This window comes from Leguminivora glycinivorella, chromosome Z, assembly GCF_023078275.1.
Source record: "Leguminivora glycinivorella isolate SPB_JAAS2020 chromosome Z, LegGlyc_1.1, whole genome shotgun sequence".
Classification (NCBI taxonomy): Eukaryota; Metazoa; Arthropoda; class Insecta; order Lepidoptera; family Tortricidae; genus Leguminivora; species Leguminivora glycinivorella.
In genome coordinates, this window is record NC_062998.1 from 14,060,045 (window position 1) to 14,120,992 (window position 60,948).

Consider the following 60,948-nt stretch of genomic DNA (forward strand, 5'->3'; position numbering starts at 1 on the left):
ACATACATACATACATACATACAATCACGCCTGTATCCCATAAAGGGGTAGGCAGAACACATGAAACAGCGAAAGCTTCAGTGCCACTCTTGGCAAATAAGGGGTTGAAAGAAAACGAAACTGTGACATTGCAGTGACAGGTTGCCAGCCTCTCGCCTACGCCACAATTTAACCCATATCCCATAGTCGCCTTCTACGACACCCACGGGAAGAAAGGGGGTGGTGAAATTCTTAACCCGTCACCACACAGGTTCGTCCTTGTTCTATTCACAATAAAGTCGCGTCAAGATTATTTTAAACACTAGGACATTTAGGGTATTTTGGGACTAGCTTGTTTTGAAACTATTGTGTTTTGAAAATCGTGTGGAACATGAACCGTGTATCACGGGAATAGCTTGTTTTAGCCCTGTGCTTTTATGACAGTAGGCGATCATGGTAATAGCACAGTATAATAAAGAGTACTATCGTACAGTATGGCCACTCCCGCTCCCCGCTGAAAGTGCCGCCCACCCCCTCTCGGTTACCTGACAGTTACCGCCTGTCAAAAACGCGAACAGTCGACCTGTCATATCTCACTCATACAAGCATAGTACGCGTTCACCTACACGAGCTTAGACTGTGTGCTAGGAACGCGCCTCTTTCATATATTTAATCGCCAGTGTCCGAGGTGTGGTAATAGTATATGTAATAGAGATGAATTTGAATTTAGACATTTAGGGTATTTCGGGACTTGGGTATTTCGATGTTAGGCTAGGCTATTTTGAATTTATGTTTATATGCTAGAATATGTGTTTTTGACTTTATGTTGTACTGTGTAATAGGGTAATTTGAGTTTAGGTTCAAATGAAACGGAAACATGGCGCCACCCTATTAGTCCATACGTGAGAGCGAGAAGATGATATGTTTTTTGTCTCTCTCACATATGAATGACAGTGACATGCCTAGATATTTGCACAGGCGCCGCCTGGCGGGATAAAATGTGAGTGTGCCTCCTCATTGAGAACCTCCTCCTTTTTTTGAAGTCGTTTAAAAATCTGTAAATAGGTTTGTATAAGTAGCGTCATACTTAACAAGCTAATTTGCCAGCTCTTTTGACAGTTTGCCGATGAAAATGTTATTTTTAACAAAAGTACTATTAACCCTTGCACAGGTGCCTATCACAATCGTTGGCTTAACTTGGTACTATTTGTATTTAGTCCATGATGAACTTTCAAACAATAGTACATTACGATACAAGTGCGTAAAAAAGGAAGTTCGAAACGAGTGGCGATAAATTAAAACACGACCGAAGGGAGTGTTTTAAATCGACACGAGTTACGAATTTCCTTTTCGTACGTGTATCGTACGACGTTTTTCAGTACAGATGAGCCTCCGAAGTTTCGACCTGGCATAATAATGAACCACTTCTCGCACTAGTGCGTAAAAAAAACACCATCTGTACTGAAAAATACTTTCCCTAATCAATTTAAAAATACAGGAAAAGATAACAAAATAAAATACAGTCAAATCTATAACTTTATTTATTTATTTAAACTTTATTGTACAGTAAAAATATACAGTTACAAAAGGCGAACTTAATGCTACATGGCATTCTCTACCAGTCAACCTTTAGGCCAAACAGAGAAGACCAAAAAAGGTGCGGGATATGTAAAGAACACTAAAGACTTGATTTTATTGGACTACGTTATAGAAAAAAAAATAGCCAATAACTAAAATAAATAAAAATAAATAGCAAAAAAATAGTAACTAACTTTCTCCTTTTTAGTGCGTTAAAAATGAACGAAAGCCATGCTGAGACGTTAAATTTAACCTTAGTACACGAGATGGAAGTGATAAAGCACACAGAATCTGCGTTGAGTAGATGTTACTTGAGCTGGCCCTGTAGCCCTCTTTGTTATTTTTAATTTAAATAATACTCCAGTCTTGCCAGTTGCCATTCATTTATAACTTGTTGAGCTGCTTGAGGCCTTCACAGGCTTTATTAAATAGACATTCGTCTTCAAGTGGAAACCTATGTTTTAATCATAATAGTCAGCACCTGTTGCTGAGCGTTGACACACTTCTATAATTGATCTAGAACACTGCCACAATACAGAATATATGCCTAAACACGTACCGTCAGCATCTATTGGCAGGGTGCAAAGCGGGTGGAGGGGATAGCTAAAACGATCACAGCGCTCACTACGGCCAAAATTGACATTGTTGTCGCTGACTTACGCTGTCAAATCCATATTGCAGTAAACATTTTCATATCATTTTTGAGATAAATTTAATATGGGCCTAGTAAAGTTTGTTGTGGTGAATTGTAATGACTCCAAGAAAAATAGCAACTAAATTCTAGCTATTTCCAAGACCGTGGTGGAAACGTAACCACCGTTTAAGTGGATAATTGCCGTACGAAGAAAAGTGTCATCTCACCTCTGAAGTTTTACATAAAGTGCGTAATCATTTGATACAAGTATTGAATTGAATTTACGGTGAATTTGTAGTGCAAACTTTATTGGAGGTAGAAAAAGCCAATCCCAGTTATGTTCCTAAATCATTTGAGTTGTGTACAAATCGAAACGGATTGACGAAAATGCGTAAATATCGAGGTTTCAATGGGACGAAGAATCACGAGAGCAATAGAAGCAGAAGAAGTCCATCCAGAACTTATTTCATCGCATTGATGATTACATATTTGATGTGATATCTGGTAAACTTCCAATATATTCAAGTAAATGAAACAAATTGTGTAATGTATATTATAATTCAAAGTTATTATAGAGTTTGTTTTTATTTTACAATAAACCCTGTACCCTGTAAATGATATTTATAAAATAATACCTACAGTTAGCCTATGAAAATGACATAGCATAGCAGTGAACTGATCAACAATTTCAAAAGCCAATGATTTATTTATACTTTATTGCACATAAGTACAAATGGTGGAATAATGTCTTCAATCTCTATAAAATGCCCAGCTAGCACCAATTTCTTGCAATTATTCATCGTCTCGGGTTGGAAAATGATTTCGTGAGTGATGGCACGAAACCCCGTTTTAGTCACTAGTTTGTTACTTTCTCACTGAAAATAATAATTTTAATGTTATTGGCGATAATGTTATAACCACCATCGTCCAAAATTGTCTAATGTAGTAAAATAACACAAGATTTCATTAATTTTTTTCACAATGTTTACTTACTTCTCGCTTGACAGCGGCGACAATATTGTCCATAATGGTCACCTGTCACGTGGCGTTGTCGTCGCGCACGGTCCCGGCGCCTAAGATGGCCGTCATTATTTTTATTTTTATTGTTTTTAAATATGTAAACTTGCTATTTTGTATACCTATGGTATACTAACATTCACACTTACACAGTTATGAAAATTGGATAGTGGGATAGTTTAAGAATTGGGCCATCTTAGGCGCCAGTAGTACCAGTACCCAACACCTACCCAAAGTATTTACCACCCTTGGAAACTTAGAGACATAGCTGGGCATTAACTCGTTAATCCGTTAATCGTTAATTAACGAAGTTAACATTTCGATTAACGGATTAACTTTTTAGTTAACGTTAAAAAATGTTAACGGACTAGTTAACTTCCGTTAAATTTCTCCGAGTCCGTTAATCGTTAATCCAGCAGGGCAAGCGCCATCTGCGCTGCGAAAAACACGTTTTGAACGCTACTTTAAAAGCCCGAAGTAGGTACGGCGAAGACTGGGATTTACCGGTAAATCATGCACTTTATATGCCTGTTGCCAACCCTTATCCTTATCTATTTAAATCCCTCAATAATCCCCCACTCTTTGAAAATCCCCCTTATATTCATAGCCCATACTGTAGGCCCCCGGGAATACTTCGACTGAGAGCACGGTCCACAGCTGGAACGTCCGCGGAGGAAACTCCACATCCTGCCGACTACAAGCGGTGCGGTGATATAAAGTGGCCTAATGTCAAATAATGAGGAGGCACACTCAAAGGTTATGACAGATGGCGCCACCCTATTAGTCTATTGCACAGATAAAGACATGCCAAGACACTTGCACAGGCGCCGCCTGACGGGATAAAACGTCAGTGTGCCTCCTCATTCTTCAGATTACCAAGTAATTAGCAGAACAGAAAATTAAACATAAATTGTTATTAAGCCAAAGTATGAAATAATAATTCATCAAAGAAATTGACCATGAAATATATCTACAAAATGTAGACTTCTAATTTTTCTCTTTGAATCGCCTTTTGTGAGATTGAACCGAAACCCACTGCGTAGGTGCTTTGATTTCTTCCGAATTCAAACCTAATACTTTCATTTTTACTTTTAATATTTTACGCTTATTTTACGTATTTCTAACAGCCGGATATGGACGACGCCATTAAGCAAACACCTGCACGTATATTCGTTTATAGTATTTTTTCTACCCCCGTACTTGGGTCTTGCACAGATCTTTAGTCTAATTGCTAAAAAACGCATTTGTGCATACGCAGTTTGTGTTTAAAACTTACTGCGTATAAAGACAAAATCATTAAATAGGTATAACAGAACGAAGTATTTAAAAAAAAATGTTTAGTCAGCAATAAAAATATACATAAATCACTATAAGTAAAAAAAAGTCACTATAAGCGTGCCGTTCAGATTTGAGGAGTTCCGTTCAGGCCTCGTAGCCGAATGGCATTTCTCCGACGCCAAACGAAAGCGATACGCCGCTGGCTCTGTCGCGCCAATACGCAAGCGCGATAGAGATAGATATCTACTAGCGCTTCGTTTCGTGAGCGTTTCGTGAGCGATTGTGCCATTCGGCTAGCCACCCTGATCTTCATCAGCAGTTCCACTGCACCAAATGTCACTGTTTTGGACGTAAGTGCATGCTGTTCGTATAAAAATACCAAAGTCACTATAAGTGAGCCGTTCAGATTTGAGGAGTTCCGTTCTGACCATCATCAGAAATTCCACTTCACCAAATGTCACTGTTCTGAAAGTAAACGCAAGCTGTTCTTATAAAAATACCAAAGTCATTATAAGCGTGCCGTTCAGATTTGAGGAGTTCCGTTCTGATCTTTATCAGCATGTCCACTGCACCAAATGTCACTGTTCTGGACGTAAATGCATGCTGTTCTTATAAAAATACCAAAGTCACCATATGTACCTATGCCTTTCAGATTTGAGGAGTTCCCTCGATTTCTCCAGGATCCCATCATCAGAACTGGATTCTGATAAAAATGGGACCAATGTGTATGCATATATATTCAAAATCGGTCCAGTAACGACGGAGATATCGTGGAACAAACAAAAAAAAAACAGACGAATTGCGAACCACCTTCCTTGAGATTTGGGTGCGGCGGTTAAAAAAGAAGGTGAAAGAGTATACCTATAGTATTACTTACTTCAATTAAGGGTTAAGGTCGTGTATATATATATTTTTTTTCACCACACCAGTCGGTAAAGATCAATTTTGCTATTCGAAAACGGATAGCAAAATTGCATTTTATCCACAAGAGTGCAAAGTAATTTCATACAAATTTTAACTTGATATCTTGCGCAGCCTGCGCAGGCTTGTTGGTGTCACGAAAAATGTTGTATTTCACTCGGTGGCAAAGTTTGTTTAACCTACGTGCCTTGAAACCCTCGCAACGCTCAAGATTCCATTTTATGAACCACTCGCTACGCTCGCGGTTCAATGTTGGAATCTTTCGCTTGCTCGGGTATCAATTGGACGTGCGGTTAAACAACAACTTTGCCCCTTGTAAATCTTGGTTGCTGACTGTACGAAGTGAAGAGTCGTGGAATGTATTGGACTCCATACATTTCACGACTATTCTCTTGCTGAACCGAACAGAACTTATCATACTAAAAACTTTTTATCATAATAAATACAAACACTGGTGACTTACTGAACCTTACTGTCATGTGTCAATGTCAACGTTAACAATAAGAAATTAATGACACATGTCCTTTAGCATGTGGGGTGTGCCTGCCTTTCTATGATTTTTACTTGGCAAATTTTTATCCGAATTGGAATGATAGTGTCTTTTTGGACTGTAACTTACTCGCACACTTCAACTTTTAGAGATTGGAAAGAAATAGAAAAATTGGCAGAAGAGTATCCGTATGTAGTGGCAGTATTAGATTCTAGAAATGAATACATTTGTACTGGATTTAGTATAACAGATCAAACAATCGTTACTGCCGGTAGTTGCCTGGCTATAAAACCCACCGCCGTGGCAATGTCTGCAGTACTGGGCGATGATATCATCGGTAAAAACCTATTACAAATTTCACACACAAGGCTACACAAGAGTTTTGCCTGCTTCGTAAGTCAAACGCAGCCAGGTGAGACAACAATGAATAGTAACATTGCTCTCATTTACGTCGCTCAAAGTAAATTGCAGTTCTTCACAAATGCAGCCGTGCTCGGAGATTTTGGTCCATTACAATTAAAAAAACAGAAGTTCACCGTAATTGGGTTCGGTGAGGCCGACACCGGCGTTATAGTGCTGCAACAACAGGCCTATGTACAGAAGACGTGCGTGAATCCTCTGTGGTACTACTGTGTATGCGGAGTAGAATCTGGTGAGCCCACGTACGAAAATCAATTTGGAGAAGGTGGGCCTGTTCTAATGGGCAATAAGGTAGTGGCTGTAGCGGGAGCACCTTGCGGCGCATTGCTTATTCCAAACACAAACGTAAGATACAACATTTTCACCGTCGTAATGGAATATCATTCTTGGATAAGGAATAACCAGGACGCGACAAATAAACCTCAATACAAATTTACCCCAAAAGCGAAGAAACCTCAGCCTCGAGCTCTTAACAATTGTAAAGGCAGTGCCGCCGTCGTCTTATACATTATTACACTGTTGATAATTAATAATATAATAATAAACTAATTATCACGGCTTTTGCTTTGATTGATAATGATTGGGTATAATATAATTAGATGTGCTTAATGCGAGCGAACATTGTTATATTGCTGAGCACCGGTAACCGATAATTGGACGGAAATTAACATTCGTGGTTACTGGAGCTAATTACTGAGCGCGGACGGAGCCCGCCGGTAATAACGAGCGCTGTCGCGTTATTGATGTATCCGAGTGTTAAATTAAATCGTAAATAAATTAACATTAAGTACAGCCATGTATTTTTGTGAACACGAAAACAATAAAACGCATTTTGTCTTATATGTTGCTTATTTAAGCTTATAGTGAATGCTTAAATGGCTGCTGTGGGTTATGATGCCGCTTCTGTATATGGGGATTGGTCGCCGCATTCCGTCCGGGCGACCTGCTGACTACCACATACAAACGGTACCTACCTACCAAAGACCTATATAACTTCGTAAAGACCGATAAAGTCTAAGAAAAAAACGTACCCCAAAACCATACAGAAAAAGGTACGGTGAGCTAGATGGCGATACACCTTTGGGGTACGCTCGGCTAGATGGCGCTAATATTAATATTTGACATTTTAAAACATATCAAGCTAAGAATATAGGCCAAATTGTCAAAACTGAGGTTCATAAGTTTTAAGCTTGTGTCGAGAGATGGCAGTCTATGCACTGTGATTCCACATTTTACTTTGACAGTCATTCTCTATAATACTCGATCCTCTTTGCTACCTACCTAGCACAGTAGTGGTCTTAATTTAATGTTGTTACCTAGTATGCAAGCGTAAACATCAGCACGCAGAACAATGTAAGTTTATGATGAGCAACTTAATAATGAGTTTCAGAGTTCTGTTATAAAACAATTTTCAAATAAACCTACATTATTGAATCTCTTAATGTAAGAACTTCTTCATCCGCTTGCCTCACTGTAAAAGGAAATCTTATAGCTTAGCGAAAATCAGCATTTTCGCCCGATCGGCAAGTCTTCAACTTAGGAATTGACTGAGGTGGTGAGTTGTGAAACTTGCGAAGTAAATTAAATGTATAATGCCGGCCGATAAGCATCAATTTTCTATCCGGTACAAGAAACACGCCGCTATACAAACATTTGAAAATAATGCTTAGTACGTTACTGCTGATCGACAAAAAATCTAAATTTTCTTAACTTGAAATGTTGAGATAAACCTTCGTCGGTTAAAATGAAATAGTAATAATTTCCAGTCACCGCAACTTATTGTATAGGTAATGTAATGATATTACACCGATATAAAATAGTATAGCGTTGACAAACTTAATTGATTAGGTATTACAGATCTGCTGATACCAATACTAATACCAAAGATTAGTACCCGTATAAGATACATAATGATAAGTTATATATTATACGTTTGTCGATACAAACAAACAGCACAAGACGAACCCAACAGTTATTCCACGAACTTCATCCAAACGTCCCGATTCCCAGACACAATTTGATAAACCGCATGCACCAAAACCTACGTGACTTCGGACAGTTTACAGAGCCGCAACATGCTCAAGCACCCGGACGACCTCATCGTCATCCTAACGATCTGGATCGACGAATCTTAAGATTCTTTGCTCGGGATCCTCGAAGGAGCACTAGGCAAGCAGCAAGAAGATTTCGAGTGAGTCAATCCTTCGTGTGGCGGCTGCTTAACTCGTCCGATTTACATCCCTTTCATTTTCGACCTGTGCAAGATATTCTACCAACAGATTTTGAAGGGAGGGTTGCTTTCTGTCAGTGGTTCGAGAGAAACATCGAAACCAATATCTTGTGGTCGGATGAATCGACCTTCACGCGTGTCGGTCAATTTAATGTCCATAATGAACACTTTTGGGCTGCCGAAAATCCAACGCGTTTCAAGTGCGTTTCTCGGTAAATGTGTGGGCAGGGATAATTAATGAGACATTAATTGGACCCATATTCATAGAAGAGAGATTAAATGGAGGAAACTACCTAAATTTGCTAAGGCATATGGTGACAGAACTGTTGGACGAAGTGCCCCTGCGGAATTTGAACAACCTGCATTTCCAGCATGATGGTGCCCCTGCACATTTCGAACATAGGGTTCGCGACTACCTGAACGCGGAATTCCCTGGGCGGTGGATCGGCCGCGGCGGTCCCATCGCATGGCCTCCACGCAGTCCAGATCTCACTCCATTGGATTTTTACCTTTGGAGTGACGTAAAACGAATTGTTTACGAACAAGAGTCCAAATACTGTCCAAGAACTCCGCCAAAGAATATGCAACGCATTTGACGAAATAAGGCACAAGTCAGAGACGTCAAAGTAAAAAAGAAATAAAATCATTTGACATTAAAATGTAATGGCGTAAGAATTTGTTAAAGATAAATATTGTTTGCATTTGTAATATAATGTGGGCTAATTACCATGGCCAATTAAATTGCTCGAGTGATTTCATAAAATAAGTCTAAATTTATCAACGCGCCATCAATTTACCTCAGTTTAACCAGTAATAATATTATTGACTACTCGGTGTTTGCGTGTTATGTATATTGATTGGTGAAGTTTTAGTGCTCTGGTGCATATACTATACTGAAATAATAAAAATAATGCCTAGAAAACCAATAAAGTTTTTAAAATATGGATTAAGACGGTAATATTCCATGTAAAAAACAGTCGCCAAACGGTCAACAAACGGTCGCAAAATGGTCGCAGCGTACACGCGTGACCGAAAGCAGAATGGCTTCTTGTATTCATTTTTTTCAGGTATCCTCAAACTTTATAAACAATTAAATATGCCGTCGTACTCAGTTGCCCTCACTAAAGAAGATTAAAAAAAAATTGTAACGTGCGTACCGAGCTGCTGGGTTGTAAAGGATCGGGGATCATATTATCTTCTATAGAGCAACTAGTATTGTGCGGCATTTCACAATTGACACTTGTTGAAGTAGTCTTCATTAATATTACTATCAACATTCATTTCAGCGATCTGTACTTCTTTTGTCAAGATTTTTGTATAGATAAGTGTCTACAAATTTGTAATGTTAAAGAGACATAAATAAAACGTAGTAGAGTAAATAATGTGTTTTTTTTTGTAACCCAAACAAAATACTTGTAGATACGAGTGCGGAAAAGAGGAAAATCGATACGAGTAGCAATAAATTAATACACGAACGAAGGGAGTGTTTTAAATCGACACGAGTTGTGAATGTCCTTTTCGCACGTGTATCGTACGACGATTTTCAGTACCTAAATCTAAGCTAAGAGTTTCGACCAGACAAGAAATGAATCATTGCTTGATTTGCTCGCAGGGCTAGCAATTCTCTCCGCAGAATTAAAAATAATCACAGGCGTCGAGCGGAGCTGTGTCAAGAACAACACGGTGGTCATTTTGAACACTTGTTAAATTATGTTTAAAATTTTTTTTTTTATGTTTTAGTTGGTCAGGTACGCAGTTGCTTTTATTGTTTTTTATTTATTAATTAAATTGTACGGTTTAAAAACTAATCGTTTATCGTTTTACTTGTTCAACATTGAACTTGTACAAGAAGTAGCTTGCAAATAAAAGTTTAGGTAAGTAATGCACTTTATGGTAATCACCTATAAATTATTTTCGTCGTTATCAGTGCAGCACTAATAAGAGTGATAAGATTACAAGTACATAGAAGTATTTATTGACATAAGATCCGTCAAATTTCCCGCCATACTGATGACACTTGACGTATCGTAGTTAAACTTTATTTATACTGTAGGGTGACCATGTATTCAGTGGTTATTTGTTTTAATTATGTTTTCACTTTTAATTAATTAAACAGTGAAGAAATAACGCGAGACCTCGCCGAATAAGTTTAATTTGGGCTAAACTTTAATATTTTTCCACTCCTGTTCACGGAATAAAAATCATCGTGTATAAAGTCTAAAACAGCTTACTGAGCTTACCTACGTCGGAAACGTCAAAATAAAAAATATGATGCCATAATTATCAGGTAAAGGTATAACTGTCAAAAGGTTTTACCCAGAGTTGAGAAGTGGCAGACTGGGTGGCAGTTACGATTAATGCACTGTGACTAAATAATTCACTTAGTAATCCTCTGTATCCGTTCTCTTTGCCAATACATACTTGTTAGAGTTTAGTATCGCAAGACTTCATAACGCGCACGTTTTAGCCGCGAGCGCGACTAACTCCTCGGACAAGGCTCGCAATTGCTAATAATTTTACAAACACACAGGTACGAGTAAGTGTATACCAGGCAGCACCTAATCTCATTTTTTTATTTGTAAATTAAAATTAATTAATTTCATGGTTTTTTTTATTTATTTTGGATACAAGAGTAAAGTAATTTAATTTAGTTGAAAGTATTGGAAATTTACTTATTGTAGGTTTTGTGTAAATAGTTTATGCTTTGAGTTTTGTAAAATGATGTGTGGAAGCGCTGGTAGCCTAGCGGTAAGTACGTGCGACTTTCGTTCCGGAGGTCGCGGGTTCGAACTCCGGCTCGCACCAATGAGTTTTTCGGAATTTATGTGCGAAATGTAATTTGATATTTGCCAGTCGCTTTTCGGTGAAGGAAAGCATCGTGAGGAAACCGGACTAATTTCAATAAGGTCTAGTTTACCCTTCGGGTTGGAAGGTCAGATGGCAGTCGCTTTCGTAAAAACTAGTGCCTACGCCAAATCTTGGGATTTATTGTCAAAGCTGACCCCAGGCTCCCATGAGCCGTGGCAAAATGCCGGGATAACGCAAGGAGGATGATGATGAGTTATGTAACAAATAATATAAACACCATTGAATTATCACTACCTATTTATTTATAAAACACATCGTTACATTAACGTTACATCATTAAATTATTTAAACAAAATATGTTCAACTTTGCCCTCTCGTGAGATAACGTCTAGTCGATATTCTCTCGTCAGTTGACATGTCCCACCAGAGGCTAGTGTCGCGTTGGATTATTTTAAGAAAGTAACCGTGATGAATTTGATTAGAGTTTTGGTCCGCAATATGAGCCAGATGAAGCCTGTAAAGAAGGTGGGCGTCATCGGGGTTCCCTTCGAGAAGGGCCAGAAGAAGTATGGCGTGAGCGTTGCCCCAGCGGCAATGAGATACGCTGGTTTGCTTGACAAACTTAAAGAAATCGGTATGTATACTTGTATACTTCCTCCTTATTAGTGCTTAGTGAATAAAATCGGTTGAATTTCGTTTCCATTTGCAAAATAAATTGTTAAAACTTTTGAGCACGGGGGCTTGAAAGTTCGATCGCAAAGCGCTGCCAAGCTTTTAGCGTTTTATCAAACAAGTTACAAATGTTAGAGAAGTTAGACCAATGTATGGCGAAACATGCTCTAAAGCCGAACTCAGCTTTTGCTTTTGTTACTATGTGTATTTAACTAGAATACAGGAATTGAAATAGTAAATAGGAACTAACTTTGCATTGTAAACTTATTACTTTGCATTAATTACTAAATTATTTATTTAAGACTTATAGAATACCTATACAGGATTATATTATAAGGTATAGAAGATACAAAAACGGACTTATTGATTACGGCGAAATAAAAGGTGTATATTATTCAAAATTGGTAATAATTAGCCAAAAAAAACTAAACAATCCGACACAGATTATTTCATTGTTATTCAGATTCTGAAATTTCGTTACGATTGATTAAGTTCTGAAGGAGGAAACAGTCGAGAGTGGAACTCTATCTTAAAGATTTTTTTCGCAATATCTTTTAACTGAGTTGTTCTGAATTTACATTTTTTTTTATAAAATTAGTTAATGACACTAGTATAATTAACTGAAATTCATTCTAGCATTATTAGCATAGCTGAACATTTTAGCATTTTCGCTCCTATAGCGTCTTAAATGATACGATAAATTACCTTTCTCTATGGGACTTGAGGTCCCTGTGCGTAAAGATCATTTAATTGTTAATAATTGACAATATAGGACATTCAATACACAATATTTATTATCCCCAGATGGTCTGGATGTCAAAGACTACGGTGACGTAGACACCCACCCGTGCCAAGAAACGCGCCAAACAGTGCCCAGTGTAGAAAACATGTCCGACCTCGCGTTGGTGTCGGTATGCAACAAGCGGCTCTCTGAGAAGGTCTCGCAGGTGCTTCGGGATGGGAGGATAGCGGTCACGATTGGTGGCGATCATTCCATTGGAGTCGGTAAGTTTTACCCAACGACGATATATACCGGGACTGACAAAGCCCATACAAAAAAGTGTACACCTGAAATGTATGACTTTTAGGGATAAAACTAGATGGCGCTGTTTCGCAGCCTGCCGGCGTATTAGGCTTCTAATTTTATCACTTATCCACGTTGATAAGACATCTGTCACTCTCACACTGACATACTTGCCAGCCGGCGTACCATGCTTCCAATTTTATCACTAATCCACGTGGATAAGACATCTGTCACTCTCACACTGACATACTTGCTAAAGCGTGACAGACGTCTTATCCACGTGGATAAGTGATAAAATTAGAAGCATGATACGCCGGCAGAACGTGTCAAATGCTTTATCCATGTAGATAAATGATAAAAAACCGGCCAAGAGCGTGTCGGGCCACGCTCAGTGTAGGGTTCCGTAGTTTTCCGTATTTTTCTCAAAAACTACTGAACCTATCAAGTTCAAAACAATTTTCCTAGAAAGTATTTATAAAGTTCTACTTTTGTGATTTTTTTCATATTTTTTAAACATATGGTTCAAAAGTTAGAGGGGGGGGACGCACTTTTTTTTCCTTTAGGAGCGATTATTTCCGAAAATATTAATATTATCAAAAAACAATCTTAGTAAACCCTTATTCATTTTTTAATACCTATCCAACAATATATCACACGTTGTGGTTGGATTGAAAAAAAATATCAGCCCCCACTTTACATGTAGGGGGGGTACCCTAATAAAACATTTTTTTCCATTTTTTATTTTTGCACTTTGTTGGTGTGATTGATATACATATTGGTACCAAATTTCGGCTTTCTAGTACTTACGGTTACTGAGATTATCCGCGGACGGACGGACGGACGGACGGACGGACGGACGGACGGACAGACAGACATGGCGAAACTATAAGGGTTCCTAGTTGACTACGGAACCCTAAAAATGGAAGCATGATGAAGCCGGGCTGGAAGTGGCAAAAATGATATTTTCCCCAAATTTTTTAAGTACATGTTTTTATTTTTTATAAGAACAAATCACATTTTTCTTTATTTTAATATCATGCCATGATATCACGTCAATACCTACATATTTTGAAAAAAAAAAGAAATTTGTAGGTATTATCAATGTAAGTAGGTAGTTATGATAGTATTTAATAGGTGGCGCTAAAAAAATGAGGTACGATTTTAAGTATGAAGATTGTCAATCCTTAAAAAAAACATCATTTTACCACTCCATTTATAAGGTGGAATAATCGAATTAGTTTATTCTTATTTGCGACTTATGGGTCTCATGGCACCCGCGACCATACTTATTTCTTTAATTCCCATACATCATCTAATCTACTAATGTTTTTGCAGGTACGGTGGATGGCCACTACAATGTAAACGAGGATATGATTCTAATATGGGTGGACGCGCATGCCGACCTGAACACCAACAAGACGTCAGGCTCAGGGTCCGTCCATGGCATGCCAGTAGCTCTCCTGGTCAAGGAACTATCTGACTACTGGCCTTATCTCCCTACGATGGACTGGCAAGTGCCCAAGTAATAATTAAAATCTGACATATTTACCTATACCGACATAATCTCATTAGTCCGTTTTCACATTATCCGATCCGATATCGGAAGTCAGAAGGATTTCAATAGAAAAAATCCAAGATGGCGCCTGTATCGCCGGTATCGGATCGGATAATGTGAAAACGCACTAAAGGTTTATCATTAGCCCTGTTAGGGTCATCTCAGACAGAAGAATTATAAAAAAAATCCTACTCGTTATAGTATTTTGACAACCACAGTTTATCTGTTGCAATAATACGGCAGATTGTTATAAAAGAGAGGAAATACTATGATTCCTACGTAGGGCTGCCATCTCGAATTTCGCCAAATCCGGACCAAGATTTAAAAAACCCGGACATTTGGCGTAAATCCCATTTTTTCCCCGGACGAGTCCGAAAAAATGATTTAAGTATTGACATGAAAAGTGTCCGGGTTTTCCCCGGACACTTCTTGACACCCCGCCCGGACGGCCCCCGGACGGCCTCCAAACTAGGACAAATCCGGGGAAACCCGGACGGATGGCAGCCCTATTCCTACGCTAATGCGGGGCATGAACGATTTGACACTTTTCTACGTAGTCTGCTACTTTTAGTTCCCCTTGCTAAGATCGACTTTTCACCTAAATATAACAGAGCTTGAAGAAGTATTTTTGTATATCTAGTTAAAATTATTTCAAAAAGTGGTTGTAAAAATGAGTGTAACTTTGATTGTACGACGCGGCTAGGTTCGTGTTACATAACTTTTTTACCAATTACAAAAACCCGACTACGGTTTGAAAAAAGTTATACGCTGAGAGAAGTCTTGAATTATTTAAAACAGTAACAGCCATTAAAAGTTGTACGCTTACAGTCTGGCAAACCAAATTTGCCAGTAAACAAGAATAACAAAACTATGTGATACTTTCTGAAATAAATAACCACAAAATTAGAATTTTGAAAAAACCCGAAACACATAGTGGACCGATTTTCATGAAACATGGCTAAGAACACTCCCGACTAATTCCGCTTTAATAAAATACTAAATCTAAATCGATTCATCCGTTCGGTAGCTACGATGACGCACACATAGACAGACAGACACATCAAACTTATAACACCCCGTCGTTTTTGCGTCGGGGGTTAAAAAGCCTGAAACCATTCATAGTAAATAGACACTGTACCTATTTAGACAGAATATACCTACTTACTTACTTACTTAGATATATGTTCTTGGCAACATTTACCTATTGTAGTTGTAGTCTTACAGATAGACTGGTTACCTGAAATTTATGGTTACTAAACTCGAAAGCTTACTGAGAAAACATAGGATAGAGATAATATATAATCCTTTTTTATATTAAAGGAAAAAATGGAAAAATTTACGCTTCCGGCGGGACTTGAACCCGCATCATTTGCAATCCGTGCAAGGCTCTTAACCAATTGAGCTACGGAAGCCACGCCGGACGTCACCCCAAGACGTGTGTACATAAGGAAAGGCATGGAAAGATTTGCGATGTCCGGCGTGGCTTCCGTAGCTCAATTGGTTAAGAGCCTTGCACGGATTGCAAATGATGCGGGTTCAAGTCCCGCCGGAAGCGTAAATTTTTCCATTTTTTCCTTTAATATAAAAATGTTTAGAATCGTTAGCAAACGTTTCTGCTTGATAAAAATAAATATATAATCCTATCTAATATAATATACCTTCGGTACTCATTTTTAATCTACTCATATCATAACATTAATATCGAGTTAAATAATTAAATAAATATGTATATAAAATAAATTACCTACTGAAATAAAAGTTGCTTTTATATGAGAGACAGAAGCTGAAAAGGCACTTATTATTATGCGCAGTGTAGCGCAAGGCCTAGTTTGCAGAACCAACACAGTGAAATCTCCTCAAACCTTGCCTTAAAATATTCTGCGAAACTTTTTATTTTACCTTACATAATACAAGCTAGAGAAATCAAATCATCATATTCACTTCTGGTTGTTTTAAAAGACCGTGGCCAGGCGTTTATCTGGCATTTAAGAGGCTATAAATGTGCCGTTCTCAAGCAAAAGGTACCACATTGATTACGCATATGCATAAGGCCGCACTTAACTGTTAATTTGTATAGAGATACGAGCAAATTTCATCCTCATGGTAGGCTACAATGTGGTTCCTATTAAATTGATAACGTATCGTAATAAGATAATCTCATGTAATTAATAAGTAAAGGGCATGTAAGCTCTATGTAAGCGTTCTTGATTTCAAGTTTGTGCCTAGCCGTACAAGTATGATTTAAATTTATGCACGATTTTTACAAATATTTTACTCTAAACAAATAAACATTTACTCGTATTCCAGATTTTCAATCAAACGCCTCGGCTACATCGGCCTACGTTCCGTGGACAGCTACGAGAGGTTAGCGATAGAAAAATACAACGTTCCCACATTTGCAATGGAAGATATTGACAAGTAAGTCGGAGCGGTACATAACAGCAGGTACGAGTACATTTAAACACCACAACGTTGACAAATACACTTAGTACATGGCGGTAAGCGGACACTTTGCCTGTAGATATGTCTTAGGTACTTACTTAGGTACATAAGAACCTTTATTGAATTGAATGAAGAAAATTGTAGTCTTTTCTAGGGATTTTTAATTTATTATAATATAATAATACCTAGAACAGAAAACTAATGTTCAATTCAATAGCACTAGATTCCTAGCTCTAAATAACGCTCGTTTTTAAAATCGGCGAAATGCTCGCCGTTTTCCAGTTTTTTAAATTGGCGAAATCGAGAGTTCTAAATTCAAAAATCGGCCTTTTGCTCGTCGGAATCCACAAAAAATGCGGTTCTACTTCCTGCCATAACCGATTGTCATTGTATTGTATTGTGTTCGGGCGATTTTCCGTAACTCGACGGCCACCACGACCAAAATCCGTTGCGGTTGCGTCAACCAGAATTAAAAATTCAGAATTGTATTTTCCAAGTGGTACATTATATCAGGGGCGGCTCACTCCGCCATTCTATCGTCGCGTTAGTACATGCCGGCGGCCGCGAGTAAGCGGCCCATTCAGTGGTGACGACCTTCGCGCGGCGCAATAGAATTCAATGTCGCCTGCTCGCGTGCGGTCCGTTTGTTAATGTAGGTAAGAATTTAGAATGGCGGCATTTTGCGAACATCAAAGGCCTCTGTACTTTTATGCCGCAATATTTCGCTAGATGCCACTTTAATCAACTGTTTCTGCATACCCTCCTTGGGATAGTAGAATAGGTATCCGGGACGGTCTGCTGCATATTTCTTTTGGATACTATGCTATCGTAGGACGGTCAAGAGGCTATATATTCTGTGATTATATGGAAACTTCATTCATTTAAATGAAATACATGAACAATATCTGATTATACATACATATATTATAATAATTTGATTGTTATTCCAGGCACGGAATAGTGAACTCCATACAGCACGTGCTTCAAGTGTTGGACCCGGAGCAGAAGCGGCCCATCCACGTCAGCTTCGACATCGACGCGCTGGACGCGCTCGAAGCGCCCAGCACCGGCACTCCAGGTAACCTCACGACTCCGTCCGTCACAGTATACTTAATAAAAAGTAATTACTATCGTACAGTACAGCCACTCCCGCTCCCCGCTGAAAGTGCCGCCCGCCCGCTCTTGTAGTTACCGCCTGTCAAAAACACGACCAGTCGACCTACCATATCTCACTCCTACAAGCATGACACGCGTTCACCTACAAGAGTTTTGACTGTGTGCGTAGAAACGCAGGACTTTCATATATTTGATCGCCATTGCCCGAGGTGTGACTCCATAAGGGGTGGTTCAGAATTTGGTTTTTAAAAAACGATTTCTTTAACTTAGTCTAAATACACGTTATTCTGACGGCAGTCCAATCCGATCTGGATAGGTTTTAATTTAGGTATTAGTCTATAGGGAAGCTTACTTTCTTATATTGAATTGAGCCGAATGACGTCAATGCAACGCAGCGTTTATGATGGCATAGCCAACCCAATAATCAATTATACTTAACAGTAAATTTTTATACTTCGTGTTGCCAAAAGAGTATTCAACTGGCGATCAGTCACAAAATTACCCAGTAGGGAGAAATGTAAAGATATATTTTACGTTCCCTTGCTACCTAAAGGCAAACTAATTTCATTGAAAATTAAGATAGCATGTGAAATGAAACTAACTCATATTCTTGGCACATGATAGTAGCGGTGACCCGATAGTCGGGTGTCTTATTCGTATGCGTTTTCGCTACATACGCATTTCTCCATGTTACGCTCGTAACGCGTAGCACACCCTGGCATCCTGGTAGAGTGGTTATGCGTTAGCCTCGTCTATCTACCAGAATTTTTTCCTCTTATTTTATCTACTAGCTAGCCTTACACACAAACGAGGAAAAAATATAATTAAACAATGCATATTTTTGTACGGAATCAATCAGTCCAATTTCCCTAGAGAATCAAATCAAATCAATCAAACCTGCTAGCTATTGGGTCCCAGAAACGTACAAAAATAAATCTGACTTTGACACTGCTCTTGAAAGAACTCAAATAAGGTTTACGTTTATTACGGTCTTCCTATGGATTCTTTCGGTCTACGGGAGCAAAACCCGCTTGATAATATTCTTGTCACCGAAATTACGATTGTGTGGACCCAGTCAAATAAGAAAGAGGTTTGTTTCACTTAGAAATGAGACATAAAATAATGACATAATAAACTAGAGAGTCGTAAAAACCTTCATTTGGCATTCTAAAAGTTTTCTCAATAGTCTCATAAAATCTCGTATCTCGTCTGTTAAGTATTTAGGGCATCATTTTACAAATTTTAGCTCTATTGATGTTGATGCCCATCATAAAATGGTAAACATACCAAGTAATTTCGACTATTTTTGGTAGCTATAAAGACTTTTTTGTGCAATCCTTTAGCATAGAGAGGGATTCATGATGTGATTCATGTCGAAGATGAATATGGCATTCTCCTAATAAAACAGTCCTCCATTGTATATGACCATACTTATGTACATTATAATATAATATATGAACTTATACTAAAACTACTTGACTATCTAGTACCAAATTACCTACTGTCTCGTTTTATTTAAATATATAATACTGTACCTACACATAACATATTCTTTGTATGGCGGTTTGGTCGTATGATGATATTTTTAATAAAAAGTAGACATTGTATTACAGTGTTTATTGATGAATTTCGTCAAACCCAAGGTTCAATTATCGAGCCACCACTGAAAAATCACATTTTATCCACCATTTTTGTGGTTCAATTTATTCCTTCATTAATTTTAAATCTTTTCATAAACTTCTCGTGAAAACAAAGCCCCGTTATTTTCATTTCCATTAAAATGGCAGCCAATTTATATTTTAAGATTATTTTTGCCCCGACTCGTTTCTGTAAAGACTCATATAATCAAAGTCGATTAATTTAATTATTGTGCCCTGCGGCGTCGTAAAATGTTTTTACAAATTCTACAACACCCGGGCCTCTAGAACTCAAATAGGTAATCCGGGCCTGCGAAATTATGGGATTCAACACAAATAATGTAGTACTTATTCCATACGTAGGGTTCATTCCTAGACTGGAATTTTGCATGTAAAGGAAGATACTGACGTTAGCGAATACGAGTATAGTATTAACACTGACACTTGAAAAATAAAAAGAGATAGAAAATAATTAACCTAGGACCTAGATAACTACAGAATAAGTTAATTAAGTCTTGAACTTTGTATACCTTCTCTAATGTTCTTTCCTAAATATTTCATCTATTCCGCAACTAGTAAGTAATCCTATAGTTAGCAAACGTGTATTATTCCTGGGCGCTGGATTATGCTTACATATTTGATAGGTTAAGTGAGTGCATGCGTAATTAAAGTGATAAAAGCCGTACAGGGGATCATAGGCGCAACGAATACATATACCTAACGTAATTTTTAATACCCGACGCCAAAAGAGTGTTGTTACCCGCTATGGTTATTTTATTTGTTGGTACTCGTAATTCTAGCAGTCGTTATGTTCTCATAATTGCAGGTAACCCAAGCCGATTTAAATCTAAAATAGGTAATTACTTGATATCTTTCTAAGCTTGCTCCTCCATCTAAGACTGCATCGACAGAATCGGCACTGATTGTGGTCAAATATTACTTAATTAACCTTTTTCCAATAAATCATAAGTAAATGACATGCAGAACTTTCAATTTCCCACCAACTTAAGCACCTACCAGTAAATCCGACGGATTAAACGCACTTATTTATGATAGCAATAAGCGTAATAGTATGCACTTACTCAAAATACGTAGTATTGGAACTTGGAACCCATTGTTTTGCGTGACGGAATCGATTCAGAATAACTCAATTATTGTATATGTCAGCCCACAAAGGCTCACATTTTCACCAAATTGTCGCTAGTCCCCAAGCACCAGCTCAAATTACACTTACAGCTCCACATTATTATTCCGGCAAATTCAGTCAAAAAATAAATGTAACTTCGTTGTAAATTTTGAACGGTTACAGAATCAATTTTCCAGGTCATAAGTGAGGGACAAATAAACCTTTTCACGTAAGTACAGTCAGGGGTTACAAGTATCTATAAAATTGTGTTATACACGGTGTAACACGGCACATTTTAACCACGCATGTCTGAGGCCAAATAAGCATGAGCTTAAGTAAATTCCACCCAAAAATATTCGTTTTGTGATCTTGGTAAAACTGGCACTCATAAATTAACGTTTAATTTGCTTTTTGCGTGTCACTTTTTGGATTCTATAAATAAGGATTTAGACTACTCCCTATATCTAATGGTATTATCATCATCGTTGTCATAAAATAGTACATTACGATACAAGTGCGTAAAAAAGGAAGTTCGAAACGAGTGGCGATAAATTAAAACATGACCGAAGGGAGTGTTTTAAATCGACACGAGTTACGAATTTCCTTTTCGCACGTGTATCGTACGACGTTTTTCAGTCGAAATTCGTAACTCGTGTCGATTTAAAACACTCCCTTCGGTCGTGTTTTAATTTATCGCCACTCGTTTCGTACTTCCTCTTTTTCGCACTTGTATCGAAATGTACTATTTTAATGAAGTAAAAAAATAAGATGTTTCTCTACGAGAGGATAGGATGTTTCTCTACTTCTGAATCTAAGCGAATTCCACAAACGTTTACATGTCAGTAAAGAAAAGTTAAAAGCTTTCAGTGTGCTCGAGCTACCCCGTGTATAGTTTCCGCGGTGTCCGCCTCTAGCAGTAAAGCGTGTTCTGTGGTGTTGAACACTTTGACCGCTTCGTTATGTTCGTTGCCGAGTTGCCGACAGTACATCATTTAGGGGCCGGACACCGCAGCTAGTGGAATTACAAGGGCCTCGGACGTTCTATGTTTCTTTGTACCTACGCTGATCCGACAGAATCTTTTAGTTAGCCGTGTGTGTGTGGATTGAGTGAGCACCTTCCGAAAATAAAAAAAAATATGCTGATCATTTAGTAAAACTTCTAAAACAATTGTAAAACGAATCTCTGAATTTGTAAAAAGATAAATCAAAAGATACAGCCATTAACATGTGCTCACTCAGTTCTCACAAACTACCAACGAAAACAGTGAATATATTCATTTAACATATAATATTTATATACTAACATTTAGTAAAAAATAGGCCAACCTACCTCTATAAATATTAGATCACCTAGTGACGTATTTAATTTTTTACAAATAGTTTCATTATGCTCACTCAATCCTCACACTTTTGAAAAGCCGAATTTTGATGTAAAACATAAGATTTAGAGACAATGTGTATAGTTTAGTAAAAGTGAAATGGGAATTTGTAAAATACAAAACGAACCACTAACGTGTCAGGTTTTTTTATAATAAATTTTTGTAAGTGCTCACTCAGTCCACACGTTTTGAGAAAGTTAAAAATGTAAATATCTTACGATTTGTAGCACCTAAGATACTCGAAAGTACTTCAACATTTAGTAAAAATTTTTACTAAATATCCACCATCTAATATTTTATATTCGTTGTCTGGTTTTAAAGATATTCAGACATAACTTTTCTCATACAAATGTATCAAGTAGGGTGACCACACTATGTCGGCTCCTGATTTTCCCCACCTACCCATTGTCATATTGAGATTGGGGAGTTTCGTTCAATTTTGATAATAGTTTATATTAAACTAATACCATATTAATTCTCCATCTGCAAACTGTTTTTAGGTTATGTTCTTGGCCTAGTGATGATGTGTATTGTGTAATTTTTATCGACGTCAGGATAATTAAGGAATTTATAGAGGTAGGTTGGCTTATTTTTTACTAAATGTTAGTATATAAATATTATATGTTAAATGAATATATTCACTGTTTTCGTTGGTAGTTTGTGAGAACTGAGTGAGCACATGTTAATGGCTGTATCTTTTGATTTATCTTTTTACAAATTCAGAGATTCGTTTTACAATTGTTTTAGAACTTTTACTAAATGATCAGCATATTTTTCTTTATTTTCGGAAGGTGCTCACTCAATCCACACACACACTAGTTAGCCTGCCAATCGATTAGTTTGTTTAGTGCGTAAACGAAACCTAAACGCTAAGTACGTATAGTTTTTTTATGAACTTTTTATAAACAGACCTATGATTTTACTAAGTAAGGGGGAGGGAGGGGATATTTGGACAGGATTTTTTCCTTGTTTCACACTACTAGCTTGTGTTCCATGTGTATCCACTGAACGCCATACACATAATGCAAAAATTGTAAACATGAAAAAAGAACGATTAGTTGAAATTGTCCCCCAGCTCAGTCGGAATGCAATGTACCTTATTCAATATTTTACGACCTACCTACCTACATGTCAAAAATAATTTTCAGTGCGCGGCGGCCTGACGCTCCGGGAGGGCATCACACTGATGGAGCTGATCCACGCAACGGGTCGGCTGCGCGCCGTGGACCTCGTGGAGATCAACCCGGCGCTCGGCAGCGGCGCCGACCGCGACCGCACGCTCGAGGCTGGCGTCGCCGTGCTGCGCGCCGCGCTCGGCTTCTCCAGGCGCGGCACCGCGCCGAGGGGCAAGCTCGACCTGCCCATACAAACCCCGCCTCACAACTAAACACCACCCCTCAAATGCGAGAAGATTTACGAAAAATATTTTTTCCAATGTAGGCAAATTTTATTTCCTACTCAGAATCAGAGTCCTTTCGATCTAGGACAAAAATAAGAGAAAAAGTCCCAAAATGTGTTGCATTGTTTCCACTTTGTAACCGCTGTACAAAGTGTTTGAAATATGGTAACAAAGTAGAAAATTTTATTATTCTGAGTAGGCAAAACATTAAATTTGCCTATTTTAGAAAAGAAAGTTTTGTATCTTTTCTCGCGAAAATGTATAAATATGAACAATTGAACATGCCAACCCAGTGAACCCACCTATACAGCATGAACCTTTTGAGGCCAAGGACCACCAAAAAGGTCGTCGTCTGTCGACCACTAAGGATCACTTGCACCAACGAAATGTATATGGAATTTGACAGATGACAGCCCACTAACCCTGATGAGTTAAGTGATTGCTGCAAGTGCTGCAAGTTATATGGCGGACGTTGTCAAAGCTACTTTGCTGCTGTCAGTCAAGTTTTATATTAAAGAATAGATTTATATTAATTTACTCGGAAGCTGCGCACATAAGTACGGTACTCTTGTTGTCTTCAAATGATGCCTAATCACTTAGGATAGTTAGGTAGGTAGATTATGCACATTGCACAAGTTTTTTCTATGATATTATTAATATTATGTACCTATGATATTATTATTATATGTATTAAATACTTAGTAATAAGTTATTCCAAATTTGGAATAGGGAAATCTGTTGATTGTTATCGAATTAAAGTATTTATGGAATAATTGAATAATTTATTATGTAAATTCAAATACGTCTGCCCGATACAGTCGACATCAAAGGGACAGCGGCGTTCTACGAATATAGTATTTAACATGGTGTTTCGATATATTTTCAATTTTCAACAACAGAATCAACTCTAAATATACGAGTATGTATTCTATTCCCTTTTTTTTTACAGTTGTGTCAATAATCCCACACAATAACTGATAGTAGATTTTAAATCAGGAAAGATATTTCCTACAAAATCGAATATTGACAAAATTAAACGACTGTGGTACATCATTGGCAATCATTGGTTTGTCGCATTCGATCCGTGAATGACTTTAAAAATGAATATCTACCATTCCTATTTCACATTGATTAGTGTTTACTGCAGATGTTTGCTATAAACAGGCGCCATTGTGAAGGCCAGAAGTTAAGTAGGTAACGTTACCTATATATTACCTATTATCTAATTCCATACAAATACATCGAATCTCTATCTGCAGGCCTAGCACATGATGGCCGCGGGAGTATGTCGCCGCGAGATAGACTACCTGTCCTTATGTCATTAATACAATTAGACAAAGACGTGTCATCTATCTCGCGGCGACATACTCCCGCGGCCATCATGTGCTAGGCCTACTGAAATTAGCGTAACGACTCAAATAGCAGTGGGTAATATAATTTCCTTGATTGAATAGAAGGTACCTACTGTAGCGACTTATCGCTTTCCAATTATATTACGCAAACATATGCTTTGTTCACGCTCCTTCCTACCCCGCTGTGTATTAATGTTGTGATCAACTCAACTATGTTCGTCATTCTGGTAAGTATGTCAATTAGAATATGTAAATACCTATACTGAAATACCTCGCACATGCCAATACCAACTGAATTTAACCACCTGTCTAATCATTTCCTCAGGTACTTTCTTTGATAATCTGTACGAATGCCTTGGAAACACGGAATAATACTGAATCAGAAATTCAAAGAATATTTCAAAGCTACCTCGAGAAAATACCTGACATTGAATCCAAATACGTCCTTAACGAAGCATTGTCTAAATCAATATCAAAATTTTTCAAAGAGAAAATAAGCGTGTTGCCTTTGTTCAAAATGTCGGTGAAGATAGATCGAACACCTATAAAGATACCATGGACTGTGGAGCAAGGAGCAGTGAACACGAACAATGTTGGGGATTCTCACAACAACGCTAAAATCGAGTACAAATACGTACGTCGACCAGCCCGTTCACCTGCCACTGGAAAGTTGTTGTCTCTCCCGAAAATCCAATAAAATTATGTCAAAATATAACAATAACTATTTTATCGTAGGTATCTTTTTTTTAGGTATCTTATAAGTCTTATAACTATGCTACCTATTGTTCCCTTCTTCTTCTTCTTACATTGACAGGAATGATATGTCCAAGTGCTTAAACTCATAAAGCGCACACCCCTAATAATAAAACACTTGAACCCCGTCATTCCCTCAACCCCGGACCGAAAATATAAAAACTATACAGAAAATGCTCGAGTTGAGTACCTTAAGAAAACAGCCAATCCAGGCTTAACGTTTTCAATTAGGTCTTGCTGAAAACTAAATTTAACTTGTGAAAACGCTACTTAATGGTTCTTATTTCAGTATAATACTGGTTGTAGGTTGTAGGTAAGTACATACATACATATTTGGAAACATGTTAGCAACAGCGATGCGCTGCCTAGACGTCAAAAAAGCTAGTGGCCCTGACGGTATTCCAGCTATCGTGCTCAAAACATGTGCCCCAGAGTTGTCACCTGTTTTGACGCGCCTGTTTAGGCTTTCTCTCAATACGGGTTTTGTTCCCGAGACGTGGAAGCTTGCCAATGTGCAACCAGTCCCTAAGAAAGGGAGTCGTGCCGACCCATCGAATTATAGGCCCATCGCAATCACCTCCATACTCTGTAAGATTATGGAGCGTGTATTGAACACCAAGCTTCTGGCGTATCTCGAAGGTAACGATCTCCTCAGTGACCAGCAGTACGGGTTTCGTCGTAACCGCTCCACCGGGGACCTTCTGATTTACGCCACCCACCTTTGGGGTGAAGCCATCGAAAGGCATGGAGAGGCTTTGGCTGTGTCCCTCGACATTTCCAAGGCCTTCGATAGGGTTTGGCATGACAGCCTTATTGCCAAGCTTTCCGCATACGGGCTCCCTCCTGGCCTGCGCGCTTGGATCACTGATTTTCTGAGGAACCGATCCATTCGAGTAGTCGTTGACGGCTGCTCGTCCGATCTTATGGAGATTACTGCCGGGGTTCCTCAGGGGTCAGTTCTCTCCGCGACTCTCTTCTTGCTGCATATCAATGATCTGCTCAAGCCCGGTATCTTGGGGTATGCAGACGACAGCACAGTCACGGTGAGATATTTGTCCGATGCACGGGCCAGTGCCAGTGTAACCCAATCCCTTAGAGAAGGTATGTTGGAGGAAACGAACTCGACTCTGAAAGCTGTATCCGATTGGGGCCAGGCCAACTTAGTCGAGTTCAATGCCTCAAAAACGCAGGCGTGTCTCTTCTCCGCCAAACGGAGTCAGTTCACCCTGGCTCCTACTTTCCGGAATGTATCCGTGGCAGTAACGGACCGCCTAGAGTTACTCGGGCTAACGCTCAACTCAAACCTGAACTTCGGTTCTGCTATTGAGTCCAAGGCTAAAACTGTAGCAAAAAACTTGGCATCCTTTTTAAAGTGAGGCGGTATTTCTCGTCGGAGCAACTTCTCTCCTTATACAAGGCGCAAGTTCGCTCGTGTATGGAATACTGCTGCCACTTGTGGGACGGCTCTGCCAAATACCAGTTGGCAGCCTTGGACTCAATAGAACGTCGAGCTCGAAGACTCATTGGCGACGTTCCGGCAGGCAAGGCAGGATTACAAAGCCTCGAGCATCGCCGTCGAGTTGCGTCCTTGTCCGTCTTCTACCGGATACATTCTGGAGAGTGTGCACAGGAACTGCATGACCTGGTTCCTCCTTCCCCGTTCCATCACCGGACAACCAGGCGCGGGGAGCGGTTTCACCCTTACGTTGTCGACCTACCTTTCATTCGCACGAAGAGGTTTGCCTCTTCTTTCCTAATGCGAACTGCTAAGGAATGGAACATGCTCCCCTCATCTGTATTCCCGGGCGAATACAATCTGGGTGAATTCAAGTCAAGAGTGAATAGGCTGTTACTGAACCAGTGAGCTACAACCTCGGCCTTGTCGTCACTTTCCATCAGGTGCGACTAAGGTCAATCACTGGCCAGTTTATAATAAAAAAAAAAAAAAAAAAAGCTATGACCAAGTCGTAAAACATTTTTGGATCGCAAATACAGCTACAATAAATAAAACAAAAACAATACGGACGCAGCTCAACCGGCACAACGAACGACATGAGTTACGATGCGCTTTGTTCAAACCGGCCGTCCGACGTTTGATACAAAATTTTTGATACAACCCAATTTCAGCTTTTCATTAAACGACGGATGGCAGATTGTATGTACGAGTACTTACGACACCGACCTACATGACTAGGAGCTTGTGTGAAACTGCAGTAAGGGGAGGTCATTCTGTTTTTTACAGACTTTCCTTCCTTTTGATCGTCAGGATTGCGGGTGTACATACCAAGAAATCGAGCTGTGGTATATACTTACGTCAGGAAGTAGTGCTAGCTCTCTCTTTAAACTCCAGAAATATTTAACAAATTAATGACACCCGTCATCCTGACGTCAGGTAGGCGGGTGCATTTCTAGTGCTAGGTAATGGCTGCCTACTCAAGGGTGAAAGTACTGCCTAGGGTTAGCGCTCGCAATGTGCTTCCACGTGTATGATGCACAAACAAATTCAGAGAGCCGTTAAAGAGTAAGTAATATGGTGTTGTATAAATATATACAACAAGGGCCTGAATGCGTTAAAATATATAATATTTATTTACAAAAAGATAGTTACAAATATTACAAATACGTATCAAGCATCAACAAAACAGGTGGAGGAAGGATTGGGTAGGGCTGCGCCATCATTTAAGCCAAAGAAGTTAACCGAAAAAATTTAACAGTGTATTCCTGACCATATTTAGAGACTAAATTGTCATTATCAACGCTTTATAAGAGGCTCGTGTCGTGAAATGTATGTGACAATACTTTCTAGCTTTCTACGAACCAGCCAAAGTGACAATTTATACAGAATCATACACACACAAAAAACTTAGGTTCAATAAAACAAGCTTTGATGATTATGATCTATTTAAAATATTGCATGGTACATTACATGTGGACCTACAAAATGTATATTTCATTAAAACATGATCAACTATTAATCACTATTTAGAGGTAGACATTTTGCTGTGGATTGAATTCCATTATGATTCAGGGAAGCATAATTTAGAAACATCGTATATGGAACCAGAGTTTCCAAAAATAACTTAAATAAATTGGAGGCAGGTACTTACGCAACCGGGAACTAACCCACATGAAATCTTCATTGAAAGTTAAAGTAGTTCTAGTTTAAACAATAAAATCCGATTTTCTACACTTTTGATCGGTGGGTTGGTTCTTGTTGGGTCTACGAGTAATTCCTTTAAAAATAGAATTCAACAAGTGTAAGTCCGTGCTAAATCGTCAAACCAGGGATGTTTTCTCGGTCAATCTAATTACGCGCTAACGGGAGAAAAAGCGATTTACTTACGAAAATCTTCCTGTGTGTATTCTAATCCTTTTACGCCCCACCACTGAATAAAGTACCTCTGTTCATTTTTATAATGAAATAGTTAGCTATTTCGCGTTTCCGACATAGCCGAAATAATTTGCGTAATTCCCTGTTTCCGAGTATTCTGGTGGAATTTAATTCATCAGATAGGTATGTAATAATTGTATTATTAGGTACTTAGATTATAAACTATCACACTGGTACACGTTTTTGATTAAAACCTCGAAATGAATTAAATTGTAAAAAAATAAACACCAATAACATTTTATTTTACGGAACCCTTCAAATCCTAAGGGTGTCCGCAACATCACATGTGTGTGATGTCAGAGCGAGCTAACGGGTTAAGGGAAAGTATGAACGCTTGGCGCGGGCGCGTGCCGCAGATTTATACAATAACACCCACATCGGCAGCTTCATGTGTTTTTTTTTTTTCATTACGTCAAAAGCACTCTATTTCGGACCGCGTGCAGTGTGCCGTGCCACGTTCGTCGTGACTCTAAGTATGAAGGCTCGGAAGGCGACGAGTTTTGAACCACGTGCACCGCATATTGATACGAATAAAGTTATTTTTCTATCTATCTATCTACCTATATGCATGTAATTAAAGAAATTTCTGCGAGGTTGTGAGTCGTTGCCCCAAGACTGATGACGATGCCCCAAAATTCTAATATTTCACAACACAATCTATTATGAGCTCGGATAGTTGTCACATCGGCATCTCTTAAAGTCACAGGGCCTCAATGACCTATCCATACTGAAAGCGAAACCGTGTATTTTGGAGTGTTACGATCACAACCTATACCTAATATAATATAATTTTATCTTGGTCGATTCTAATACATGAAATTGATCTTACATAATTAATTATTGCATCATTACAGAATTTAGAAGTATTTATATGTGGGTATGTACGCACTCTACCTTGGCAGTTCTGAAACTTAACAGTTTAGTTCAGTAATTTCACAATATAACTATGTTTTGCAGTTATACAATTTTACTAAGCATAATTGTATTAACACAACATACAACGTAATGATCCTTCCACTCGTCATAAATATCTGCTATCGTGTTTCTATTGCTTTTGGTTAACTATTTTAGGAATAATTTCGATTCTACTACAACTAGGTATGTAGTGTATTCTCAAGTTGTGTGATCCAACAATGGCCACTCTCTAAACACTATCAAAATAATTCAAATGAGCACCACAGTTGCGGAAATCATAAGGGATCATCCATATACAAGTGACAATGTTTATAGAATATTGTGGTGATGTGCCGCGTAACTGAGACGGTTCGTATGAATTTGTTATGATTGACAATGTTATAATTAAAAAAACATGTGTGCAAATGAGTGACAATGAAAAAGTCGTATTTTGCTGTATTTTTTCCGTTTTATTCTTGTTTCAATATGAATTATCTGTTGAATGGATTAAACTTGAGATAATCCCAAACAAACCTATATGACTACTTGAAAACTACTGAGCCGCAAACGTACAAACGGTCCCAGTTAAGTGGTAGGAGTAATGCGTAACAAGTAACATGAAATATACGTCGTTATTCTAACACTTTTTCGCCGTGGGTATTGCCTTACGACACGATACGACATTGTTAAGTAAATGTGGAGAATATCGGCAGAAAATTGATTGTAGAGATGAGAAGATCGTCATAGGGCAAGAACTCTCGTACCCATTTATGTACGACACTCAGACTTAGTCACAAAATAAGAGTATCACGCCATTTTTATAGACAAGGCTAAAAAAATATTTTTGCAAATGGTTGTGTACAATACAAAAAACGCTATAGCTTGCAGAAAACTGTATTCGCTTTTGGACGATTTTCTCCACATTGGCGGTAAGTGAAAATCCAGGGATATACTAGGTATTGGGCATGTCGGGGGAAGTGGCGAGATGTTTCCGGAGTTGCCGGAATTCGCTCGAAATGATGTCAACAAAGCGGATCTTATGAGAAACACCAGTGACACAAGTCGCGCCATGCTGCCCATGTTACATGTAGATTGACCCTAGCCTATAGTATATTCTTGACAAAAAAATGATATTGCGTTATCCACGGCGATAAGCGGTAATAGTCCTGGTAATAGTGTGATACATTAGAAGTTGACTTGCGCTCGGTAATGTTTCTGGAACTTGTTGTTTTTGAGGGACATTTTCATCTGCCACTTGGCCTGTACGCGCTTCATGAAGTGGATGTCGCGCGCGTTCCTGCAACAAGATCATATTGTAACACTTAGATTTACTCAAAAGATATGTCAGAAAACGAAGAAAATATGGCCTAAAACAAGCAAATAATATGGAGAGACGGACTGCAACACAAAATGCAAACTTATATTTGGACAGAACGACGAATTTGCAGTCGATCAAAGAAACTTCAAATTTTCGCGACATGCGGCGCCCTGCCTCGTAGCGGCCATTTTATAAGTTTAAAATGGCGGCCAACGTATGCTCCGCTGTCAGTGAACGTCCAGTGGACACTTTTTGCGTTGTGTTGATATATGAATGGACTGAGCCCAGAGCTGCCAGACCTTCCTCATATTCTCAAGGATGAAACTTTGGGATAATGTAGAGTTCGTATCGGCGTTTAATGTCTGCATATTACCTAGTTCGGCCCGTCGGCCATTTTTGTGCTATAAGGTTTTTTTTTTTAAACAGGAACTTTCCTTAAATTCTCTAGGCTGATATGAGTTAGAAAATACTGTAAGAATTTATAATCGTTTCCTAACTATTTGCGAAAGCCGTAGCTTGAGAAATTAGGGTAAGTTAGAGAGATTTTCAAGCATCTGGTAAAAGTTACGGCAGCTACAATGGTCAGGAATTGATGATTATCAAATCTTTACAGTCTTTTCTATTACATATATAAAAATTAGCCTTGAAAATTTAAGGAAAGTTAGTGTTTTTTTTTTTTTTAAAAAAAAAACCTTGAAGCGAAAAATGTCCGACGGGAACTAGGTAATATGCAAACATTAAACGTCGATACGATCTCTACATTATCCCAAAGTTTCATCCTTGAGAAAATGAGGAAGGTCTGGCGGCTCTGGCTCTTAGTCCAGAATGTGTATCTTACTTGGCAGCGAGCGCCTGGTCGCGCGGCGCCCAGCCGAGCGCGCGATACACGCCCAGCAGGCGGTGCAGCTTGCGGTCTGACTTCTTCACCAGCGCCCCGCTGCTGTGCGTCAGGTTCTGCTTGTAGTACCTGAAAACAAGCTTACTGCTTACCAAGATACTTTAACAATAGTTATTTGTTTTACAAGGGGCAAAGTAGTTGTTTAACCGCACGTGCCAATATTGATACCCGAGCAAACAAAAGATTCCAATATCCAAAAGTGGAATCTTGAGCGTTGCGAGGGTTGCAAGTCACGAATGTTAAACAAACTTTGCCACCGAGTGAAACACAAAATTTTTCACTACACCAACACGAACAAAATACTGACTATAAAACATGAAACTAAATGAAATCTATCAATTTATTCAATATTCATGATTCGAAATCACAATTTATAAGTAAATCTACCAGTCCGGTTTAAACATCAAGTTAAAATTTGTATGAAATTACTTTGCACTCTTATGGATAAAATGCAATTTTGCTATCTGTTTTTGAATAGCAAAGAGAGCCTTTACCAGTTGGGGTGGAGAAAAGTACATTAGACGAACAACTTTCATTAAGGACATGTAATCAACCGATATAATATTAACTACAGTAAAAATGCATTCTCAACCTCGCGAGTACAATACAATGACGCTTTTCGCATTTTACTGAGGTTACCCAGATTTTGCAGCGCATCGGGCATGTTCGCGGATGCAGGGTGCCTGATTTCTTTGCCATCATCAGAAGTCGGGTAACCGGTTTCTGGGAGAGATTGAGAAGCTCAGGCAATCTTATACTTAGCACTATCGCCAAGCTTCTTAAACGTCATTGTTAACAAATATTTGCGAAGAGAAACGACGACTTGTTGACAAGTACCAGAGCCCCTTGTAATAAATGTTTAATTATTCTTAAAATAAAGCCAGAGCAGCCATATCTTATAGAAGTTCGCAGAAGAGCAATGCAATAATTGTATGTTAACATGTAGATCACACTCGCATATAGCATAAAAACTCGCAATGCTTTCATAGATTTCATAATATCGCAACGGCGCATACTTTCATCATCTCCCTAATATCATAGAGGAAATAAGTAAGGGAAGAGTTGTAACTCCATACATCAGTAAATGCGAGTTATTTGTAGTGACATCTATCGTCATTCACTCGTCAATCACGCGCCAACTAGCGTAAATTATCAGTACTGCTACTTGTCAATAGACGTCACGACGAACAAAAAGTCTATTGCTCAACAATTTTTAGCTAATATTACAATAGTATTAATCAGTACTTTGCTTTCAATTACTTCAGCTTGTAATATAAGGTGTAAACTGTTTTAATATTACATTTTTGGCAAACGCAACACTGTCGGCACCTAGTGTCGAGTAGCAGTACTGATAATTTACACTAGTTGGCGCGTTATTAACGAGTGAATGACGATAGATGTCACTACAAATAACTCGCATTTACTGATGTATGGAGTTACAACTCTTCCCTTACTTATTCCTCTATGCTAATATATTTGTGTGTGAATATGGGTATTATAGAAATAATGCAATATTATTCTTTTATTTCCTATAATTGGTAAATTATATTGTTTACCCATGTCATTAAAGTGCCTCATTCTTATTACGAATTTACGACTGCAAATTGATAAGAATTGGGAGTTCACAACATGTTACGCAACTGCTACATAATATTGCGTTGCGTAACTAAATTATTTACATATAAAATAACATATTCAAGATAGAGTTAGACCAAGCTAAGTTGGTAACGATTTTGTTAGTCTCGCCTCCGCAAATGCTGCATCTATGTTATTTATTTATAGTTAAGGGCACAACACCCTGCATTTTCTGATTAAGCACTGAGACTTGGCACAGTTGTTCCTTGGGTGGCCCTGAGTAGATAAAGACCGGGAGGCATCGAGAGCCCCCCTTAATTTATTATTATTATTTTTATTATTTGCTAATGCACAGGCAGCTTAAAGCTGATACGTGCACGTCAATGTCCTGATGCACTTGTGTTTTGTCCATTCAATAAATATTTGTCGAGTCTGTTTTTAAAAGAGTTCACTGTAGGTGCACTGATTACGGTTTCGGGCAAACTGTTCCACACTCTCACTACGCGGTTAGATAAGAAGTGACGTCTAGGGTTGCTACTACTCTGTGTCCGTGTCAACTTCAGGGAATGTCCTCTCAATCTGTCACACACACTCCGAGTGAAAATGTCACTTAATGAAGGTACATTATAGTGTACCTTCAACAAAATTTAGGAGAGAAGAGAAGGGGGAAGGCTGGCGCCGCCGCGCTTCCTTTGAAACCATATTTCTCTAAAACTATACAAAATAGGCCATGCGATATATGATTTTCGGATAGATTAAGGACGAAAAGTTCATTTTCTCTAATAGATCGAAACCAATCGCAAAATACAATAAAGTATACAAGGAAATTTATGGCATACAAAAATGCAAGGGCAACGTTATATCGCTCCTTGAAAAACACAGTGTCATTAAATGAAAAACGTCTTTTTTGGGTACAATGGTTTAAAGTTTTGAAATTTTTGAATTGTCAAAAATTGCCATTTTTACAACAAACTTGTAATTTTTTTGGCAGTTCTTGTTAGTTTTGTGACTAAACCTGATAGATATAATAGTAAATTGTATTTTTTTTATTTTGTTTCTAAGATAATTAAGCTTAAACAAAATGGTAGTGACACTTTTCCATTTATTTTTGTTTAGGGACACATGACAATTTTATATCTTCGTTTTACTTTGTGGAAAAATGACACTATAGCCATTTTTTTTATGAAATGTACCTTTTATTTCAATGAATAATTAGCAATCAAACCACCTTTTATGCATATACATTAAAATTTATTGAATTAAATGACATTCGGTCTCAACCCTATATCTATTTAGCATTACTGCCCTTAAAAACTAGTGTAAACTCTCCTGGCTTGCCCTCTGAAACAATAAAATATAACTAAAAAAATATTAGAAACAAAAATCACTTTCAGTCTTGACATTTGCGTTAGTAATACAACATTTATTTTAATATCCATAAAATTCATGACATTTTATACAAAAAATTTAAATTGTCAGGAAAAAGTAACCAAAGTGCATTCAGGTTAAAATTAAAAAAAAAAATCAAACGCAATAAAATTAACAAATATCGAAAAAAATGACTTAAAACTAACCTTAAAACCCAGTGTTCCTCCCTCTGGCCCTTCGTGTAGCTTCCATGCGATCAGTTATGGACCAGACCTTTTAGCACAACTTGCCTTGTCGCGCGCGAGTCCATACATCAAGCACGACTTCAAGTATGGACTCGCGCGCGACAAGACAAGTTATGCTAGAGGGGCTGATCAGTGTTACGATCAGTTTTTGAGGAATATTTTCCCATTCCTCAATAACTACGGCTTCCAGCTGGTTGAGGGTGGCTGGAGCAGGATCCCGTGACCAAACAAGCCGTTTTAACTCATCCCAGAGATGTTCGATGGGGTTCAGGTCGGGGCTCGTTGCTGCCACTCCATTACGGTGCATTCGACCTCATGCAGGGAACCGCACTATCAAGGCAGTATATGAGCGTGACATATGACAGGTCAAAAAACTCAGCGTACGAGACCATACGTTCTTCTAAGACATAATGTAACTGCCTGCAGTTAAGGGTCAAACCGACCACAGCCAGTGCGGGAAATACAGACGAGTTCCGTTTTGGCGTCGATGGAAATGCCGCCCCAGAGCATGCACGTAACTGACTGTTTCTTCGGTGAAGACTGGTGTAAACTGCTCTCCTTGACTCCTGTACACCCTTTTGCGTCTATAGTTGGTATAAATGATCTCCTTCGTCTCGTTGGGGAACAGAACATTCCTCTATTGCTGCAACGTCCAATCCTTAAGCCTTATGGCAATTTGATTGGGGTATTGGCTCTGGCTTCAATTGGTAGCCCCTGTCAGCTCTTCGGGGTAACATGTTCTTCTCCATCAATCTTCTTCTGATCATGGAGACACTCACTACAGTTCTTCGAGCTGTTTTAAGCAGTATCTGCAGCTCAGGAGCGATAAGAAAGCGGTTCCGCAAAGAGGCCGATACAATGTACCGGTCGTCTCTAGCGGTGGTGCAGCGTCTTCTCTCAGATCCAGGCGTCCTGACAGATGTAGCTACTGGTCTCCAGAAACCCCAACAAGACTCGTCGCACCCGGAAACGGATTATGCTTAGGCGTTCAGCAACTTGCTACTGCCGTAGTCCGTTTAGAAGCAGTACCACCACTTGAGCTGTTTTTTCTGGTGTTAAACCCCTATTGCCTTCAAGGCTTTTTTTTTCTGCAGGCGTTCGTCCTCGGTGACCTTTGGAGTGCAAAAGATCCACATGACACCTTTACAGCTCCTTTTAAAACCGTTTGGGGTAGCACACCTAGAGTCCCATTAAAATCGCATCAATACCTTTTTTTTAAACCACGGCAGATTGGCGATTATTGTTTTTAAGAAAGTTGTACACATTTTCTCTTAAAGGGCTTTAATTGTACTTTGAAATGATACAAATATCTCTAATCTTATTGACTGTAATCTATCAAAGATTACAGTCAATAAGATTAGAGATATTTTTGCTTGAAACGATTTTGCGCGAGGTGCGATTTTTTTTTGACGACGTGGTATACCCTAACTTATGCGAAGTTTAGTCGGCCGCTTGAAATGTGCATGCTCGTGGCGATGTAACAAATAGGTGATCTAGATGCTGGTGTGTTTATACTATTGATGATTGCTTTGAATTTTTGAGCCTTGAATATCGTTGAGCCATTTTTTACTGTAACAAACAAATATACTTACTTATGGCTAATAATTTAATTATATTAATGCACAAGCAATTTATCCACTAGCAATCATAGTTTTTATATTGTATCTTAAATTAATAATTGTGTCTTGTAGATCACAAAAATAGCAATTACTTCGTAAAAAATGATTATACAAAAAATAACCTTCATTTTTATTAGCGCTGTTTGTAGGTATTTTACAAAAAAATAGATTAAAATGTCTTTTTCATAGGATTTTATCAAAATTGTGTAGGTTTATGTGCTAAACTTAAATGGAACAATGGTATTAAACGTAATATGTCTAGAAGATAATTAATCATTAACTGTTTTGTAATTTTAATTACCGCAAAGCATGACATAAAACTTAAAGTGACAATAATCAGTCAACGCGTTTAAAGCTACCATTACCAGTTAAAGTGGCTTTAAACTCATAACAGCAGTATTCCATTTCTTTGCAAGCGTAATTATGGTAATTCATACAATCAAAAATGACACTAAACAGATAATGACGATTCATTCATGCAAATTCTTTTTAGCAAGTTAAGACCATAACGTCATTTTAAGTAAAAGTACAGTACAACTTTATTTTTAGCCTGCATTAAGCCTAATAGTTTAAAGCCAAACCGTCATTACGTGCACAGTGTCACTATACCTATCTCAAAACGTTTAGAATTGTTAAAGTACTAGTGTCATTATAACAAAAATGACACTGTTACTTTAAAATGAAACTCAATATTGAATAGTTATTACAAGTTCAAAGTGACACTTTAAGGATTGATACAATGTTCCATAAGAAAATTGTTATACTTACCATTCAATCTCGCGGAAACTTTCGTCTTAACACTACATTTACGTAAGTCCCGAACTAGGATTACTCAATAAGCTTAACACAGGTAAATACTGCAATAAATTTAAAAAATAAAAAACAATCAATATGCCATGAAACAATTCACCGCTACAAAATGTACAGTCAGCGGCAAATAGTTGCGGAAAACAGCAACACCAATATCTACTTTTGGTCCTTTGTTTTTATTTATGCTGGTTGTGTCGTGTACGCAAAAGTTTGAAGATGGTGGCATTTTATAATAATGTCTGCACTTAAGCAATAATAAAACTGTGTGATATGGCTATCAGACAGTTTTATTATTTAGAAGAACGAGCGTATAAGCATAACCTTGTTAAAAAATTAAAATTAATTTAATACACGCGTCTTGATTGAGTGCTTTGTTTGAAACACTTCACTGGTCTCGCAATTGTGCAAAAGAGGATATGAATATTGCCACAGAATATATAATAGTACAAGTACAGAAGGCTCACTCCTTTGAAGTTCACAAAACGCCGCCATTCTAAATTATTACCTACATTAACAAACGGACCGCACGCGTGCAGACGACATTGAATTCTATTGCGCCGCGCGAAGGTCGTCGCCACTGAATGGGCCGCGAACTCGCGGCCGCCGGCATGTACTTGTAGCGCGGTGAAAGGATCGCGGAGTGAGCCGCCCCTGATATTGCACAAAATTAGTTCAATAATACTGCTTAAGTGCATTCTACTGTAACTAGGTACTATGCGCGTAGCGTCGGATTTTGGATGAATGATTTCGTGTATTTGTTAAAAATAGTTGTTCGATTTTTTAGTCTAGTGTATAATAAACCCACGCATAAAATCCTAGACTACAACTATAAATATAAATTACAGGCAAACTATATTAAGACATAAATTGGCACTTAGAGCACTAATATGTATGGGATACAATATGCAGCAGTTCCAAAATTATCCTCCTTGCATGTCATGACAAACAAACACATCTACTTTCCCAAATAAGTAGATTTATAGATAAATGAAAACTATTACTGCAATTACACTGTAAATATTTTTAGTATCATACCTCATAAGTGACCGATGGCCAACCATAACACCGGATGGAAGCATCAACTGGAAATCGTCACCTTCAAGTGTTGCCGGGCCTTCCACTTCCTCATCCACATCCATGTCTTCATCTGCTTCCTTCTGATCGGGGTAAGAGGCACTGAAAATAACAAATATTTTCATGACCATCAGCATCACAACTTTCTTGAGTTCAAAGGTGTTATTTCTCCCCAACATATGTTATATACATATGTATATATTAATAGGTTTTTTATAGTAACCATATCAATCCGAATTACTAATAAGAAAAGCTAAATCAACTCTGTAGCAGAGCATTTTAGCTCATACCATCCCCTGGTATGAAAACAGATTCTTTAATACAGGGTAATTATTTTAAAACACAGATTTGGAGTAAAAAGACACTCAAAGTATGGGAGTTCCAAATGCCTTCATGACAAATAAGGCACTGTTCAATGGTGAATTATAAGAATAACACTTTATACTTCCAGTTTCAAAATTAAGCAATTTACTATTAAAATATTACTGAGACAATTTGTATTATGTTGTATCTTGTTATTTGTGGCTTTCCATGAAAGAGGGTCCACTATGTTAGAAGAAACAAAACTTCTGTTGGCAGTTTTAAGATGGAAAACTTTACTAATAGCACATGAAGTATAATAGGAAATTTTTAAGAACTGTCAAAACAATTTGCTAAATATGGAATTACTATGGAATACAGAAGAGTGACATCACAGTCAATATGTTTACTTTATATATTTCTCTTTAACTTATTAAATAGAAATTATGTTTAAACATAACCACTGTCCATATTTTCTTCTAACTATGTGGTGCTTTATTAAATTTCATGCACTGCATAAAATATTTTAAGTATAGGAAACAAGCCTATGGTGCCCCCACACTGGCTGTTATAAATGTTATCTAACATCACACAAAGTTATATAACATGTGTGACAGCCAGTGTGGGAGCACCATAAGAACAAGGACCATTATGTATAGAACACCAATTTTGAATACTAGTCAATTTTTACCTGTAATCATAATAGTCTGCATACTCTGCTAAAGCTACCCCCTCATGTAACATCTTGCAGTGGCCTTTGTCCACCATATGTCCACGGGCTGCTTCCATTGAGTAAAATGTACGACCAGTCTCATTACACCAAAGGCACATGTATCCTTGAGAAATCTGAAATAATATAGTCCATATGTAAGCACATCAAGAGCCTATCATTTATCCTTGTAAGGCCCACCATAGTTAGTTTTCCCATTTTGAATTTGAACCTTGTTTGATAAGTAAATTGGTACAAATTTTGTTTGTTTCAAAAATCTATGTATCAATGGAAATTCTACTTTATTTGGTTCATACAAGATTCAAATTAGGTTTCAACAACTATGTATATTGTAATGTACATTGGGCCTTACGAGGCTATAGCAGGTAAAGAGAATATGATATAGAGATTTTTTGTAAGAGTAATATTTGTTATTGAGTTACATCAACTGCATCTCTCGAGTTCTAGTATTAAAAGAATACCGTTGCCTATGAATGATTGAATGATGAATTTATGTACGATGAGTTACCTTCTCTCCTAAGTAAAGCAGTAGACCTCTGACATCAACACAGTACTCCACATCAGGAATGAAGAAGGAATGCGCCTCAGACATGTGTTTCACATTCTTCACCATGGTCTTGCTGTGGTGAGAACAAAACAGGCAATCTTGTGGCTTGATGAGTGAGTCACTGCCTTTAATGCGGCACTCATCCCACTCATCTGAATCAAGCTGAAAGAGATCAATATTCAAATAAGTGCAAGTTATAGATAGAAAGATTTTGTTGTAAATGACTGATATGTAGTCAAACTAAGACAAATCAAAATGTTTTGTCTATTGTCAGCAGAGTATGAAATTGCTAGCTAGTCCTCAGTAAAATTTGATTATACCTCCTCTATTTCTGAAGCTGTCTCGGCATCCTCGTCTCCGGAGCCATGCGTGTTGACGAGTGTAAACTTAACCCTGTCATCAGAACTCTTAGCTGCTCCTGCGGTCTCTGGCGCATCCACCTTTACGAAACTATCTGTGTCGGATTGGTTACTATGGTCAGACACGTCCTGAGCCTTCTCTTGCGCTAACTTGTGCTTCTTGCTGTTTAGGTGGTTGTTATAAGCGTTGGTCGTATTGAATAACTTTGAGCAACACTTGCAATAATGTGAATCATCACGGTTCTCGTCCTGCGCCTGCTCCCTGTGTTCCTTGACTCGGGTTTCAAATTCCTCTAAAGTGACGGAGGGAATCGAGGCAACCTTCCTCTTCAAATTATATCGGTGCCAATCAGACTTGTAATGCTCCCGCTGCAATTCTGGGCTTTTGAACAACACTTGGCAGGTGATGCACGAAAATGAATCAGGCATGTTTATCACGGTAAGAAAGATCACAGCTCTATGAACACTTTTGGGTAGAATCAAAAATAATTTCTGTATGTATTGCAAATGGATTATTTCAAAGGACCTATAAGAACACGCTTATCGTATGGAATGATAAGGTCAACGTGGTTGGTACAATGTCGTAGTGACCAAGTAGCAGATAAAATAGTCTACAGCGTAGAAAAATCGTGCGTAGTTCTGTCATTCTTATATCGTAGCCGTTCCATTCTATGGTGTTTTAGTATGATAGAAAGAGACAGTATATCAGTCTTGGTGCTTGGTATTACACAGTTAGGCCATCAACAGACAGTCTTAAAATTCTTAATGTGAAAAAATCATAATCTTACAAAAATCAGAGAACATATTCCCACATTGCCACACACATTCTTAAAATTCAGATTATTCGCATTCTGTCAGATCAATGATAAAATTCATAATCTTAAAATATAAGGCTTCCCACAGACAGTCTTAAAAATTCATAATCTTAAAAAAAAATTGTATGAAAATTGACACTGACAGATCTGTCAGTGTCAGTTTGAACTGTCAGATTGCATACAATTTTTTTTAAGATTATGAATTTTTAAGACTGTCTGAGGGAAGCCTAAGACTGTGTATGGACAGTTGCGAAATTGTATGGAAATCCGTGCACTCTATCTGATTTCATAAGATTATGATTTTTTCAGATTATGAATTTTTAGGATGTCTGTTGCCGGCCTTAGCGACTGTAGTTGCCAACGTCCAAATGGAGCTGAACTTTTTGAACCAAAAATTAGTTTTGTCACTGTCAGAAACGTCAAATTCATTACAAGTATTAGGCTCCCCACAGACAGTCTTAAAAATTCATAATCTTAAAAAAAACTTGTATGCAATCTGACACTTCAGATCTGTCAGTGTCTTGTCAGTGTCAGTTTGAACTGTCAGATTGCATACAAGTTTTTTTTAAGATTATGAATTTTTAAGACTGTCTGTGGGGAGCCTTACAAGTTCTCATTTCATTTGGATTACATGGATTGTATATGGATTGGATTTTGTTTGCTGCACGCACGCACAATATCCTGTTCCTGAATTTTATTATTCTATTGGTGAAACTACTGTAAAGTTGATAAAGGCTTCGAAGTAACACACATATTGTATTGCTTTTAGTACTTTACAAGTGTAACGGAATATGTCTATAATGTTGGAGCCTGACGAGGTAGACGACGGATACTTTACTCCTGTCGCAAGGTAAATACAACTATAAATTATAATGAATCGTTTCTTATCAAAATTTACCACCCACATAATTAATCACTATCTAGCTATTATATAGATATTATAACATTTTGAACATGCACTGCTTTTACTTAATACCTATACTAACTGTCAATTACACATTTGAATAACTGTTTCAGTACTACCTTAGCAAGCATTTTTAAAGAAGATTCCGGTAATGACATAGCAGTTAATCCTTCCCTCAAGTACAAACCTCCTCAACCTAAGAAGACAGAAGAAAGTAGCAAGCCTGATGATTCCATTGCTTCACAGTGTGTGTTTTCATGCTCAATCATCGCTTATGAATGGTAAGTTGACTCTTTAGTTTTGAATACAATAAAAGACTAAAACGTGAGTCACACATATGACCACGCCTCATTTCAAATTTCCTCTTTTCACACTTGTAATGTACATTTAACTTTAGTACCTATTTTATATAAATTGTTGCTATCAGTGAGTTTTTGTAGTTGGCTTCCTGTATCTACTGTGTCTTATATACATATGTCATAGCTGTTTTATCTCCAAGTAAATATAAAAATATAATATAATATTTTACTAGAATACCATTAAAACAGTTTATATGGTCTGTTTCAGGGTACAAAGATCCCACAAATGTAAAGGAAAGGTTGGTTTTGCTATGATGAAAATAGTCAAAAGTGGTATGTGTAAAATGATACTGTACAGCCCAGATAAATCTACACTATCCTGCACTACAGTCACACCACACCTAGAAGTAACTATGTCATCAGGTGCCATGATATCATACTATGATGATAATAAAAAATATTGGGGTTTGTGTTTTAATGACAAAAATATTGAGAGAATCAAAGAACTCTTATACAAAGAACATGTCATTATAAAACCTTACTGTTCTGAAATTAACACTGAGGTAGAAATTCTTGAGAGTGATGAAGCAACTGATGAAACTGGAGATAGCAGTGCAATAGAAGATAGCCCAATCAAGCCTACCACATCACAGATTGATAAAGCCTCCATTCTGAACAGGATTGCTAATGTTGGCCATGCAATATTACCTTCTTTACCAGGGAGTCCTATAAAAAAAACATCTTCAGTAGAAATAACAAACACTCCCGATCTGCAAAAGCTTAGTTTAGCAGATCAATCAAAAGTCTTACCAGAAGTCAGCATAAGGAGAGAACATGAAAATATTTCAAACCCAGTCATTAACAAAAGTATTGCAGTCCAAGCAAGTCAAAATAATGTTGAAACAAATAATATTTTCCCAAACAGTAGGAGTGAATGCGGCCAAACAACAGTAACAAGTGTACCTTTAGTCAATAATCAAATATTTACGTATGTAAATGGATACATGGTGCCATTGCATATGCAAGTACCTGTCCTAGATAATATTAATGGTGCTGATACTTCTACAGAAATAGAGCTCATCATTCACAAACTTACTCATCTTAAGACTGTTGTAAGGACAATGGAAACAAAGCAATCACAAAATTTTGAAAAGTCCCAAAGTGATCAACTCTTTAAAAAGATATCTGAATTGGAACAGTTAGTAAGGGAAAAAGATGAAACTATTAATCACCTTGAGAATGCGAAACAGGAGCTAGCTGACCATGTAAATAACTTGAATGAGCAAATACAAAAATCAAACTATGATTTAGAAAAGAATACAAGGATTCCTAACGAGGAGCTCCTAAACAGAAAAGTTAAAACTCTTATGAACAATACATTCCATTCACTTGCCAGCAACTTTGACAATGAAGTTAATTATACTGGAAACTATGTCAAAGGAATATTAGCAGCTGTTATTAAAAAAATTACAATTGACTCCTTAGTAAATTTATTTCCCAATGAAGCAAGTGTTTCTAAGAAAGGAGATGATTAAGCTAATTTAGAAAATTAGCAGAATTAAATCTGAAGTATCTGTATAATCCCTGCACATATTTCATTAATTCTCTTTTCTATTTCTCTGCCATATTCAAGGGAAGCAATACATATAATATAATAACTAAAGGTTTAATTGCAACTATAAAAGGATTTTTTTTTAATTTGTTTTTCTAATTAGGATTTCATCATTTCGCACATCATCCTTGTCCTTGGAGTGATAGAGAAATAATTAAGGATTCATAAAAAATACTCATGGCTTGGCACATTCCAGAGACTTACCACTCAGAACATGACCAAATGTGATAAATAATGCAGATAACACATTGATAGTGAAGTGCAGCATTGAAATTATAAGCAATAAGTATTTTAAGTAGGCTAAGTAATAACATGTATTTAATCAAGCTTTTAAATAAATTTTATACTTATTATATTAAGTTACAAATTTAATATTAAATGTTTTATTTTTAGTAAGCCTATCACTAAAATGTATACAGGTTTATTGTTGTTGTTTTTTTACATGTTTACTTTTTCTCAAAAAGAAGAAAACAAATTCCTTATGTATACACGGTGCTCGTGAACATTGCGAGAGATTTTAATAGATTCCTGATTTTAAAAATAGTTTCATATTCAATTGAAAAGAAAATATTTTCTGATCCTCAAAAGTACGAACTTTCAAGATAATAAAATAAAATAAAATGTCATCTTTCAAAAATGAGGATTTTAGAAAAAAATACGCCAAAAATAATTTTAAGTAGGTTACCAGTTTTATGAATAGCATTTTATGACAATACATTAAAAAATAGTAAAAAACAAAACAATTTTTTTTGACAAAATTTACTCATCTGTATTTAGTTTTCTTTCTATCTTTTGACCTCAGAAATGCGTGGTTAAAGTCTCTCATTATGCTCACGAGCACCGTGTATATTTTAAATAAAAAAAATGTACTTGTATTTATCTACAGCCCTGTTGAATCTGAGTAAAATAGGTTGACTCTCAATGGAATCTAAAGTGTTAGCTGTGTTAGTATACCTTCTACAGGGAAAATAGAAAACTGAAAAATCTATCTTTTAATTGTATAATACTATACCTACAAGAAAAACGGAACTTACCTACCTAAATGCATTGTGATTGTGTTTATTAAAACATTCCACTTTGTCGCTTACCATAAAGCGATATTTGCTTGTTTTTTTGTATGAATAAATGGACAAAGCGACTTTGTAGCAATCGACGGATGTTTTACTAAACACACACATTTTTCTATAGGAATAGGTTTATGCGACCTCACACTACGCTTGTTTCTTAGGTGTGAGATAGATAATACATGCGCGATATCGTGGTGGTTCTTTAAATTATTGATTATGGCTCACTCTACAACAAACAAAACGGTAATTTCTTTCTAACATTCATCATCATCATCATTTTCTAACATTAAGTAGGTAGCCACCACCGCACCGCAACTTGGATTTTTTCACTTAAGCGAGAGACAAATAACTCTTTCTCGCTCTCTCTTGAAGGATAGTATTGGATGTGGATGACCTTGATGCGGTGCGGTAGTATTAGCAGCTTGGCGCAGACGCATACGCTTAGTCAGGTAGCGATCTTAGCTTAGCGGATCGTTTGCTGTTTCGCAAACGATTGGCAACTTTGCCAGGCACCCAGATAGGAATAATATTTTGAACGTACCTTTTAAAACGTAGTGTATACGTGGACATGTCAGAGTTTTGGCTCAAAGAACTTACATCCATGCCGTAATTTAAAAAAAAATGAAAATTTGACAATGACATTCCGACCACTGCAACTTGCAAGTTACATTGCATACATTGAAGAACTCGCTTAACTTTATTTTGTAAATTATTATTTTATTATTATGGTAATAGTGCAAACCTGGGAGCTTTTTGTTGTCTTTTCCATATACGGTGGTTATTAGTACAGGCCGTAGCCGCTAGAGATACAAAAATTTCTCTATTATTCGTCTCTCGGATTTTGTGCTGGACATTGGTAATGTAGTTTGTGCCGTAATCTAATTTGGATAGTAAAATAAAAGTTTGGAAATAAGCCATTCCATATAAAACCATGGAAGAACTAAAAGGTTCTCTAACTCAATACAATGAGCAAGTAAGTATTATAAGGGTGATTCTCTGTAAGGATGTTCAACAAACAGTCCCCTGGAAATAATTTTTTGAAATATTTATTAATGAAATCCTAAATAGTTAGTATAATTTAATAAAACCCATTTGCCTTAATTAAATTATACAAACTATTTCTGATTTTATAAATAAATATTTTAAAAAATCATTGCCAGGGGACTGTTTGTTGAACATCCTTACAGAGAATCACCCATAAATTATAAGAAATGTAGACACAGATCTTAATATATCTGGTATCAAATTAAACACTGGAAATATGTTTAGTAAAATTTATTTTACTCTGTAAACGTAAGTGTTTTGCTGTGGCATAATACTGATAAAATGTTATGCTTTTTGCAGTTAACTATGGTCAATACAGCTTTATTAGAAGCAACAGACAGTGAAAAAGATTCACTACTGGCTCTGCAGTCTGACTTGCATCAATTGATCCAGCTTACTCAGGAAAGCTTAGATGCCATCATTGCAAAAGAAACCAGTACCTCTTCACAGCCTGGACTGCAGAATGAAAAAAGTGACCTGGATGATGAATATTCCTTATTTATGGTAAGAACAACATTGGGTAACCTAAAACCTTAGTCTTACAGTTTTAATTATCAGACTATCAGGCCCCGTAGCCGAATGGCATTTCTACGCCGTGAAAGGTAGTCTGGCTCAGTCGCGAAATATACGCAAGAGCGATAGAGATAGATATCTATGAGTATTTCGATTCGTGAGCGTTTGGGCATTCGGCTACGCATGCAGAAGTAATTTGTCTTTATATTATGTTCCTTCTATCCATTTCCATTTTAGTTGGTCTATTCTCTGTAGGATACCTGTCAGTTTGGTCTGCTCTCTTATGTCGATATTTTGTAATACTAAAATGGAAATGGACAGGTCATATGATGCGCTGAAAGAAGGAAAATGGAGTAAAGAGATCACTAACTGGTACCCCAGAGGATACAGCCGTAAGAAAGGCCTACAGCTCTGTAGATGGAAAGATGAAATAAAACTAACAGCGGGACCATTCTGGAGAAGAGCAACCTTGGACAGGACACACTGGAGGGATTTAGAGGAGGCCTTTGCCAGGAGGCAAACTGAGCTACGAGATTTAATTTAAAAACTAAAGAACAGATATAAAATCAAAACCAAAATATGAAACTTAACTTTAATGCCAACAATGATAATTCAAACTTAACTTAAAACTCAGTAAGAAAGGCTATTTTAATTTTAATTTAATTTTAATTTAAATGTTCCTGCTAATATGTATATTTGTTGTAAATTGCTTACAGAAAGAAATGGCAGCAAGTGGTGCCTATGAAGAAGATACCTCACAAGAAAAACCTGGAAGTTCTAAGGATGCTGGTACATCAAAAGACAGTGATGATGAAAGTGACATTGAGGTACTTTATCTTTAATGTCCAATCACTTATTATTTACATACATACGTACATACAATCACGCCTGTATCCCATAAAGGGGTAGGCAGAACACATGAAGCTTCAGTGCCACTCTTGGCAAATAAGGGGTTGAAAGAAAACGAAACTGTGACATTGCAGTGACAGGTTGCCAGCCTCTCGCCTACGCCACAATTTAACCCATATCCCATAGTCGCCTTCTACGACACCCACGGAAAGAAAGTATAATATTATAAATGGGAAAGTGTGTGTGTCTGTTTGTTTGTCCGTCTTTCACGGCAAAACGGAGCTACAAATTGATGTGATATTTTAAGTGGAGATAGTTAAAGTGATGGAGAGTGACATAGGCTACTTTTTGTCTCTTTCTAATGCGAGCGAAGCCGCGGGAAAAGCTAGTATATTATAGTGTCATAATTGCTGTTTCTTTAACATACTATAGTATTTTTTACATTGCCACAACCCAACAGATTTAAATCTAGCTTATTGATAACCTAGCTCAATATGCTTATTTGATAATCAATTTAATTTTTTGATCACTTTGTAGGTTTGTATGTATATTTAACAGTAAAGGAGAAAAGTCAAGCCACTTAGCCATTCTTTTTAGATCATTCTTGTACATAACTTGTTCAGTTTATGAAGGTCAGCATGCTCATGTTTAAAATAAAATCGACTGGTCCGTAAATGATAAATTACTTCACAAATTTCACAATAAACCATTTTCTTAATTCTAGGATGAATTGGCAACTTTACTTGGTATGAAGTGTGCAGTGTACCACACACACAAATGGGGCGGTCAGCCCAGCCTTCACAATGCAATGGTCAGCTCAGTGGTGCCAAGGCAAGATGAGGACCAGTTTAATGATCTTCAGGTTTGTATTTTCGCACTAGTATGGCTGGCACTGGCACTGGAACTGAATATACGAGTCTACATAGTAACCGGCATGGCAATTCCTTCACGCCGCAAATGGTAAAATCTAGACATGCCTCCACTGAGGTACCGCGGTCTGACGAGGCAAAAGTACGTGGACATTGGTCATTTGCCGTGCGAGGTTACTATCTTCCGACGCTGCTCTCTCTGTGTGGACTCGGCTATTTGTTAAATATTTTTACATCACTGTTGATTTATATAATATACAGTAGAACCCGGTTAAAACGATCACGTTTAATACGATTTCCCGCATATTACGCCATTTTACGCCGGTCCCTACAATTTGAGACTTGTTTTCTGACATTTTTTCACGGTTAATAAATATAAATAAATCACTTTATCGGCAGGTGCGCGTGTTGTTCACGCATCCCACTCACGCCGAGATGCTGCCGTGCCCATTCTTCCTCGACGGCGAATGCCGCTTCGATGATGAACAATGTAGGTGAGTCGGCAACAAAACAAAATACAGTACAGCTACTTTGTTACTGAATATGCTTTATAATCATCATTCGCTTGCTCTTATCCCAATAGACAACTTGACCCTTTTTTAAAGTCTGTCTTATATCATTAATTACTTAACTGTCCAATAATTCAATCACGCCAACAAAGTGCAAAAATAAAATATGTTTTTTTATTAGTGACCTCCCAAAAATTTAAAAATGAATAAGGGTTTACTAAGATCGTTTTTTAATAATATTAATAAAAAATAGGAAAAAAAAGTGCGTCCCCCCCTCTAACTTTTTAAAGTATAATTATTTTTACGTAATCAGGCGAAAACAACACAGTTATGTTAATCTATAGATTATCTGTGCATCGGGTCATTCTATTCGAAAACAACATTTTTTGACTTTTAAGTATGAGGCATAAAGCTCATTATGAATTCGATGACGTCACTACATCGCTGACAGCGTATTCGGTGGCCTACACCACAGAACTTAATTTAGATAGAAGAAACAATTTCATATATTTGTATAGGGGCCGAGCGTGTCAAATTTTGTACTGAAGTTGATTCTTGCCTGTAATTTTAAATATGTCTCAGGCTCTTGATTGTTCATAATTTTTGTGTTGTTGCAATTGAATATCACATAACGAGGCATTTTTTATGTTTTGGTTGACTTCAACTTACAAAAATTGACGCCCGAAAGCTGCAAGCTGCGAGTAAAGACGGACAACTCAGTGGATTTCACTGAGTTCATTTGACACGCTAACTAGATACGTTTGCTTGATCTATGGTATATATGACATCTGTGGCCTACACACATGTTTAATCGAAAATGCGTAGTCATCATACACTTTTAATACCCAAAATTTATAAATATTGTTTTTTATGTCAAATACTACATAAGATTTAAATATATATAGTTGGGGTCAGCGTCGACGTCATCTCATCAGTCACTTGTAGGGAATGCAATCTCGACGAGATTGGGGCCCAGGCGAGATCTCGGGTATTCATGAAGCCAATCTCGCGAGATCTCGCCAATTTCGAGATCTCGCGAGATTGACCGGTTTGTGGGTTTATTCTTGTAAATAATCACAATATAGCAATGAATAAGGATAAAAATAATAAGAATGATTGGTATTATGAAACAAATATTTATCTTAAGTATTTTTTCATATTTTTTAAATGTATTTTACTTTATGTAACATAAATTATGTCTCACATCTCACAATATATTTTAAAAACTTTGAAGTACTTACCATGTCAGAAAATGAAATTAAATAATTATTCAGGAGTGACTAAAAAAACCAAGCATGCTGCAAACAGTACACAGTAGAGACTACTTGAAAATTCCTCAACGTATCGCTTTGTTGATGAAAGGTAAAAATTGAACATTATAAAAGGTTATCCATACCATCATCAAATAAAAATATAAAAACATTAGCTATACTCAATTATGACTAGTTGAGTACTAATAAATTACATAAAAATATTAGACTACCAATGCAATACGCTTCTTAAACCCGACAGTTAAATATGAAACTAAATTAGAAATTAAAAACATAAAACGATACATAACAATAACATACTATAATATATAGTCGTAGGACTATTTAAATAAGAAATAGAAAAATATAGTAAAATGATTTGATATTTTGAGTGTAAACTAGAAATTGTTATTGGTTGTCTAACAAACGACGGCCATAGTTATAGGCTTCTGCTCTCTCAACATTCAACAAAACCTCAAGAAAATTCGTTAAGTACACACAGCCATAAGTGTTATAAGTATCATAATGAATGGCAAATCATGCATATTGACCTGGCACCCCCCGAATTCTTTCAAAACGGTCCGAATCTGTCATTCCTCATTCCGAACATTTGACTGAGATAGGTGAGTGAAATAAGCGAGTTGAATCTGAGTAGAGATCTCTACTGAGTCGACGAGTTCAGTCAAATTATATAATAGTTCATATAAATCATTTACAACTTGCGAACGAAACATGTCGAGTCAGTTCGCGAGCTTCGAATAAGACGTTTTATGACTGAGTTCAATCTCGTTGATCTCGCGAGATCTCGTCGATTTTTCGGCCGAGATCAATCTCGCTAAAAATGACCGAGATCTCGTATAAAAGAGATCTCGCGAGAACGAGATTGCATTCCCTAGTCACTTGCATTCGTTCCATATCATCTCTCACGCAGTCCATCCTTTTCTTCGGCTTTCCTCTCCCGCTTCCTCCTTCCACTCTCATCCGTAATACTTGTCTCGTAACATAACTTTCATCCCTCCACAAGTCCACATCACATGACCGTACCAAGCGCTTCGCCCTTACTTTCTCTATTATAGGCGCAATTTTCAGGCTTTCTCATGCATAGCAGAGTTGAGAATGTGGATGTGTGGTGTGACAAGAGTGAATATTAATTCACTCTTGTCACACTTTTCATCCAATGCTGTATAAGGGCATTTTCAGAATTTGGGACACCCCATTAGCGAAAGTTGTTTACAAAAACCGGCCAAGAGCGTGTCGGGCCACGCTCAGTGTAAGGTTCCGTAGTTTTCCGTATTTTTCTCAAAAACTACTGTATCAAGTTCAAAACAATTTTCCTAGAAAGTATTTATAAAGTTCTACTTTTATGATTTTTTTCATGTTTTTTAAACATATTGTTCAAAAGTTAGAGGGGGGGAGGACACATTTTTTTTTCCTTTAGGAGCGATTATTTCCGAAAATATTAATATTATCTAAAAACGATTTTAGTAAACCCTTATTCATTTTTAAATACCTATCCAACAATATATCACACGTTGGGGTTGGAATGAAAAAAAAATCAGTCCCCACTTTACATGTAGGGGGGGTACCCTAACAAAACATTTTTTTCAACTTTTTATTTTACCACTTTGTCGGCGTGATTGATATACATATTGGTACCAAATTTCAGCTTTCTAGTGCTAACGGTTACTGAGATTATCCGCGGACGGACGGACGGACAGACAGACATGGCGAAACTATAAGGGTTCCTAGTTGACTACGGAACCCTAAAAATTAACTCATTGTCCGTTTCGTGACGATAATTAAGCATGAAATTTTTATAAAAATGTTCTATTTCTTTCTATTAAATGTTTTTGTGTTAATAACATAAACTTTAAACGATAATCTACATTCAGAATGTGAAAAAAGTATTTTTTTAAACATATTTTATGCTTAATTGTCGTCACAAAACTGACAGTGACTTAATTTTTGTTAACAACTTTCGCTAATTGGGGTGTCCCAAATTCTGAAAATGCCCATAATAGTGATTTAATTTCCAGATATTCTCATGGGTCTATTGTACACTTATCCGATTTAAAAGATGCGATTGAACCCGATTTCGACGGTATAAAAGTTGGCAGCAGGGTTCTTTTAAAGTTAAAGCCACCAGACGGTGAGGTTAGTATTCTTCTATCCTTTATGTGTCGCTTAACTTCAAACTCAGCTAAATCTATTCTGCTAAAAGGTTGATTCTTTATCAGATTATATATATAATACTAGCTTTTGCCCCCCCCCCCCCCCCCCCCCCCCCCCCCCCCCGCGGTGTCAAAAAGTAGCCATAGTCACGCTCACGCTTGCGGCTCGCTTTTGTAATTTAAAATACCCCCTCCCCCTCATTTAGGAAATTGGGGGTTAGAATTAGACAAAAAGTAGCCATAGTCACTCTCCATCCCTTCAACTATCTCCACTTAATCCCTCGTATGGTGACGGGTTAAGAATTTCACCACCCCCTTTCGTGTCGTAGAAGTCGACTGTGGGATAAGGGTTAAATTGTGGCGTAGGCGAGAGGCTGGCAACCTGTCACTGCAATGTCACAATTTGGATTTCTTTCAACCCCTTTTTGCCAAGAGTGGCACTGAAACTTAGTATTCATGTGCTCTGCCTACCCCTTTATGGGATACAGGCGTGATTATATGTATGTATGTATGTAAAAAAAAAATGAAAATGAAATATTTATTATATTCACGTTGTTACATTTCAAATTGTTGCAGTAATAGTGACCTCAGGGTTTTTTTACTGGTTAAGGTGTGTATTCTATTTTTCTGTCCAACGGAGTCAGTAAGTTCGTTTAGCGCAGCGGCCTGAAATTTGACGCTTTCCATCCGAAGGACAGAAAATGCCATTTTCCCAATAACGTGTATCATAACATCTACAGGAGACTAGTTTAACAAAGAAGTCGAGTGAGAAATACCACTTATGGCACAGAGCGGTCGTAAAAAGCGTCGAAGAAGAGAAGAGGACTTGTATGGTGAAGTTCGAGAGTGGTGTCAAAACTGGAGAAAAGAGGAAGTGTGACGACGAGTGTTTAGTGAACTTCGAAGAGATCTTCCCCTTGACGGGTAAGAGTAGCTGCAGTTGAGTATAAAGGAGCCCTTTGACTATTAGTTCATTGGACGATACATATGTAGTGCAATAAGCTTTTCCTTCGTATTTTTACGGAAACGTTCGTATTTGTTCATGGTAGTTCAAACAGTGTCTGTACGTCTTGTACTGAGACTTACTGAAATAGCATGACATTGACAAATCTTTTCGTACTACGTCTGTAACGACTTGTCACTGTCAGACATCGTATGTAGAACTGACCAAGTCAATGTGGCCCTTTAGTGCAATAGTTTTTATTGTTTTAGTGTCTACTACATGTAATGTACTTAGCATATTCAGTTTCACTTAGGGCCAGTTGCATCAACCAAATTTAACAGACACATCATCGTCAGGTAGCAGACGTCTATGGAATTTTCGTACAATTTTTTTTAACGAACTCTTTAACGGTGACAGACATTTTGATGCAACCGGCCCTTAACATTACACTGTGTTTGTTACTGTCTATTTTATTTAAAGTTGGCGAAGTTGCCGTATTTCTATCCAGGAATGAAAAGATAATAACTTAAGTACAGAATTAAAATTTTGAAAAAAAACCCCTGACAGAGTGGACCGATTTTCATGAAACATGGCTAAGAACACTCCCGACTAATTCAGCTTTGAAACAAAAAAAAAACTAAATTAAAATCGGTTCAATTAAAATTGGTTCATCCGTTCGAGAGGTACGGTGCCACAGACAGACACACAGACAAACAGACACTTCAAACTTATAACACCCCGTAGTTTTTGCGTCGCGGGTTAAAAAGCAGGATATTATGACTGGCTAACCCTTAATCGTCGTTGTCAAAAGTTTGTTACTGAATAATTTTTTGTTAATTAAACTTGAAATTTCCTGGACGGATATTTGATAAGTCGTTTGAGGAGTTAATCCTAGGCTATACATTTAACTTAACAGTTTTATGTAATTTGTTCAACATGTTCAGTGGAAGATTCAGACTCTGATTCCGAGGAAAGCCTAAGTGACACGGAGTACCCCGAGAGCAAGGCGCCGCGGTCGGACGAGCCACCAGGGCGCTCTTGGTGGAAAAGAGCCTGGAGAACCACGCTCCGGCTATGGGCGAATGGGAACGACATACTAGAGTAAGTTATGTGGATATTTCTTATTAAGTATAAGGTACAGCGTGGCAAATCTCGACTGGAGGGCAATTGTAACTAATCCATTTTTAGGGTTCCGTTAGTCAACTAGGAACCCTTATAGTTTCGCCATGTCTGTCCGTCCGCGGATAATCTCAGTGACTGTTAGCACTAGAAAGCTGAAATTTGGTAATAAGAGTTTTGAATGATTCACGGTTATTTTCATTAGACTTATATTGACCGGGATATAGACCGTGATTACCTTTTTGATTTTTGTCGAGCTCCCGATATTTCTACGCAGTTGCATGCATCATGATCACGGAAAACCCCGTAATTAATATTTGTATATCAATCACGCGTACAAAGTGGTAAAGTGGAAAAAAAAATGTTTTGTTAGGGTAACCCCCCCCCCCATGTAAAGTGGGAACTGATTTTTTATTTCATTCCAACCCCAACGTGTGATATACATATTGTTGGATATGTATTTAAAAATGAATAAGGGTTTACAAAAATAGTTTTTTGATAATAATAATATTTTCGCAAATAATCGCTCCTAAAGGAAAAAAAGTGTGCCCCCCCCCCCTCCCTCTAACTTTTGAATCATAATATATTATGTTTAAAAAATATGAAAAAAATCACAAAAGTAGAACTTGTGTTGAGTTCTACATGTATCCACTGAACACGCCTTCCATATACCTCTATAACCGGTGGACACTCTATTTAATAAATATAATGCAAACATTGTAAAAACATGGAAAAAAGAACCGGTTACTTTCGCCCCCAGTCGAGATTTGATCCGCTGTACCTTACTTGTTTTCAAGTAAGAAACTCTATAATATAATAAATATCCGGCGGTCTAGCACAGTTTGCGTTTTCGCGCGATTGTCATCTGTCAATTTTGGTAAAAATTACCAGCGTAATCTATAAAGATTTGAAGAATAATGAGATTAATGGGACAACCATAAAAATTGGTAAAATAAGTGCTGAAAATAAATTAGAAATAGTAAAAAGTAAATTCACGTAATCAATGTTTTGCCTGCTCCAATTTTTTTGAATTTGCCACGTTTTTTGCGGGTTCAACTTTCATTAGCCGTCAAGTTTTCCGTCGCGGCTTTGTGTATACTCCCGCCATCTCATAGTTTTATTAGATAATATCAAAAGAGCGGGGCAACGATGACTGGACTGGGAGTCAATTTTCAACTGATCGAATTTTTATCATGTTTTACTCTATTAACTCCCCAGTCGTAATTGTCCCGCTATACTTTACCTTCAACTTAGTGAAAAATAATGCGTTTAAGGGTATATTCTGATTAGGAACGATATTGAACAGGGTATAGGGTCGAAGCTGATGCTGGCGATGGGTTACGTGCCGGGCGCTGGGCTGGGCGCGGCGGGCGAGGGCCGCGTGTGCCCCGTGGAGGCGCGCGCCGTGCCGCGGGGCCGCAGCCTCGACCACTGCATGGCGATCTCTGAGAAACTCGCCGCTCAGGACCCTCTTAAGGTAATAAACATCAAAATACAAGCTTACGCTTGGTAGCAAAGGTAACTGTCATATGAATATAAAAGAGACATAGAGAGACACCATACAAAAGGCGTAGCCCGTGGAGACTCGCGCCGTGCCGCAACCTCGACCATGATGATTGCAGGCTGTCAATCGATCTGCAGGGGAAATGGTTGAGGAGTGCTGGCATTGTTGGAGATTCATCGGTCTAATCCGGCGGTTTGTACGGTGTTTGAACGAAATAACAGGCGGAATGTAATCTATGATGTCATTTGATGTGTAATCGGTTTAGTGCAGCGGAAGGTCCTGACAACGGTTCTGGTATGATACGCCCACGATACGACAAACTTAAGTAACTTACTGCTCAGGACCTGCTTAAGGTAATACATATCAAATTATACCTTACTAACTGACCTCGTAGGCAATGCGTCAAGGTCAAGGTTAACGTTTCGCAGCAAAAATAACTGTCACACTAATATAATAAGGAGACATTTTATACAAATAAACCTAGCCAAAACCTGGTCGAGTAACCATTAGGCAACATGCCAATTACTTTAAAAATTGGTGAGCATTAGACTCTTCGTTCGTCGCGACAACTATTGACAAGTAGCAGTACTGATAATTTACGCTATTTGACGCGTGATTGTCGCTAGATGTCACTACAAACAACCCGCATTTACTGATGTATAGAGTTACAACTCTTCCTTACTTATTCCTCTATGCTAATAGGCACTTATAACCACGCAGGTGGAGCAAAAACTAAAAAGGCTGCAGAAGAAAGAAGAGGAGCGCAATAAAAGAGCGTATGAGCGAGAACAGGAAAAGGAAAGAAGAAATGTATTTAATTTCATCAACAAAACTCTTGGTGACCAATCCAAACAAGGGGAAACAGCGCCTCCTCCAGTCGACATCAAGCAATCTTCAAGCAAAGACTTGAATATAGAACAATTTAAAATAACTGAAGACGCAAGAAGGATTGAAAAGGAAATAAGCAAGTTGAACAGTTCCCTATGTAGACATTCAGCTGGCTCCGATGGCTACAAGCGAATTAACTCACAGATCACTGAAAAAAATGCAGAACTGAATACTTTGAAGAAAAAAGAGCAATTAATAGCTAAGGAACAAAACCATAGAAAGGATAAGCGGAAAATGACAGTATTTTAACATTATGACATTATTTTAAATATTGTGTTGTGAATAATGTGATTGCTGGAATTTAAATCGTGTTATGAAACAGTACAAATTGTACTCTAGAATAAGATTATTTGAGATTTTATTCTTGTCTTTTATTACACGTTGGCCACTGCTAATTTTCGTGCAATTCCAATATGAATACAGTCTGACCGAAATGAGTAGAAATTAATGTGTCCTATAATATTTATTTATGTTGCCACTTTTTAATTTCTACTCTTTTTGGTCAGACTGTATTAAACCTCCTTGTTCATCATCATGTTAATCATGTAAGACAATGTTTTTTCGTATATCATATCAAGGACGATTACAATTATTATTAAATGGTTCTTGATCATATTAAAATAGTAAGTATCATATATGTGTACTTGTAGTGGGCACAAACTAGCAAAAACACGACACTTCGAAGTGAATTCTAGAAGCGTACATTTACCTACACTTCCAAGAAAACACGTAATTGACTACGCATTAACTACAGGGGGGCTACCATGAAGTGCTAAAGCCGTTCAGTTTAGGTTGAGAGAGAGGGACGGAGCTATGGAACTGCTATAGCTTCGTCCCTTTCTCTCAACCTAAACTGAACGGCTTTAGCACTTCATGGTAGCCCCCCAGATCCAAGTACCTTCGCGTTTACCATGTTTACGACGAAGCAGTCACCTACACTTCTGCCCGCCTTCGTGTGTGTGCGATGATGACGGTGCATAGTGTCAACCAATTAGTGCCACTCTAGAACCCTGTCGTATTGACACCGTGCTTGATGTCCGTGTATGTTGCTACGAAATGTGATGTCGCTGGTGATTTGCGTCACGGTGACAGTCGTGCATCACAGTCGCAATGGTTAAATTAGTCATGGACGGATGGTCGGCTGGCGCAATTGGTAACGCATTGGACCGGCAATCCAAGGATGTGGGGCCAGAGTCGATCACTGTTGATTTTTTCATTGCGATTGATGTCTGCATTTATAATTTGCGACCGTGCTTGATGTCCTACTAGCTTTTGCCCGCGGCTTCGCTCGCGTTAGCAAGAGAAAAAATATAGCCTATGTCACATTCCATCCCTTCAACTATCTCCACTTAAAAAAATCACGTCAATTCGTTGCTCTGTTTTGCCGTGAAAGACGGACAAACAAACAGACACACACACACTTTCCCATTTATAATATTAGTATGGATAGCAGTCACTTTTACTGTGAAAGGGTTCTACAGTGGCATAGGATTCAGATTGGTTGACTGTACTCACTGTACATTGTGCAACGTGGGGCGGAAGTCGCCCCGAGTAACACAATGTTTTTCATTACACTAGCATTCAAATAATATGAATAATTATAAAAATAATAATTAGAATATTGTGTTACGAGTTCATGGAAGCGCTGGTGGTAATTATTTGTGACTTTCAATCCTGAGATAGTTAGATTTTTGGAACTTAGATATTTGCCAGTCGCTTTTCGGGGAAGGAAAACATCATGTGGTTCATGAGGAAACCGGACTGATCTGTATTAGGTTAGGCCTAGTTTACCCTCGGGATTGGAGAATCAGATACTACTACACTTTCATAAAAGTAGTGTGTAGACACTACTTCAAATCCTGGGACCGAACAAGAGAAGGTTACGTCAGAAAATGACATTTTCCCCTCACTAGCTCCTTTTTAATGGCAGCGGGTAAAACGCATTTTATCCACTAGTGGATAAAGTAATTTGACCTTCAATACAGTAAAATTTTCTGCTTTAAAATTGATAAAAGTGGTTGAATCTAGTGATGAAGATGATTTACCACGTGTTTTCTTTTTCTTTCTTTCTTATAGTGAGGGGAGAAGTTTTGTGTTACACATGGGTGCAAATGTATTTTACTTCTCGTGTGTTGGAAAATTCGCAAGTTCAGGATTCTATTTTCAAACCACTCGCTTTGCTCGTGGTTCAACTATAGCATCCTTTCACTTTACTCGTTTTTCAATTCCACACTCGGCGTTAAAGTACAATTTTGCTCCCTTGTATAAAAAAAACTATTTTACGGCGATGATGTTATGTAGAATCTCTCACTACGCTATCTATTTGCGGGTGGCCTAAAGGCATGTACCTAATATCTGGAGCATACGACAGTTAGCGCCGTATTTTTAGGGTTTTTTTAAAGATATAATCAGGTACCTAATCATAAAGACTGTATCGTTAAGTATGAAGACAACTTTGAGTAGCCGTATTTATTTGCTATTAGATTTTTTTCTTATAACAAGACATGGGCTTAATAAGGCACATAATAATGTACACATTTTGTCCTAGAAGCTCGACGTAAAGCATATGGTTTAGACAGTATTGACTTAATCCTCCCGAGTACCAATTACGATTCCGGACAAATGCTACTAGAAAATTCACAAAGTGCGTAAAAGACGATACGATTGCGAAAAAAAATTGTACGGTGCGAACCTCAACGACACATGATCCACAAAGCAGAATATCTGGACATAGTCTAGCCACTGTTATTTAAAAAAAATAAAGTTCAGGATCTGTGTATGGCGGCCATTTAGAGAATGTGGCATGGTGCTTACTCTAACTCCGACTTTGATGTCGAATTTGACTATCATACACTGTTTATATTGATCTGGTTTAGGCACTGTTCAAACACCATGAATGTCAATTAGACTTTGGCCTATGGCTAATTTTTTTATCTGTTTCTCTCATCCTGCTCGCATCAAAAATTTACGGCAATCCGGAACGTTGCTCAAAATTGCGTTTTATTAATTTATATAAATTCACCGCATTTATTCTACAAGTACCCAATTGGAAAACCATGAAGAGGACTCTTAAAGAATATATTTTGGCACCATATTAACCTTTGTTTGTTGAAATCGTACAAAGAGTCATTGAAATATTCTCAAATTAAGCCAGATAGGGGTTGTCCGAAATTTATTTGCTAGACCTTAATGAAAGTACCATAAAGTCCCTAAAATAAAAAAAAATCAGACCTTCTTATATCAAATAGTGCTTACCAATACCTTCAGATCATACTCTCGGAACATAATAATACAAAATTATGCACATGTCAACATTTAGACGAGGTTTGTTTTGTCCTTATACTTAACGATACAGTCCTTATCTTATCTGAATTCTGGACCCCTGTTGATTGCTGTCGATAAAACTTTTTTTTTACGTGAGATGAAGGTATTAAGGCACGTGTGCTCGTATCGTGTGTCGAACACAAACAGGCTCTTAGCGTCTCCCAAACAGGGAAACAATAAAACACGGTAGTGATTACAAATTTCTCTATTTACATAATAATTAGTTTAAAATAAGCGTACATGGCATAAAATTATATTTAATTAATATATAATTTTTATCATTTTCTATAAATTAGATATTTGTACTATCAGATAATGTTATAAAGTACT

General features: G+C 37.6%; 5 protein-coding genes across 6 annotated transcripts; 4 read left to right on the forward strand and 1 right to left on the reverse strand.

Annotated features, from left to right (window-relative positions):
- Positions 1-10,897: 10,897 nt before the first annotated feature.
- On the forward strand, positions 10,898-24,574 carry LOC125240928 (arginase, hepatic). Of its 2 annotated transcripts, XM_048149131.1 has the most exons (7): positions 10,898-11,077; positions 11,838-11,989; positions 12,832-13,032; positions 14,387-14,573; positions 16,914-17,024; positions 17,999-18,126; positions 23,455-24,574. In XM_048149131.1, the coding sequence occupies exons 2-7, from the start codon at positions 11,854-11,856 to the stop codon at positions 23,691-23,693; spliced, it is 1,002 nt and encodes a 333-aa protein (XP_048005088.1). In that variant the 5' UTR covers positions 10,898-11,077; positions 11,838-11,853; the 3' UTR covers positions 23,694-24,574. The 2 variants fall into 2 exon arrangements, with proteins under 2 accessions (XP_048005088.1, XP_048005087.1); XM_048149130.1 differs by lacking the exon at positions 10,898-11,077 and having other exon boundaries at positions 11,745-11,989.
- A 545-nt stretch (positions 24,575-25,119) lies between these two features.
- Positions 25,120-25,791, forward strand: LOC125240931. The gene is made up of 2 exons (XM_048149135.1): positions 25,120-25,284; positions 25,383-25,791. Exons 1-2 carry the CDS (start codon positions 25,270-25,272, stop codon positions 25,752-25,754), a joined length of 387 nt encoding a protein of 128 aa, XP_048005092.1. The 5' UTR covers positions 25,120-25,269; the 3' UTR covers positions 25,755-25,791.
- A 2,902-nt stretch (positions 25,792-28,693) lies between these two features.
- On the reverse strand, positions 28,694-41,543 carry LOC125240926 (zinc finger protein 622). The gene is made up of 6 exons (XM_048149127.1): positions 40,900-41,543; positions 40,541-40,741; positions 39,994-40,148; positions 38,964-39,104; positions 32,252-32,380; positions 28,694-31,392 (listed from the first exon to the last, which is right to left on the reverse strand). Exons 1-6 carry the CDS (start codon positions 41,365-41,367, stop codon positions 31,281-31,283), a joined length of 1,206 nt encoding a protein of 401 aa, XP_048005084.1. The 5' UTR covers positions 41,368-41,543; the 3' UTR covers positions 28,694-31,280.
- An 822-nt stretch (positions 41,544-42,365) lies between these two features.
- Positions 42,366-44,940, forward strand: LOC125240923. Its single transcript, XM_048149120.1, has 3 exons — positions 42,366-42,603; positions 42,771-42,938; positions 43,225-44,940. Exons 1-3 carry the CDS (start codon positions 42,545-42,547, stop codon positions 44,489-44,491), a joined length of 1,494 nt encoding a protein of 497 aa, XP_048005077.1. The 5' UTR covers positions 42,366-42,544; the 3' UTR covers positions 44,492-44,940.
- Positions 44,941-46,304: 1,364 nt separating this feature from the next.
- LOC125240934 (zinc finger CCCH-type with G patch domain-containing protein) lies at positions 46,305-57,655 on the forward strand. The gene is given in 11 exon segments (XM_048149138.1): positions 46,305-46,608; positions 46,980-47,183; positions 47,909-48,019; positions 48,766-48,903; positions 49,310-49,404; positions 52,706-52,823; positions 53,581-53,779; positions 54,734-54,802; positions 54,805-54,884; positions 56,209-56,379; positions 57,127-57,655. Coding segments are annotated over 11 exon segments (1,644 nt in total). The 5' UTR covers positions 46,305-46,566; the 3' UTR covers positions 57,544-57,655.
- The last annotated feature ends 3,293 nt before the right edge of the window (positions 57,656-60,948 follow it).

Bases quoted from the DNA above. Each gene is read 5' to 3' on its own strand.
- LOC125240926 (XM_048149127.1), bottom strand. From the start codon at position 41,367: ATGCCTGATTCATTTTCGTGCATCACCTGCCAAGTGTTGTTCAAAAGC. The intron at 39,105-39,993 runs GTAAAAATTGAC...TGTTATTTTCAG, and splicing joins GCAGACTATTATGATTACAG to TGCCTCTTACCCCGATCAGA. The intron at 31,393-32,251 runs GTAAGATACACA...ATCTTGTTGCAG, and splicing joins GACCAGGCGCTCGCTGCCAA to GAACGCGCGCGACATCCACT.
- LOC125240923 (XM_048149120.1), top strand. From the start codon at position 42,545: ATGTCTATAATGTTGGAGCCTGACGAGGTAGACGACGGATACTTTACT. The intron at 42,604-42,770 runs GTAAATACAACT...TAACTGTTTCAG, and splicing joins TACTTTACTCCTGTCGCAAG to TACTACCTTAGCAAGCATTT. The intron at 42,939-43,224 runs GTAAGTTGACTC...GGTCTGTTTCAG, and splicing joins TCAATCATCGCTTATGAATG to GGTACAAAGATCCCACAAAT.
- LOC125240928 (XM_048149130.1), top strand. From the start codon at position 11,824: ATGAATTTGATTAGAGTTTTGGTCCGCAATATGAGCCAGATGAAGCCT. The intron at 11,990-12,831 runs GTATGTATACTT...TATTATCCCCAG, and splicing joins TGACAAACTTAAAGAAATCG to ATGGTCTGGATGTCAAAGAC. The intron at 14,574-16,913 runs GTAATAATTAAA...CTCGTATTCCAG, and splicing joins ATGGACTGGCAAGTGCCCAA to ATTTTCAATCAAACGCCTCG.